The sequence below is a fragment of the Talpa europaea genome (genome assembly GCF_964194135.1).
Source record: "Talpa europaea genome assembly, chromosome: X".
NCBI lineage: Eukaryota > Metazoa > Chordata > Mammalia > Eulipotyphla > Talpidae > Talpa > Talpa europaea.
In genome coordinates this window covers 37,576,229-37,648,317 of record NC_140081.1, presented here as the reverse complement: position 1 = coordinate 37,648,317, position 72,089 = coordinate 37,576,229, and the positions used below count along the sequence as shown (strand labels likewise).

The following is a 72,089-nucleotide window of genomic DNA, read 5'->3' as shown; positions in this document are numbered from 1 at the left end:
AAGGTTTGGCTCATATGACTGTGACTGGACAGTTCTGATCTTATATAGGAATGTCGAACTGCAGGTAACCATAATGGTGGCTGATGTCTAGCAGCCGCTTAAGTCTAGCAGACCCACACATTTCCTCTTTTAAGAAGTTTCTTTTTAGCTCTTCTCCCCATTTTTTGACTGGATTGCTCTTTGTAGATTTTTTGGTGATCAGTCCTTTATCATTAGTGTTGTGTGCCAAAATTTTCTCCCAGTCGGTGGGGTTTCTCTTTGTTTTGGCTATTGTCTCTTTTGTTGTGCAGAAGCTCTTTAATTTGATGTAGTCCCAGCTGTTTATCTTTGCCTTCACTATCACTGCTTTGGGTGAGGTATCTGTAAAGATGTTTTTGAGGTGCATGTCATGTAGTGTTTCGCCTATATTTCCTTCTATATATTTTATGGTTTCAGGTCTTATGTCTAGTTCTTTGTCCATTTTGAGTTGGTTTTTATGCAAGGTGTGAGGTAATAGTCAAGCTTCATTCTTTTGCATGTAGCAACCCAGTTTTCCCAGCACCATGTATTGAACAAATTTTCTTTGCTCCATTGCATATTCTTTGTTCCTTTGTCAAAGATTAGTGGACCATAAATCTGTGGGTTTATTTCTGTGTTTTCTATTTGGTTTCACTGGTCCATGTGTCTGTTCTTGTTTCAATACCATGCAGTTTTGGTCATTATGACTTCGTTGTGTAGCTTGAAGTCTGGGAGTGGTGATACCTCCATTCCCCCCCCCTTTTTTTTCCAGGAGTGCTTTGGGTATTCGGGGTTTTTGGTGGCACCATATGAATTTCATCAATGTATTTTCTATGTCTTTGAAGAATGACATTGGATTTTTTATGGGAATAGCATAGAATCAATAAATTTCTTTTGGTTGGGTGGCCATTTTGACAATGTTAATTCTTCCAATCCATGAGCAGGCGATGTATTTCCATTCCTTTGTGTCTTCTTTTATTTATTTTAGCATTGTTTTATAGTTTTCTTTACATAGGTCCTTTACCTCTTTTGTTAGATTTAGTCCCAATTATTTGATTTTTTTGTTTCAATAATAAAAAGGATGGTTTTCTTGATTTCTTCTTCTTCAGATTGATTGTTTATATATAGGAAAGCTACTGATTTTTGCGTGTTGAGTTTGTGTCCTGCTACTTTACTAAACTGGTTTATTAGTTTGATTAGTTTTTCTGTGGAGTTTTTGGGGTTCACTATGTATATTATCATATAATCTGCCAATAGTGATAATTTTATGTCTTCCTTCCCTATTTGGATTTCTTGTATGTCTTTCTCTTGTCTTACTGCTCTGGCTAGGACTTACAGTATTATAAAGAAAAGCAGTGGCAAGGGAGGACATCCTTGTCTTGTTTCAGATCTTAAGTGAAATGCTTTCAATTTTTCACTATTGAGAATGATATTGGCAATGGGTTTATCACATATGGCCTTTATGATGTTGAGATATGTTCCTTGTATCCCGAGGATTTCAAGGACCTTTATCATAAATGGGTGTTACACTTTGTCGAAAGTTTTCTCAGTATCTATTGATATGATCATATGGTTTTTATATTTCTTTTTGTTGATGTGCTGGATTACATTGATTGCTTTTCAGATGTTGAACTGTCCTTGTTCCCCTGGAATAAATCCTACTTGGTTGTGGTGAATTATCTTATAGATACATTGTTGGATTATGTTAGCTAAAATTTTATTGAGGATTTTTCATCAGTGTTCATTAGAGAGATTGGACTGTAGTTTTCTTTTTTTGTGTTGTCCTTGTTCAGTTTCGGTATTAGTGTAATGTTGGCTTCATAGAACTTGTTTGATATTATCCCTTCCTTCTCAATTTTTTGAAAGAGTTTATGAAGGATAGGCACTTGTTCGTTTCTCAATGTTTGGTAGTATTCATTTGTAAATCCATCTGGTCCTGGGCTTTTGTTTTGGGGAAGGATTTTGTATACCATTTCCATTTCACTACTTGTAATTGGTCTGTTTAGGTGTTTTATTTCTTCTTTACATAGCTTTGGGTGATTGTAGAGTTTTAGGAATTTGTTCATCTCTTCTAGATTGTTGAGCTTGTTTGCATGTAACTGTTCATAGTAGTTTCTGATTATTCTTTTGATTTCTGCTGTGTCTGTTGTGATTCTCCTCTTTCGGTTGTGATCCTATTTGTGCTTTCTCCTGTTTTTCCTTTGTGAGCTTGGCTAGGGGTTTGTCTATTTTACTTATTTCTTCAAAGAACCAACTTTTGGTTTCATTGATCTTTGGGATTGTTTTTTTAGTTTCGATTTCATTTATTTCTGTGTTGATTTTATTATTTAATTTTGTCTACTGGTTTTAGGGTTTTTTGTTGTTCTTTTTCTCATTATTTTAGATGTGAGATTAGATTGTTTCTTTGAGTTCTTTCTTGTTTCTTGATGTGAGAATCTATTGCTATATATTTTCCTCTTATTACTGCTTTTGCTTCATCCCATAAATTTAGGAAATTTTTGTCTTCATTGTCATGCAACTCAAGGTATTTTTTAATTTCTTATTTGATCTCTTTGATAGTCCATTGATCTTCCAGTAGTGTGGGTTTCAATCTCCATGAGGTAGAAGGGTTCCTTGCCTTCTTTTTATGGTTTGTTTCTAGTTTGGTGCCTTCATGGTCAGAGAAGATGGTTTGTATGATTTCAAACTTGGTTTATTTGTTGATGTTTGTCTTGTGTCCCAGTATATGTTCGATCCTGAGAATGATCCATGTGCGTTTGAGAAAAATGTGTACTCAAATTTTTGGGGGTTTAGTGTTCTATAGATGTCTGTTAAGCCCATGAGCTCTAGATCCTTATTTAGAGCTTTAGTTTCCTTACTTGTTTTTTTGTCTTGTTGATCTACCCATTGTTGATAGTCGTGTGTTGATGTCTTCTAGTACATATGTGTTTTCTCTGATGTCTGTTTTCAGAGATGAGAATTTTTGTCTGATATATTTTGGTACTCCTTCATTTGGTGAGTATATAATGTAGTGACCATCTGGGTCTCTTTTTACCTTTTTGAATTTGAAATCTATTTTATCTGATGTAAGTATAGCTGTTCCTGCCTTCTTTTTTGGTCCATTTGATGTAGCATTTTTTTTTCATCCTTTTACATCAGTCTATTTTTATCTTTTGTAGTTTTGTGTGTTTCCTGGAGACAACAAAAGGTTGGATTTAGTTTCTTAATCCAGCCTTCAACTCTGTGTCTTTTTATTGAAAAGTTTAGTCCATTTACATTTAGAGTTAATATTGATATGTTAGTGTCTTTATTTGCCATTTTGTTTGTCTTTTCTCTGGTTTTATTTATTTTTTTAATTAATTTTTCTTTTCTTGTTCGTTCTTATTCATCCCTCTGTTGGTTCTGGCTTTAGGTCTCCTTGTAGTATTTTTTAGAGTGGGGGTTTAGTTGTAATGAAATTCCAGAATTTCTGTTTGTCTGTGAAAGTCATTATTTCTTCATAGATGAAGGCAAGCTTTGCGGCATAGAGTATTCTTGCTTGGCATTTGTTGTCTTGGAGTCTGTTGACTATGTCCCTCCACTCTCTCCTTACCTGTGGTGTTTCTTTGGGGGAGTCTATTTGTCAGCCTGATTTGTTTTCCTTTGTATGTTATCTGTTTCTTCCCTCTTGTCAGCGTCATCTTTTTTTCCTTGTCTTGGATTCTTGGGAGCTTTGTTATTCTGTGTTTTGCTGTATTTTTCCTTTCATCATGGAAGTTTGGTGTTCTGCTCACTTCTTGGATGTCTATTTTCAGCTCCTTCTTCAGCTTTGGGAAGTTCCCTTCCATTATGTCCTTGAATGTTTTCTCTGTCCCTGTGTCTTTCTCCTCTCGTTCTGGGATTCCTATAACACATATTTCCTTTCCTCTTGGAGTCAGATAGTTCTTGATGTCTTTCTTCATTCTTTTTGCTTCATACTTCTCTTTCTTTTTCTGTTTTGGCTCTTTTTATTTCTGTGTCTTCGAAGGTACTTACTCATTTTTCCATTTCATCTGTTCTGTTTTCATTGCTTTTCCCAGAGTTCTTTAGCTCCTCCATTTATCCTTTGATCTCTTGCATTTCTCCCACTTCCCTCTTTAGGGACTGAATTTTGTTCTTCTAATTGTTGATTATTTTTCTGATATCATTCTTTCCCTTTTTGGTTTCTTTTATTTTTTTAATCATGGCAATTTTCAATTCTCTATCTGAAAGGCTCAGAAGTTCTTCCAAGTCCTTGTTTTTGCAATTTGGTAGTTGATTTTCTTTTTGTGGTGTGTCTTTTCCCTGACGACTTGCATGGTTGCTTGTAATTTTTCTTTTCCCTGCTGCTTGTTTTCTAATTTGTCCTATGCATTGGGACACTGTGTCATTTGTACTTGCCTGCATCTCTTTGGTGTGCTCCTTCTGGGATGTCAGAAACTGGTAGCCCAATCGTGTCCAATACTGTTATACTAGAATTACAGTAGGACAGTGGTACTGTGGACATGTTAATGGGTGCTGTCTCTTATAATCCCCTCCCTCTATATTTCCTTTATTACAGAGGGGGGTCTTGAGGTCCCACTGTCTTCCCCGGCATTGGCTGGGTATGTCCCTGGGCACCTAATCACTGGATCCCCTTCTGGGCTCCAACTCATAGCCAGAAGCAGGGCCTTGTTTGTACACACTTTTCAGCTCACCTCTGACCGCAGAGATAGCCCTTTCTCAGTTCTACACAGTTTTGGTTAGGTCCTGATGCACAACTTCCTGTCTTGAATATGGTGTCTGGAAAGCACTTCCCAGCACCCTTGGTCTGCCCTGAGGGTGTCTGGATATCCCCCTGGGCACCAAATTGCTGGATCACCCTCTGGGCTCCAATTCACGGCCAGACGTGGGGACTGGCTTGTGTGTGCTTTTCAGCTCATCTCTGACTGTGGGGATAGCCCTTTCTCAGTTCCACACAGTTTTGGTGAGGTCCTGATGCAAAGCTCCTTGTCTGGAATTCACAACTGTTTTTCAGTATAATACTGGAAGTCCTTACTAGAGCAATTAAGGAAGAGAAAAAATAAAACAAACTCAAATGGGAAATAATTAAAACTATCATAATACTGCATATGAATAAATTAATATATAGATAGAACCCTAAAAAAATGGAAAAACTGATTAAAGAATTCTTCAAAGAAATAGAAAAAATATTGATAAATTCTTATGGAATCAAAAAAAAAAAACTTGTATAGCCAAAGCTCTTATGACCAAAAGTAAGAAGAAGGGAGGTATTACACTACTAGACTCAAACTGTACTACAAAGCCATAATAATTAAAACAGTATGATATTGGAACAAAAGTAGACACAGACCAATGGAATTTAATTGAAAGCCCAGAAATATAGTCACATGTATATGGTCAACTCTTCTATGACAAAGGAGCAAAGAATATGCACTGGAACAAAGATAGTCTCATCAACAAACAGTGCTGGATAAACTGGAACACTACATGCAAAAGAATGAAACTAGATTATTGTCTCACACCATACAGAAAAATGCACTCAAATGGATAAAATAATCAATACAAGACCTGAAACCATTAAATATATAGAAGAAAACATAGGAAAAACACTTCATGAAATATGCATCAGAATCAACTTTGATGTATCATCCTTAGCAGCAAAGAAAAGGAAGGAAGAAATAAACTGCTGGGACTACATCAAACTAATAAGCTTCTGTACAGAAAAAGAGATAATAACCAAAATGAAGAGATGCCCTATTGATTGAAAGAAAATATTTGCACTCCATACAATGTAAGGCTGTAAGTATAAGTGAAACCTTCATATATTTTTCTGATAAGGGATTGATATCAAAGTTCTACAAAAAATTTACATGCCTGCACAAAATAAATCAAACAACCAATTCCAAAAATGTAAAGGAGCGCTAAAAACACACTTCTCCAAAAAGGAAATGTAAATGGCCAACAGGCATATAAAATGTCCTCACCATCACTTATAATCCGGGTATGCAAATCAAAACCACAATGAGATACCAACTCACCCCGATGAGAATGGCCTATAGTAAAAGAACCAGCAACAACAAATGCTGGCAAGGATGTGGAGAAACAGAACCCTCTTACATTTCTGGTGGGAATGCAACTGGTCCAACCACTATGGAAAGCTGTGTGGAGGACACTCAAATTATTAAAAATGGATTTACCATGTGCCTAGGCAATTCCACTCCTATTAATCATCCAAAGGATATAAAAAAGTAATTACAAAGAAAACCTGCACACCCATGTTTTTATTATTATTATTTTATTTTATATACTTCTTATATAATTTTTCATTTTTGTGCAATGTATGCATTTTCATTTTGGTTGTATTCCCCATACAATTCCCACCACCCTTATTTTGAATTTTAATCCCTCCTCACGTCCCCCACCACCCAGTAATGTGTCTCTGGTCTACAGTTGCATGTGGATTTTTATTTTCTTTTTATAATAATTAGTCTTTTTCCTGGTTCCTTATTTAGGTTTTCCAAATTCCTGCTATGAGTGAAACCATCTGGAATTTTTATTTTTCTTTCTGGCTTATTTCTCTGAGCATGATCCCTTCCAGCTCAATCCATGTTGCTGCAAAGGGCATGAGTTTATCTTTTCTTGATAGCTGAGTAATATTCTATTGTGTATATGTACTACAACTTCTTGATCCAGTCATCTATTTTTGGGCATTTGGATTGATTCCATAGTTTAGCTATCGTAAATAGTGCTGCCATAAACATAGCGGTGCAGGAGCCCATTTGAATTAATGTTTCTGTGTCCTTTTGGTAAACACCTAGGAATGGAATTGTTGGATCATATGGAAGCTCTATCTTTAGTAGGTTGAGGAATCTCCACATAGCTTTCCATAGTGGTTGGCCCATTTTGCACTCCCACCAGCAGTGCAGGGTAGTTCCTTTTTCTCCACATCCTTGCCAACATTTGTTGTTGCTAGTTTTTTAATATGTGCCATTCTCACAGGTGTAAGATGGTATCTTATCATAGTTTTGATTAGCATTTTTCTGATTACAAGTGATGTTGAACATGTTTTCATATGCCTGTTAGCCATTTGCATTTCCTATTTGGAGAAGTTTCTTTCTAGCTCTTCTGCCCATTTTTTGACTGGATTATTTACTTTGTTTTTGTTGAGATTCAGCTCTTTGTAGAATTTTGTGATCAGTCCCTTATCATCAGTGTTGTGTGCCAAAATTTTCTCCCAGTCGGTGGGGTTTCTCTTTGTTTCGGCTATTGTCTCTTTTTCTGTACAGAAGCTCTTTAATTTGATGTAGTCCCAGCTATTTATCTTTGCCTTTGTTATCACTGCTTTGGGTGATGTCTCTGTAAAGAAGTTTTTGAGGCGCATGTCATGTAGTGTTTCGCCTCTATTTCCTTCTATATATTTTATGGTGTCAGGTCTTATGTCTAATTCTTTAATCCATTTTAAGTTGGTTTTTTTGCCTGGTGTGAGGTCGTTGTCAAGCTTCATTCTTTTGCATGTAGCAACCCAGTTTTCCCAGCACCATTTATTGAATAAACTTTCTTTGCTCCATTGCATATTCTTTGCTCCTTCGTCAGATTAGTTGGCCGTAAATCTGTGGGTTAATTTCTGAATTTTCAATTCTGGTCTATTGGTCCTCGTGTCTGTTCTTGTTCTAATACCATGCAGTTTTGGTTATTATGGCTTTGTTGTATAGTTGAAGTCTGGGTGTGTGATGCCTCTATTCCCTTCTTTTTTTTTCAGGAGAGCTTTGGCTATTCAGGGTTTTTGGTGGCTCCATATGAATTTCATCAATATTTGTTCTATGTCTTTGAAGAATGTCATAAAAATTTTTATTGGAATAACATGAATCTGTAAATTACTTTTGGTAGGATGGCCATTTTCATAAAGTTAATTATTCCAATCCATGAGCAAGGGATGTCTTTCCATTTCTTCGTGTCTTCTATTTCTTTTAACAGTGTTTTATAGTTTTCTTTGTATAGCTCCTTTACCTCTTTGTTAGTTTTATTCCCAAGTATTCAACTTTTTTTGTTTCAATAATAAAAGGGATTTTTTTATTTCTTCTCTTCAGATTTATTGTTTCTGTATAGGAAGGCCACTGATTTTTACGTGTTGATTTTGTATCCTGCCACTTTACTAAACTGATTGATTAGTTTAATTAATTTTTCTGTGGAGTTTTTTGGGTTCTCTATGTACATTATCATATCATCTGTGAATAGTGATAGTTTGACTTCTTCCTTCCCTAATTGGATTCCTTTTAAGTCTTTTTCTTGTCTTATTTTCCTGGCTAGGACTTCTAGTATCATATTGAAAAGCAGTGGTGAGAGTGGACATCCTTGTCTTATTCCAGATCTTTTTTTTTTTAAAATAATAAATTTTATTTTTATATTCCCCATACAATTGCAACCCTCTCATTCTGACCCCAATCCCTCCCCTCCCGCCCCCCACCCCCCCCCAAAGTGTCTCTGGTTCATAGTTTTTTGTTGATTTTGATTTTAACTTTCTTATAGTTATTCATTTTCCTGGTCCCTTATTTAAGTTTTCTAGATTCCTGCTATGAGTGAGACCACCAGTACTTTTCTTTTTCTTTCTGGCTTATTTTGCTGAGCATGATCCCTTCCAGGGCCATCCATGTTGCTGCAAATTGCATGTGTTTATCTTTTTTGAATGCTGAGTAATATTGTATATATATGCCACATCTTCTTGATCCAGTCATCTATTTTTGGGCATTTGGGTTGTTTCCAAAGCTTAGCTATTGTAAATAGTGCTGCTATAAACATAGGGGTGCAGGTGTTCTTTGGAATTGATGTTTCTGTGTCCTTTGGGTAAACACCTACGGCCATACCAGCCTGAACGCACCCGATCTCGTCTTATTCCAGATCTTAATGGAAATGCTTTTAATTTTTCACCATTGAGAACGATATTGGCTATGGGCTTGTCATATATGGCCTTTATGATGTTGAAGGATGTTCCTTGTATCCTGAGGATTTCAAGGGCCTTTATCATAAATGGGTGTTGTACTTTGTCAAAAGCTTTCTCAGCTTCTATTGATATGATCATATGGTTTTTATATTTCTTTTTGTTGATGTGTTGAATTACATTGATTGATTTTCGGATGTTGAACCATCCTTGTGTTCCTGGAATAAATCCTACTTGGTTGTGGTGAATTATCTTATCTATAATATCTTAATGGATACATTGTTTGATTCTGATTGCTAAAATTTTGTTGATAATTTTTGCATCAGTGTTTATTAGAGAAATTCGCCTACGTGTTTATTTTTTTGTGTTGTCCTTGTTCGGTTTTGGTATTATTGTAATGTTGGCTTCATAGAACATGTTTGATCTTATCCCTTCCTTTTCAAGTTTTTGAAAAAGTTTGTGAAGTATCCACTCATTCCTTTCTGAATGTTTGGTAGGGTAGAATTCATTTGTAAATCCATCTGGGCCTGGGCATTTGTTTTGGGGGAGGGTTTTGATTACCATTTCCATTTCACTGCTTGTAATTAGTCTGTTTAGGTGTTCTGTTTCTTCTTTTTCTAGCTTTGTGTGATTGTACAGTTGTAGGAATTTGTGCATCCCTTCTAGATTGTTGAGCTTCTTTCATATAACTGTTCATTATAGTTTCAGATTATTCTTTTGATTTCTGCTGTATCTGTTGTGATTCTCCTCTTTCATTTGTGATCCTATTTATTTGTGTTTTCTCCTGTTTTTCCTTTGTGAACCTGGCTAGGGGTTTGTCTATTTTATTTATTTCTTCAAAGAACCAACTTTTGGTTTCATTGATCTTTGGGATTGTTTTTTTAGTTTTGATTTCATTTATTTCTTCTTTGATTTTTATTATTTCTTTTCTTCTACTGGTTTTAGGGTTGTTTGTTGTTCTTTTTCTACTTCTCTGAGATGTGAGATTAGGTTGTTTCTTTGAGTTCTTTCTTGTTTCTTGGTGTGAGACTGTATTGCTATGTATTTCCTCTTATTACTGTTTTTGCTGCATCCCATACATTTAGGAAATTGGTTTCCTCCTTGTCATTCAACTCAAAGTATTTTTTTAATTTCTTCTTTGATGTACTCAATAGTCCATTGATCTTCCAGTAGTGTGGGTTTTGATCTCCATGTGGTAGGAGAATTCCTTGCCTTCTTTTTTATGATTTATTTCTAGTTTGATGCCTTCAGGGTCAGAGAGGATGGTTGGTATGATTTCAATCTTGGTGTATCTGTTGATTTTTGTCTTGTGTCCCAGTATGTGATCTATCCTGTAGAATGATGCATGTGCACTTGAGAAAAATGTGTACTCATATTTTTTTGGGTTTAGTCCTCTGTAGATGTCTGTTATTCCCATGAGCTCTAGATCCTTATTTAGAGCTTTAGTTTCCTTACTTATTTTTTTGTCTTGTTGATCTATCTATATTTGATAGTGATATGCTGAATTCTCCTACTACATACGTGTTTTCTCTGATGTCTGTTTTCAAAGACGATAATAGTTGTCTGATATATTTTGGTGCTCCTTCATTTTTGAATATATGTTAATGAGTGTTATTTCTTCTTAAAGTATTTTACCCTTGATCATAATATAGTGACCGTCTGAGTCTCTTTTTACCTTTTTGAGTTTGAAATCTGTTTTATGTGATACAAGTATAGTTGTTCCTGCCTTCTTTTTGGTCCATTTGCTTGTGGGATTGTTTTCCGTCCTTTTACTTTCAGTCTATTTTTATCTTTTGTATTTTTTTGTGTTTCCTGGAGACAGCAAAAGGTTGGGTTTGGTTTCTTAATCCAGCTTGCAACTCTGTGTCTTTTTCTTGCATAGTGTAGTCCATTTACATTTGGAGTTAATATTGATAAGGAAAGGGCTGCCCTCACAGCCAGAGGTGAGCTGAGAGGCCCCCATAAGCCAGGCCTTGTCTGGTAGCCTCCAGTGAGAGCCCAGAGAAGGATCCATTCGCTTCAGGGGCAGATCACAGGAACAGGGAAGTGCACCCCTGACTCACCATTTTAGAATTGGGATGTTTACCTTTGCATCTGGCACTACTGAGACTGCTTGGAACTGGGAAAGGGCTGCCCACAAGCCAGAGGTGAGATGAGGGAAATCCCACAAGCCAGACCCCGTCTGGTAGCCTGCAGTAGGAGCCCGGAGGGTGATCCAGTCACCACTGGGGCAGACCGCGGGCACAGAGAAGTGCCATTCTGACTCTCCATTTTAGAATAGGGACCGTTGCTTCCAGAACCCACTGAGACAGTGTAGAATTGGGAAAGGGCTGTCCCCACAGCCAGAGGTGAGCTGAAGGCCCCCACAAACCAGGCCTTGCCTGGCAGGGGGTCAGAGCCCAGAGGGGGATGCATCCACTTGGAGCCCAGCAGGCAATCCAGCCACCCCACAACCAGGGCAGTCTGTGGCACCTCAAGACACATCTTTGGAATTAAACAAATACAGAAGGAGGATATACTCTGTGACAGCAACCATTAACATAGTCATAGTTCTATTGCCTTACTGGACTTCTGACATAACAGTATTTGACTCAATTGGACCATCAGTTTCCGACATCCCAGAAAAAGCACACCAAAAAGATGCTGGCCAATACCAGCAACACAGTGTCCCAACACATAGGACAAATTAGTAAACAAGCAGCAGGGAATGAAACAAGAAAAAAAATTTAAAGAAAATAGAGTTAATATTGATATGATAGCATCTGTATTTGCCATTTTGTTTGTCTTTTCTCTGGTTTTATTTATTTATTTTTAATTTTTTTTGGTCTTGTTTCGCTCTTGTTCATCCCTCTGTTGGTTCTGGCTTTAGGACTCCTTGTAGTATTTTTTGGAGTGGGGGTTTAGTTGTAATGAAATTCCCGAGTTTCTGTCTGGGAAGGTCCTTATTCTTTCTTCATAGAGGAAGGAAAGCTTTGCAGGATAGAGTATTCTTGGTTGGCATTTGTTGTCTTAGAGTTTGTTGACTATGTCCCTCCACTCTCTCCTTGCACAAGGTGTTTCTTCGGAGAAGTCTGATAGCAGCCTGATTGATTTTCCTTTGTATGTTATCTGTTTCTTCCCTCTTGTCAGCTTCATTATTTTTTCCTTGTCTTGGATTCTTGGGAGCTTTACTATTATGTGTCTTGCTATATTTTTCCTTTCATCATGGAAATCTGGTGTTCTTGCTTCTTTTGTGTCTATTTTTAGCTCCTTCTTCATGTTTGGGACCTTCTCTTCAATTATTTCCTGAAATATTTTCTCTGTCCTATATCTCCCTCCTCTCCTTCTTGGATTCCTATAACTCTTATATTTCCTTTCCTCATGGAATCAGATAGTTCTGAAGTCTTTCTTCATTCTTTTTTCTTTGTACTTCTCTTTCCTTTTCTGATTTGGTTCTTTTTATTTCTTTGTCTTCAAGAGTACTTATTCATTCTTCCATTTCATCTATTCTGCTTTCACTACTTTTCCCAGAGTTCTTTAGCTCGTCCATTTATCTGTTGATCTCCTGCATTTCTTTCACTTCCCTCTTTAGGGACTCAATTTCATTCTTCTGATCCTTGATTATTTCCCCCTTATCATTGTTTTCCTTTATGACTTCTATCAGTTTTTTAATCATGGCAATTTTAAATTCTCTTTCTGGAAGACTCAGAAGTTCTTCCAAGTCACTGTTGTTGCATTATGGTGGGTGATTTTCTTTTTGTGGTATGTATTTTCCCTGAAGACTTGCTTGGTTGCTTGTAGATTTTCCTTTCCCTGCTGCTTGTTTTCTAATTTGTCCTATGCATTGGGACACTGTGTCACTGGTACTGGCTGGCATCGTTTTTGTGTCTCTTTCTGAAATGTCATAAACTGGTGGTCCAATCAAGTAAAAAAAATTTATGCCAGAATTCCAGTAGGGTAGTAGAACTGTAAATATTTTAGTGGTCACTGTCACAGTGAATCTCCTCCTTCTGTATATATTTAATTCCAAGATGAGTTTTGTGGTCCCACAGACTGCCCCATGGTGGCAGGATCACCCGCAGGGCTCCAAATATCTGGATCCCCCTCTGGGCTCCAACTGGTGGCCAGACGGGGCCTGGTTTGTGGGGGCTTTTCAGCTCATCTCTGGCTGTGGGGGCAGTGCTTTCCCAGCTCCACGCAGTCTAGGTTTGTTCCAGATGGACGTACATGTAGAGGGTCCCTGATCTGAAATCCACACCCATGTTTTTTGCAGCACTATATTCGTAGCTAAGATATGGAAACAACCTAAATGGTCCCCAAAAGATGAATAGATCAAGAAGATGTGATATATATATATATATATGTATATATACACACACATACACACACACACACACATATACAACGGAATACTACTCAAGCAATCAAAGAAGATAAACTCATGCCATTCTCAGCAACGTGGAACAAACTGGAAGGGATTATGCTCAGTGAAATTAGTCAGAAGGATAAAGAAAAATGTCTGATGGTTTCACTTATAGGAGGGACATAGAGAAACCGAACAAAGGGTCTTAAGATAAAACTTACAGGCAAACTATAGATCTGAAGGAAAGAGCAGGGGAAGGGTCTAAACAGGGGAGGGAAGACCACAAGGGAATATGGTTATGGTTCATGGGTGGTTTCACTGTGTGAGATTGATGGGGACTACTCCTGGGGGGTGAAATCAAATAATATACAAAAATAAACAATGATGTAAAACAATTAAAAAGTTTAAAAATTAATTTAAAAGCAATTCAGAATTTAAGTTATAAATCATATGTTTTCTTTTGTAATGTATTGTGGGAGATCTTAAAAACTTATAAACATTTCCCTTTTTATTTTCAAAGGGCCCAGAGAAGTAGAGGCTATAACTGTTTACAGTAGCTAAATTTGGGGAGGGGGAGGCTTAAATACTGAAAAACAGCTTATGTTTGACCAAATATTTTAAGCTGGAAGGATTTATTTTCTCACATTTACTCTTTTTCCTTGTTTTTTAAATTTTATTATTTTTTAGTGAATCAATTTTTTGAGGTAAGTTTGGTTTACAACACTACAATGATTCAGAGCTACAAAAGTTCACACTTCTTCAGACATATGTTGCCATACAATACCCACCGCTAAGGCACCCATAATTCTCCAATGTAGTCCTTTGTGTACCTAACCCAATTCATACTCTCTCTCTCTCTCTCTCTCTCTCTCTCTCTCTCTCTCACACACACACACACACAAACATGCACGCGCGCACACATGCGTGCATGCACAATCTGGTAAACTTTCTTCTACAGTCAGATTTCTAGGATTTGTTTTGATTTAGTGTTGGCTATCCCTTTGTTTTATTTCACTGTATTCATACGAATGAAACTATGTAGCATTTGACTTTCTCCTTCTGACTGATTTCACTTAGAATAATCCCCTCTAGGCCCATCCATGTTGTTGCAAACAGCAAGATTAAACTGTTTCTTATATAGCCGAGTAGTATTCCATTGTGTATATATTTTGATGTACTCATTTGTCATTGGGCACTTAGTTGTTTCCATAACTTGGCTATTGCAAATAGTACTGCAGAGAACTTAAGAGCTGGACCTCCCCTGGTGGCAGAGGCAGTTGAGTGCAGTGCTGTGAAGGTTTCCACAGCCTCTGCAGCACCGGTTATATCCTTGCCAACAGGCAAGGGTCCTATATGGTGCGGCAGACCTCTCCTGTCGCGCCCACTGCTCCCCTCAGCAGTGTATTTTTTCAGTCTACTACCTGTTCTGTTCCCTCCTCTGTCTTTGGTGAATCCTCTCACCCTCCCGCGAATCTGGCCTGTACCCCAGTTCTTGTATAAATAAATAAATTTTTAAAAAAAGAACTTAAGAGTTATTTGCTTAATCCCCCTGTCAAATATAATATTATTTTTTTGTTTTGAATGCTTGGAAGATTCTCTACTATATTTCTTGGTGTAGATGTCATTTATTTATATAGACTGGGGTTCTTTTCGCTTCATCCCTTCTCCAGATTTGGGTAGTTTTCCTCTATTATTTCTTCATAAATTTTCTGTTCTTTACTCCCTCTTCTTTCTCTGGTATACCCATTATTCTCATTTTCCTTTATTCATATAATTGGATAATTCTCAGACTGTTTCTTCATTTTTCCCTTTGTTTCTCTCTTTCCTTTCCCACTTGGATTCTTTGTTCACTTGCATCTCTAAGTATATTGCTATAGTCTCTGTTAACTTTTTCCCAAAAATTTCATCTCCTCTATTGCTTTTTATATCCTGATTCTCCAAAGTTTTATTTTTAAACTTCAATTTCAACCTTCAAGTTGTTGATTTTATTTATCAGTACATTCGTTTTTCTGAATTTTCTTCCATTTCCTTGAATTTATGAGGGAAATTTTGAAATGTGAGAGGAAGAACAGATTTTCCATATTTTTTGTGATTGGGTTCTGAAGATTTGTTCTTCTGTGGTGTGAAATCCCCAAGTGGACTCAAGTTGACCCTTTTTTTAAGATTATTTATTTATTTATACAAGAACTGGGGTACAGGCCAGATTCGCAAGAGGGTGAGAGGACTCACCCAAGACAGAGGGGGGAACAGAACAGGCAGACTGACAAAATACACTGCTGAGGGGAGCAGCAGGCATGACAGGAGAGGTCTGCCATGCCATGTGGGACCCTCGCCGGCCAGCTGGGATCGAACTGGTGCTGCAGAGGCTGTGGACAGCTTCACAGCACTGTGCTCAACCACCTGCGCCACCAGGGGAGGCCTGATACTTCTTTTACATTTATTTCCCTCCTTTTTTTCTTTCCTGTGGTAGGGTTTCTGCAGGATGTGGCTACTCCAATCCACTGGACTGGGGGGTGGTCTTACACATTCAAATGGGACTTAGATAATGTCTTGGGGGTTTCAGCTTCTGTCTTGGGGGCTTCTCTGGCAGTGGTTTTCTTGCTTGGTGAGTCCTCTCCCAACCACACTGGGCCACTGGTGGTCTAGTGGGGCCTGCATATACCTCTGACTCCTGCCTTGGTGTCTTTGGTGGTGCTGGTGTCTTCTGTGATGGTTGTGGCCCCTCTCACCTGCTCTGGACTGGAAGTTATGATAGTTTCTTTTGCTATGCAGAAATATTTTAGTTTGATGAAGTCCCATTGTTTATCTTTGGTTTTCTTTCCCTTGCTATTGGATTAAAAGTCTCAAATACATCACTGAATACAATGTAGTGGCTTACCTGTACTTTCTTCTATATATTTCATGGTTTCAGGTCTTGTAACCAAATCTTTTAATCCATTTTGTGCTAATTTTTGTGTACCCTGGTATTGTGTTCTAGTTTCATTCTTTTGTATGTGGCTAGAAAGGAAACAACTTTTCCTTTCTCTAATGTATATACTCTTTGCTCCTTTGTCATAAATTAACTGGCTTAGAAATGTTTGCTTATTCCTAGACTATTCTGCTCAAGTTTTCATTTTTATTGCAATTACATACTGTTTTGATGGCCATAGCTTTGTAGTATAGTTTCAAACCTGAAATGTGATGACTTCATTCTTTTTTGTCTGGATTGTTTTGGTCATTTGGATTCTTTTGTGGTTCCACATTAATTCTATTATGTTTGTTCTATTCTTTGAAGACTGCCATTGAAACTTTGGTAAAGATTGCATTGAATCTGTATATTACTTTGTGAAATATGACCATTTTAACAATGATTATTCTTCCAATCCATGAGCAGGAAATATCTTTTTATTTCTTCATGCCTTCCATTTTTTTAACAATGTCTTATATTCTTTGTTGTACAGATTTTTACCTCTTTTGATAAGTTTATTCATAGGTATTTTGGGATGCAGGCCAGATTCGCAGGAGGGTGAGAGGTTTCACCAGAGACAGAGCAGGGAGCAGATCAGGCAGAAGGACTGAAGTACACTGCTGAGGGGAGCAGTGGGTGGGACAGGAGAGGTCTGCTATGCCATGTGAGAATCTCCCTGCCTGGCCGGGAATCGAACTGGTGCTGCAGAGTCTGCAGATAGCTTCACAGTGCTGCACTCAACCCACTGTACCGCCGGAGAGGCCCCATAGGTATTTTTTGATGCAATTATAAATGAGACTCTTTTATTGATTTGTCTCCCAGTTCTTTCACTGTTTGAAGAAGTGCAACTGATTTCTGTGTACTGATTTTGTACCCTTCCATTATGTGTGTGTGTGTGTGTGTGTGTGTGTGTGTGTGTGTATGTATGGCATATATATATATATATATATATATATATATGGCATATAGCATATATATATATATATATATTTACTAGAGAGATTAGGGTTTCCTATATGTATTATTATGTCTTGTGCAAATCGTGATCACATCACTTATTTTCCAATTTAGATTCCTTTTATATATTCCAGTATTGGCTAACTTTTCTAAGACTTCCAATACTATCCTGAATAGTAGCTGTGAAAGTGAACATCCTTGTCTTTTAGGAAAAGTTTGTTTTTCAATATTAAATTTGATTCTAATTGATTTGTATACTCTGCTTTTCACTACCTACTGTGGTGAAACTTCTTGTGTCAAAGCCCCAATGAATAGTGGAGTAAGACAGGGCCACAAACATGTGGTTTACTATTTCTAAATTAGTAAATATAGTTGTAATATCATAGCTATATACCACATCTGGGTTCACCTCACATTCTACAACACAAGTACCTTTAAATACATGGAGGCCATATAACTTCAAGGTTAAAGTTCAGTGTACAAATTCTGGAATTAGATTAATTGAATTTAAATCTCAATCTTATCACTACTGCATAACTGTGAGCAAGTTTCTTATTCTCTTTGGTTTGTTTCCCCACCTGATTAAATGGGATAGTGATAGCACTTATCTTATGGTGTTCTTGTGAAGATTAAATGAGACAAAACTTAAATGACATTTATCTGACTATTAGTAAATGCTGAATTAAAAGTAGCTCTGTTTCCATTCAAAAACCCACCTAAGTTTTCATATCTTATTAGTTAGCAAACAATACTGGTTGAAACTGGATAAAGCTCAATCTCTAAACAAATTACTACCCATACTCTTTACGCCACAATGGTTTGCATTGCAACATTATTCTTGGTGGTGGATAAGGGGTAGCAGAGTGTTTTAACAATCCCCATACAAATGGTTCTGATGCATGCTCAAATTTAAGAACCACCTCAATCCTGCTAACACTGGTAAGAACGCATAATTTGACTGTATCGTTAATTCCACATTTTCATTTTTGATTTCTTCTCTCCATCGTGAAGCATATGGCTGCACTATCCATTTGTGTTTTCTTCAGTTTGAAAATGGCTCCATCCTTGAGAAAATATCTTTCTCATTTTTTTTTGTCTTCAATGACAAAAGACCAGCTGATCATCACCATAAAAGGATTAAATCAAATTGAGACACAGGGCAAGCTAGGAATTAGGCAGTTTTAGGGACACTGCAGGAGGGGACCTTGGAGAATTGAGGAAGGCTTCAGCGATAAGGGCAGCAAGAGGAGTGTAACTAATTCCACCTGGAAAAACAAACATCCCAGGACCAAGAACAACATTGTTAACACTGGCCTTGGTTTCCTTCAGGCGATAAAGGGAGGTAGAGATTGGGGAAATGGAGAGTGGTTTAATTTATGGACAACTTAGAAGGGCAGCTGTTTAACTTCAATGCAGGGATGCCCATCCAGAGGACTGGACCATAAAGATAAAGATGTAACAAATGGGGAAAGAGAAAGCTGTTAGACAAGGAATGTGAAGATCCCCCACTCAGTAGCAAATTGAGACAGCTGAGAACTAACCAATCACAAAGAAACTGGTGGAGCTTTAGAACAATTAGGGAAAGAAGGTATATATTCCCTCAGACACAACTCCACTTTGGCTTCCTTGCCTCTCCCAGGCCTGATTCCCTGGCCTGGGAGTCCCACTTTATTTCTGCTCTTTTTCTCCTCAATAAACTTTTCTTTCTCTAAACAAACCTGCCTCTTCTCGTTTGCTTGCTTGATCGTCTGTGAAGTTCCTGCTGTGGCTTCGTGAGACACCAACCCGTGGGGGTCTAGCGGCTGGGACTCAGCGCTGCCCCTGCAGCCTGGAATCTGTTCCTGGCTAGGAGACTAGGCCTGACAATTCCGGTATCAAAATCATAACCTTAATTTTCTAATATTTCATCCTGTTATATGTCCTCTAAATCCAAGTAATAACTAGAATCTGAGCAAGGGCTTAACCAAGGGCAAATTATTTCCTCATGCTTATCTAATTTAATGCCTACATTTATCTATATCCTAAACAAAAGCACAGTTTTAGGTAACTCTCTCAAATTCAATCCCAGATTTTGAGGATGATGGGAACAAGTCAAGGAATGATTCATATCAGTTAAGAAACAGACCCCTGGTTCAGTTACTCTTTTCATTTTCCTAGATGATAACAGGATAGGATTCTGAAACATCTACTTAAAAAAACACTCCTTTGTTGAAGATTAATACAACTGCTAACAAAATTAGTCACATGCAGTTCTTTTAAAACTAGAGATTTTTAACATATATAATATAGGCTACCTAAAAGACAAAATGTTCTTTGCTGCTCAGTGAAAATGCTCTCAACTGGAGATAAGATGGGGAAAGGAATTGCTGTATCATATGGTAATGGAGATGGAGATTAGTGAAATAAGTCAGAAGAAGGAAGACACATTCTACATGATTTCACTCATAATGTAGAATATAAAGGAAAATAACCAAAGGAACTGATAGAAAACTAAGTCAAAACAAACACTAGAAGAATGACTGCAAATTGAGGCTACTAGATAGTGAGGGATAGCTGGGCATGGGAGTAAAGCAGAGAGAGGGCCCAACAGCCTAGGATAAAGGACTATAGGTGACTTGATGTTGGGGGTGGTACAGTAACATACATCTGAGGTGTGAACCTATTCCCTTAAATAATGTACATTGGTTGTAAACCAGTATTATCTCAAAGAATACAAAAAACTAAGATGGGTAAAGGTGAAGTTCTGGTGGTCTGGAAGGAGTTTCTTCATGACATGAGACTAGCAAAGTGAGATGAGTCTATTGTGCAATAGATTCCCTACATGTTGTTATGCTTTGTTATCCTACCTACGAAAACTGAAAATATTTAGGTCTTTGAGTAATTTTAGAGTTGTCAAGCTCCATTTCTCCCAGTTGACAATGCTTCATCTTTTTCTTAGGTGATTAAGCAAAATATGACTCCAACTTAAAAAAGTTTTAACACTACTTGATTAACATAATGCACATGCCACTACATATTATGTATGAAATAGATAAAATTAACCATTCTTGACTCAAAAAAGACTACATGTCATAAATTATATTTTCCCTCAATTTTTTATTCCTTCTCTAGTTATATCCTATAACAATTTTCACATACCTCAAGTCTGTATACAGTTTCTCCAACTGCTATCCATCAGTCCATATAATTTAGGTTAACTTTATTTCAAATTCCTTTCACATAATTCCCCTCCTCAAAGCCTACAATTGTTTCCTACTTCCTATCACATTCTATCTAAACTTTTCTGGTAGCTTTAAGGCTATAATCTGGCTCTATCCTTCCCATTCAACTTTATATTTTTTAAAAGTATTTTTATTGATTTATACAAGAGCTGGGGAACAGGCCAGAGGCATGGGAGAGTGAGAGAATTCACCACAGACATAGCAGGGAGCAGAACAGTCAGATCTACTGAAATACGCTGCTGAGGGGAGCATTGGGCAAGGCAGGAGAGGTCTGCTGCACCATGTAGGTAACTCCCTGGCTGGCCAGGAATCAAACCCGCGCTGCAGAGGCTGAGGACAGCTTCCCAGCGCTGCGCTCAACCCGCTGCGCCACCGGGGAGGCCTCCATTCAACTTTATTTTGTACTATTTCTCAACCAGCATATCACCGTTCCCTAAGATAATTGAGAAATTGATTTACTTTTAGGGGAAAGTTGAAGAAACAAAGAAACAGAAAAATAGACACTTAAATTCCTAACAGCAAGTTTATTTTCAATTGAAGTTACAGAATATTTTTAATTCATGCTGAGAAAACAGTATATTCCAAACATAGGTATTATCTCACAAGGAATACAACACAATGTTGGGAAAGGGAAATTTGACATACACAGCTATTAGAACCAGGTCATCAGAACACCTACACTAGTAGAAGAACCTGTTATCAGAACACATAAAAGCACCTACTTTATGTCATACCAACTTTATGAACAGCTTATCTTTTAACTCTTCACTGGCTATTTGAGTAAATAGCATCCAAGATAAACTGGGAAGTAGGGAAGAATACAGAAATGGTAGCATCACAGTATTTCAGAGCGTACATATACTAATACAACATTAAGATTAATTAAGAAATAGTATTTCAATTTATTTTCTGAAACATTTGGCAATGTTAGCGCATGAGAAGACACTGTTTTGGTCCATCCACTCTTTCCAGCTTTTCAAAGTGTTTCCTGGCGTTGCGGATGTTGATCAGTGTAGCTGCAGAGGCTGAGGTGGAGGAAGATACCCAACAAATTAAGTACAGACAGTTAAAGGAAAGTTTGACTATTAAAAACAAATGAGCCAAATCCATTAATGAGTATCATAGAGAACATACAGGGATAGGAGGTACCAAGTTAACCATCATTTAATTTTCCGGATAAGTAGATTTGTTTATATCCTAAAAACAGAGATTAAAAAATAAGCTTATAAAATCTTTAGGCTTGAGGTTATAAACCCATTATTTTATGTTGCACTTTATTTATTTATTTATTTATTTAATTTATGTTGCATTTTAATATTAACCTAAGGTCAGAAAAGTCAACATATCAGAGAGAATTCAAATTTCTGGGAACATCTTGGAAATAATGCTAGAACTTTTAATTCAATAGTTAGGGGATATGACTAATATGACATGCAAGCACCAAATACCTCCCTTTATGTCCATAACACAAAAATTGGAATATAGTACTTAGGAATGGAAAATAACATACAAAATGGCTGAATAATTTTAATTATAATTCAGGATTCAGATTGACTAGTCTTGAAAATTTATACCACATAGTATATAAACCACACATTCTTTTCTTTCTTTACTTTTTTTTTCTTCACAGTATTCTCACTGTTTAGGAAATCACAAGTATTAGGAGCTCTGTACAAAGAAGACCATACACACACACACACACACACACACACACACACACACTTCTTATTATAAATCACATTACATACAGAATTAGGTAAAGCTCTTACATTCTAACTATATTATATACCCATTGCTTAGAATTCAGCAAAGAATGTTGTTATGTGTAAATTTGAGATGAGGCAATACATAAAATTACTCAATTACAGCCTTGGAATGGGATAGTCTCCATTAATAGTTCATATAGAACATGACTAAATGGTGATAATGCATTCTTTTCTTTAAAAACTGTAAATTTAGTAACTTGATTTTTGAAATAAGTACTCAAGTCTAATATTTTTTTAAGTTTCCATATATATGTATTAACTAAAAAACTACTTACCACTAGTACTATATTAGCTTTAAAAAATTGGTAAAATAAACCTAACAAGAAATTTACCATTTTAACTATTTTTAAGTGTACATTAAGTATGCTTAAGGTCAGTGGCATTAAGTGCATTCATACTGTTATGCAACCATTCTCACTATAAAATAATTTTATAATATCTAAAAAGTATTAACTCTAGTTTAAAGAACACATAGTTTTGAACCTATGTCAGCTAAGTTTAAACTTACGAATGGATGGATCAGACATCACAACCATCACATAAGTGTTGGATGTAAAGATGTCAATAAAAGCAGCAAAGTTAGAGTTCCTGACTTCCATGCTTTGGAAAGAGGCAGCCAACTTGCTATAGGAAAAAGGAGAAAAATTAGTAAATATAATAACATTATAATAAATTCTTATCTTTTATGTTACACTTTTTCATAGTATTATGCCTCAAATCATCACTTCATTTAGATGGTTAATCACTAATCCCACTTTATTTTGCACGGAAGCTCTAATGCTGAATTAACATGTTTTGGAAAGTGACTGAGATAGAAAGTGGATTAGGACTTGCTATTGACTGTGAAATCAAAGTGGGTTTAGACCAAAATTCCTATTAAAAAAAGATTTCTCTAGTATTTAAGAAGCTTAGGTTAAAACTACTAATATAGATTAGTAACTATATCTTTTGAATATTATATTGAAATTCAATTAATGATTCCACTTCTAAAATAAACAAGGTAACATATGCATGTCATTTTCTATTTCTTCTTAAAAATATTAGCATAAACATGTCAGAAAGTCTCAAACTGTGTTAAGGCATAAAATGAGTAAATTTTTCTATTGTCTAGACATCGAAGTTTTACCAGGGTAAGAATTTTGATTATTGAATCTTTATTAAATTATAATGCTGAGTCTCTCTTTCTTCCTATATTCACAATGCTAAGATTCAAATTGTATTTAACCAAAGCTGAGACAACATAGTTCAGCATTTCTGTACTCTCTGTGTTGTACCATTTCTTAGTCAGTATCTCATTATTTTAAATGCTGTATATTTATAGTAAATCTTTTTATTTGGTAAGGCAAATTATCCTTCTTTCTACTTTTTTAAAACTCTTATGAATTTTTTAAATTTATTTCTCCCCAAGTATTATTAAACATCCCAAAAGGGTGCTCTGTTTATATATTTTTCATATGCTTTTTTTTATATCAGTTGATTTTGCACTAAAGGATAATGACTTTTACCCCAGTCAATTGTAGGCTCTCTTAGAGTTTTAGTTTTCTTTTTGATTGAAGAAACCTTTTTGAAAATGTGTGTTGCTTAACAATGTCTCCATCAATGACAGATCATATATATCATGGTGGTTCCGAAAAGCCAACACCATATAGCTGCGGTTTGTAGTGGACTATATACTATTTAGGTTTGTATAATAACACTTTATTACATTTGCACAATAACAAAATTTTCTACTAATGCATTTCTCAGAACATATCACCATTGTTAAATAATACATGACTATAGAAGTATAATCAACTAGTTATTTGAAACTCTCAAAAATGGTAATAAATTTTTCCAGAGATATATAAATAACACAAGATCTCTTACCTGCAGCTTAGTTTAAACTGCTTAATAATGTTGCTGATTTTCTCAAATCTGTGGGCATCACGCTGTTCTTTACACTGATAATGAGAAATCACCTAAAAAAATCAATATCCTTTAATTCCATGTTCTATAGTCATATCACTTCTGCTACTCCTCAAGACAGGTACATGCCTCTATTTTTTTTAAAGATTTATGTATGTATGTATGTATGTATGTATATGTATGTATGTATGTATTTATGCAAGCACTAGGTACAGTCAGAAGCGTGGGAGATTGAGAGAATTCACCAGAGCCAGAGTGGGGAGCAGAATAGGCAGACTGACAAAGTTTACTGCTGAGGGGAGCAGCAGGCATGGCAGGAGAGGTCTGCACAACATGTGGGACCCTCGCAGGTGGCCAGGGATCGAACCGGTGCTGCAGGGGCTGTGGGCAGCTTTGCAGCCCAGCGCTCAACTGCTGCGCCACCGGGGAGGCCCATTATGCCTCTATTCTTCAGGGTAGATTTGGTACCTGGCTCTCTCCTGTCCTATATCCTGCCAACATTGTGCATGATTTCAATATCCCCATGGATTGGGACTCACCCTGGAACATTTTCTATAATTTTATTAGGTCATTAAAGTATTATCTATTTTGTTTCATAGCTATTATTCTTCATTTCAATTATTAAATGTTTATCTTATTTCAATATTTCATAGGATGGGTTTTGATTTATAAATGTATAAAACAAAAAGAAAAAATAAATAAAAATCCTTAGTTGTTCTTGAGGTTAACTTAATGTACTGAATTTATAAATAAATGTATTCATGACAAACATCCCACACCATGTCAAAAATACTTCACCTAACACTTTCAGATTTTAATAAAACCATATGAGTATTTCCTCCAGGCTGATTATATACATGTGAATTTCTCATAGGAAGCAAAACTGAATCACTCACCAGAAGAAAATTTGCAGAGCAGTTCAATGAAAGCATATGAAACTTTCAAAACACAATTCTTAGATAAATGGAGGAACAAGTCCCCCTTATTTGACTTCAATACCCTCAATGAAACTAGTCAATAATACCTAAACTTAGTCTTCAAAATACACTAAAGCCACCTGTTAGAGTTAGTGAAGAACAGGGAGCTTATATTAGATTAACCTCTATGATCATGTGTGATGGATACTGGCAGAAGTAAACTGCTGAAGTAAAATTCTGTCATGTCATATATATGAAGATAGACTAGCTCACTTGCTTGTTGCTATTCACACCAGCAGGAAAAACAGTCTTTAGGGTAGTGTAATTCAAAGCAAATGACCTCTGCCAGTGGGCTGAAGCAGAAAGATGCTCTTGTCAGGACTCCTTGACTCACCTGTACCAGCTAGCTGGAAGGATAGTTCACAAATACAGCTAGGGTAACAAGGTTTCTACAAAGGAAGGGGTAAAAACTACACTTTTTTTCTTTTTAGATTTATTTGTTTATTTATACAAGCACTGGGTACAGTCAGAAGTGCGGGAGGGTGAGAGAATTCACCAGAACCAGAGCGGAGAGCAGAACAGGCAGACTGACGAAATACACTGCTGAGGGGAGCAGCGGTCATGGCAGGAGAGGTCTGCGCACCATGTGGGACCCTCGCCCAGCAGCCGGGGATCCAACGGCACTGCAGAGGCTGCGGGCAGCTTCGCAACCCAGTGCTCAACCACTGCACCACCAGGGAGGCCTCATAAAACTACACTTTGCATTCTCTATCCTCCATTGCTATAATAGCAAAAGGAACCAACATTTAATATTTTATCAAAAATATGCTAACTCTTTTGATAAGGCCACTTTAACCTACACAATAAGCCTATGACATAGATATTATCTCCATTTTATATAGAAGAGGAACCAACTTCAGATATTAAGAAATGACAGACATATGAAAATTGTTCAATATCACTTATTGTAAGGGAAATGCAAATCAAAATCACAATGAGATATCACCTCACTGCTGTTAGAATGGCCCATATCAAAAAGAATAGAATTAATAAATTGTTGGTGAGTTTGTGGTAAAAACTCTTATTATTCACTATTGGTAGGAATACAAGTTGGTGCAGCCTCTCTGGAAAACAGTAGGGAGATTTCTTAAAATAAAAACAGAAATTCCATATGAATCAGCAATACCTCTATTAGGTATTTATCCTAAAAATGTGAAAATTCTATATGAAAAGATTTATGTATGCCAATGTACATAGCATCACCTTCAACAATTGTCAAGTCAGGGAATCAACTAAGTGTCTTTCAATAGAAGAATAAAGATTTTGTGGAATATATACTCAATGAAATACTATACAGCTGTGAAAAAAAAAGATGAAACAGAGGTTTTTGGAGCAAAAAGGATACACCTCAAAGTGATTATATTAAGTGAATAAGTCTGAAAGTGAAAGACAGATATCAGATTAGGTTTTACTCATCTGTGGAATATAAATAACCAAAAAATATATACATGCAAAATACAACAGGAATAAATCTTAGACTTAGTGAAGGAATTGAATGAGTAGGAGGGAGAAGGGAGTGGGGAAAGGAGGCAAAGGGATGTTGGAATAGCTGATTTGGTGGAGGGTGAATGGAACATGTAAACATATGGAAGAGCAAAAACATAACACCAAAATTAAAATAAAAACAAAAAATTAAATAAACAAGTCTAAATTCACCAAGCATTGGTAGAGCTCAGAAAACAATTTACAGTGAATAGCTCTGAGAGTTACATTTTCTAAGGTGATCAACACTTCTTTTGACATCTCAAATTAATTTTTATTACTGCTATTTAAAAAATTTACTATAATAATTGGTTTTTGTACCCCCCCTTAGGATTACACACAAAGTAAGCGCTAATAAAGTTGTTAAATTGAATTTATAAGTAAAATAAAAATGTCAACATCCCTCTTTCTCATTTCACCTGTCCATCTGAGCTCAGCTTTTCCACTGATTTAATCATTACAAGCTCTTGTAATGGAAATTAGACTTTTGGTGATTATCATGACATGGGTATATAGATGTTGAATCATATAGCTGGATACTTGAAACTTACATAATGTTATAAACCATTGCTAGCTAAATAAAACTTCATATAAAATTGTTTTTAACTCATTTTTTTTTTTGCAGAAAGGATAGGAATACAAGTTTTCTCAAAAGGAAAATATCCTTCATTTCATAATAGATGTTCATAGTAAATAGGAATCCTATAACAAAAATGAATGATTATTAGCCAAAATAAAATTATCTAAACTCTATAATAAGACATATCTATAAAACTCTAAGCTTTACTAACATATAAGGCACTATATACTGAAGGTCTTCTTTTGGGTTATTGCTAACAACCCAATCACATGTGGCACAATGATATTTCAGTCAATGATAGACCACACTGATGGTGGTAGACATAGGTCCTATATAAAGTCCAGGTGTGTAGTAGGCTATACCATCTTAGTTTGTGCACGTTTTATGACTTTTGCACAATGATGAAATCATCTACCAATCCAGTTATTAGAATATATCCTCATCATTAAGCAATGCATTACTGTACTATTCTATAAATAAGGCTATGCATGTGCAGTAATGACAAGAGGGAAAGAGTCTTCCTGAAAGTGGTAGTATGTTGTTCTCTGTTGCTGAATAGAAGATGGTAAGTGAAGTATATCTGGAGAGCAGAAAATTCTCACCAGAAAAGTAGCTCTCTCAAATAGAAGCACTTCATCAGCCTCAATAATTTCAGCAAAATTCCTTAGGTTCATTTCCAGCTGCTGAACATTGGGAATTAGCTGATAAACAATGCTGGACCAAGCCTAACGGAACAGAAGCACAGAACAATATTAGTAACAGGCAGCCAGTTCCAGACATTTGCAAATGAATAAGTTCACTATAACGTAGACAGCAAAATATGGTGATTAATTGAGTCCCAAACAAATACTGATAACAAATATAACACAAATAAAATGAGAAAATGAAGCTAACATGGGATTTATATCGTTCAGTTGGATTTCTTAAAATCTCAAAACACTTTTGCAAAATGCTGGAGAAACTTCTTTCCAATGATAACTAAAAACAAATCATTTAATTCCATCAAGTTGTCTTAGAAAAAAGTTGAAAACTGATCTACTGGAGTAAAAAGCTTCTATTCTGGTCATTCAAATATGGACAGACATTTAAGTACAACCATGTAACAAGAGATTAGAACCTAATAATGTTGTATTTAATATATATGCAAGAATCAACTTTATGAAATATCACTCACATGGACAAATGGCCACTCCTCTCCATGGAATAACATACACAAGAAATTAGTGGCATTATGAATCCAAAAAGCTTATTGTCAGCTATATAAATTATGGATCAAATGGAATTAAAAATGGACCACTGTGTTTGCCTAAAACTGACTTCATCCAGAGGAGTAAAACTAAAAAGTTGAAATTAACCACACCTCCCCTATATTCATTTAAGGCTCTTTAATTTGAATTTTCATTATAATACTTCCTTCAATCTCACTCCAATTTGTCTGTTAAATTGTACAATGTTCTTTTCTCCCCAACTAGAGGGCAGGAACTTGGTCTTATTGTGTGTTGAATAGCATCAAGCAGGTATGAAATGAGTGCTTTCAGATAAAAACTTACTATAAAAATTTAAGTCAGCTTTATGCAACAGTGACTTAATACAGCCATGTCTATGTTCCAATTAGTTTTATTATATAGGTATGGGGGTTCCGGTTCCAAGTTCCCAGGTCCGTGTAAATGTCACTGCTGAATTTACCTTGGAGAAATCACCAAAGCTAACCACAGCAGAGACATTGTCACTCACAGCAGTGTTTAGCCAATTGTCTTTGGCCGTGCTATGTATTGCCATCCTTCACACCGCAGTTGGTTCTTAGTGCATCATGTCCATCCTTATTCATGGTTACCTGTTCTATGGGAATAAGGCTTTGAGAGAAATTCAGCCCAAATTAATCTAGGATAGTATTTCCTACATAGGTATCGCAAAATGATCTGTCATTAGAGTGAGGCTGGGTTAATATAATATTGGGGGGGAGGGGAAATGAATTAGTTAAAAAAATAAATCAATGGCTCTTTTAAAAGTCCAGTAGTTTCTCTCCTTGCAAAATCAGGTTTCTGAGCTTCTGATTGCAGATACTTGTCAGATGCAGTTGATACTGAAGCTGTAGCTACCAATGACAGAGAAGGATGCTTTCCCACCCAGAGTCAAACTTGTCAATGTATAACATAAGCAGTCTGAAGGAAAGGTCTGACCACAGGAGGATATAAGTGGAGCCATCTTTCAAATCACTAGATCGGTAGAAGAAAGAGAGGAAGCAGGATAAGGAAGTCTATGTGCCCAAAAGGTAATTTCAGCTTCATCCAAAACACAGCTATTGATGTAACCTTTACAACTACTGCAAGCAGTGTGGTATCCATTCCAGCAATGGGAACAATCCTTTTGGTTGAAAGAATGCTAGTCTCCAATTTGTCAAAAATGTTGATGCTAACATACTCTAGGCATAGCATGCCTCATTCTAAGATTCCCTTTTTCAATCTCTCCCCTAAATATTGTTCTTCTAGGCAGACTAGTTTATATCCTGTAGAGGTACCTGAATATTAGACACAGCTCCAATCAGCATTGAGATCACAACAGGTCAAAATAGAGGATGGCCAGTGAAACCTCTGTTGTCACGAAGATCAGTATCAAGTTAATCATGACCAAACTGGCTAATTCAGTGTGATTTGGTAGGTATGTCGACACAATCTAAGATCAAAACCAAAATCTCTTAAGGTTAAGTCTGATATTTTCCAAACAGTTTATTGTAGATTTGTTTTTAGTACAACACATCTAGCTGGCTAAGAATTAAAAACCTTTTAGTTTTGATAATACCCTTCTAGCTTTTATCATGCTCTTAAAATAAGGGAATTCAGGGACATATACACACCTTATAGAGGGTTTCGTCCCAGATAGATGTTCGGAAACAAGAACATTCCAATGGGCGAGACAAGCGCCTCAGATCTTCTTCTCTCTCTTTAAAAATCTGAATTAAGAAGTCCAACACACTCATCAGCATATAAGAGATCTCCTCTATCACAGCAAAATCTGAGACATAATTATCTCAGAATATTTTAAACAGGAGCTTTAATGATTTCCTCAGTGGAATTTCTTGACTATGCATTTTACTTCATAAATGAGGATGCAGAAATGATTTCAGATCAGATTTAAAAGTGCAACTGCTATCAGGATTCTTCAAGCCCCTGATGCTAGTACTCAGTACACACTTATGACACTATGCTGGAAAATAAAATTAATAATACAGAGGAGTCCTAATAAAAATATTTAACATTCCAAATCACCCAGTTGGGCAATTTAAGATAGCTATATCCACATCAAGATTTTATAAATAAAAATTCTTTAACATTTGTAGATGTCTTTCTCACACACATGTGCATAAACTCATATATATTAAAACTCATATATTTATGGAGTATATCTGTTCAGTTATATGGCTATAACATCCTTAAACACACAAATATATACTTATTTTGGATATGAATCTACGTATATATGCCCATGTAAACATGGAAAATATTTATTTATACAAATATATATACACAGATATTTTCCATGACTGGGTGGGTTTGTAGTGAGTGTGTGTACACTGTAATGGTTAACTGTAGGTATAAATTCACTCCATAGCACAAAAGAGAGGTTGGAATCACCTTCCCTATTAATAAAACTATAAAAAAAATTCACTCAAAGATTTGGAATTTTCCTAGCAGAACTTTTCTATAAATGATTTACATTAATATTGGTGGCTTGCTGCAAGGAAGGAGAGTATGGCCAGGAAACAAGATACCCCAGCTGAGAAAAAGGCTGGCGGTTAGCCATCTATGGGCATATGGGTGCAGTGAATTTCATGGACTTCACAGCAAGGAGTACAATCACATGCAGGTGTGGGAATGGTAGGAGTCACTGGGAATTTCATCACCAGTGCAGGCAAGAAAAGATCCTCTAATCCCCCTTAATGGAGGGAGAATAAAGAAACTTCAGGTGAAGCTCTGCTGGAATTGGTTCAAGTTCAACAGGAAAGGAAATAAGACATGGGGAAGAGAACTTGCCATTCAAGTGTTAAGACTCACGTGGACACAGTACTTACAGCCTAGGTCCCTGCCACAATATGGAGGAGCAAGGAGGCAGGGTGGGAAGTTGAGATAACTGAAGCATTGAATGGAGCTTGCTTTGGAGAAGAGAGGGGCAGAGGTGAACTACCTCATTCCACAAGACAGTCACTGATATTTAAGACCCTGCCTGTCCTCCTGTCACCACTTTACACCATCGCAAAAAAGAAAGATGAACAAAACTAAACTCATAGTAACCCAACTACAAAAAAGCAAATAGGCAACACATATGTCTAGGAAGCAAGGAAGATCTGAAAACAAGATGGAAAAGTAAAAAGATAATAAAAGTTCAGACATTAAAGGACACAGAAATAGAGACTACCATTTTAGTCTCTATACTTTAAAATAACAATAAAAATGCTAAATGAGATACTGAAACATCAAAGACAAATAGGCAGATACAAGATTATAGAAAGGAGGTCCAGAAAGGAAAGTGATCACCAAAGAGATTCAAAATATTCAAATAACACAAAATAGGACAGAATGATATGAAGATAAATAGAATTAAACTAGCAGAGAGAACATTTCAGAAATACAAGGCTCAAATTTTTTACATATCTCCTAACCAGAAAAATAAAAGATTTAGAGAAAATAAGGACACTATGACAAATATCAGACTCAATTACATGCAGTAACATAAATATAATGAGTATTCCAGAGGGAGAAAAGAGAGAAGGGAGCACAAATACTTTTCAAAGAAATAACAGATGAGGATTTTCTGAAACTAACAGAAGAATTAAGCATAACTACCCAGAAAGTAGAAAAAACACACAAATTTCTAAATTAAAAAAGACTACACCAAGACAAATCATTCTTAAATTACCAAAAATCAAAGATAAATATAAACTTTTATAGGCAGTCTAAAAAAGTAATATACAAAGGCATCCAGACTAGACTTTCCTCAAATTTTGCTACAATCTCCCTCCAGGCAAGAAAAGAGTGGAATGAAATATTCATAATCTTAAAAGACAAGAATTGCTAGCCAGGAATATCCTGCAAAATTATCATCCAAACGTGACGGTGAAATACAGTCTTTCCCAGACAAACAGAAGCTAATGGAGTTCATCACCACCAGAACTGCCACACAAGAAACATTGATTATTCTACATGAAGATGAAAAACAAGACACAAAACCCTGAGCAAATTGACAATAGGAATTAAAAATTAGAAGCATAAATAAGAATATTATGAGTCAGCAACAAAACACTAAAGGAAAGGAGGAAAAGAACAGAACCTGTATAGTTAAATGTCAGGGAGTCGACATCGGCCCACGAAGGACTTTTTAAAGTATAGTAAGCTTGATAAAATCCACATGGTAAGCACTAACCCAAAACCTAGAACAGAGGCACACAGAAGAAGAAATGAAGAGGCTGAGAGAATCATTAGACAAAGCCATTCAAATGGAAGAATGCAGACAGACAAGTTGAACAAGAACAAAAGAAATATAAAACAATGAAAAACCAAAAAGCAGAATGACAGTTAATATACATCACATATCACTAATCTCCCTAATTGTGAATGTCCTGAATTCACCAAATAAAAGGCACAGAATGATGAACTGGGTAAAAAATTTTCAGCCATACTTTGATTGCAAGAAACATATTTAAAACTGAAAGACAAAAACAAACTCAAAGTTTGGAGAAATATCCTCAGCCAGTAACAGAGAGAAAAGCAGGAACTGCTATTCTTGTATCTGACAAACTAGACTTATAGCCAAAAAGGTCATCAGAGACAATGATGGGCATGCGTAATGATCTAGGGAACAATTGACCAAGAAGATATATTTTATACTCATGTTTATGTACGTAACACACAAGGGGAAAGAGTTATAAAAATGAGACATAATAATCATATTGAAAAAAATACAATTATTGTTGGAAACGTCAACACACTACTCAAATAATGGCTTTAAATGAAATGTTGGAACAGACCAGATGGACTTAATAAACATTTAAAGAGCCTTCCCTCTAAACAAATGAACATACATTCCTTCAAGTGCATAGGAAACAGTCTCAAGAATAGATCATATGCTGGAACACTAATCATTTTTCAGAAAACATTAAAATATAAAATATATCAAGCATCTTCTCTGATCCCAATGGTAAAAAGCTAGAAATTAACCAGAAAAAGTAACCAAAAAAACAAAATATGTGGGAACCAAACAAAGTGCTTCTGACCAACTCCTGAGTCAATGAAGAAATCAAGAAAAAATTAAAAGGATTCGGAAACTCACAGAAATGGAGAGACAAAATACCAGGTTGTGTGGTATGCTCTAAAAGCAGTACTATGAGGGAATTTCAAGGCAATACACAACAACATTAACAAAAAACCTCACATAAACAAGCTAACCTTACAGATGAAGGAATTAGAAAAAGAAAAAATGAATTCAAAAATCAGTAGAAGGATGGAAATTATAAAAATTAGAACATAAATAAATTAAAAACAAAGATATGGTATAATGGATTAGTGAAATCAAAAGCTGGTTTGTTGGAAAAAAATAAATTGACAACCCATTAGCTAGGATTACTAAAGGAGAAAATATAATCATCAAATGAAAGAGGTGATATCAAAAAAACCTACTATGTCTCTATAATCTGGACAATGTCAAAGAAATAGACAAATCTGTAGACTTATCATTCCAAAACTTAACCAGGATGAAAGAGACAGCTTAAACAGTTCAATCACAAGCACAGAAATTGAAAGAGTAATCAAAATGTGTTCCTAAGCACAAACCGTGAGGACTACAAAGCTTCTCCAGTGAACTCTACCAAACATCCAAGGAGAACCTAATACCTATTCCACTCAAACTCTTCAAAAAAAAAATCAAAGGAGAGCTCCCTAACAGATAAAATGAAGCTAACATTATCCTTATCCCAAAAACCAAACAAAGATAGTGCAAAGAAAATCTAAAAGCTACAGGCTAATAACCCTGATGAACATAGGTGCCAAAGTCCTCAAAAGAATACTAGCAAACTGAATACAGCAAATATTAAGAGAATCTTTCAACATGACCAAGCAGGTTTCATTCCAGGGATGCAAGACTGATTCTACATAAATCAATCAACACCATTAACTAGATCACAACAAAAATACAAAAAAATGCACAATCATTTAAATAAATGCCAAAAAAGTATTCCACAAGATAATATCCATTTATGATTAAAAAATACTCAATAAGGGTCTCTCCTGGTGGCTCAGCGGTTGAGCGCTGGGCTGCGAAGCTGCCCGCAGCCTCTGCAGCTCTGGTTGGATCCCCGGCCACCAGCGAGGGTCGCACATGGCATGCAGACCTCTCCTGCTGGGCCCACTGCTCCCCTCAGCAGTGTATTTCGTCAGTCTGCCTGTTCGGTTCCCCTCTCTGTCTCTGGTGAATTCTCTCACCCTCCTCTCTCACCTTCTGACTGTACCCAGTGCTTGTATAAATAAATAAATAAATCTTTAAAAACAATACTCAATAAAATGGCAGTAAAAGGATGCTATCCAAACATAATAAAAGCCATAATACAAGCCTACAGCCAAAAACATACTCAGTGGTAAAAAAACTGCAAACATATCTCTCAGGTAGGAAAAAGGCAAGGATGTCTACAGCCATCATTACAGTTCAACACAGTATTGGAAGTCCTACCTGGAGCAATTAGGCAAGAAAAAGACATAAAATGAATCTGAATTGTAAAAGAACAATTGAAATTGTTGCTATTTGCAGATATATAATATACCTATAGAGCCCAAAGAACTCTTCCAAAAAACTATTAGAAATAGAAATACTAAAGTGGCAGAAGACATAATCCATACACAAAAGTCAGTTGCATTTATATGCCCAATGTATCAAAGGAAATGGACATTTTTAATAATAATACCATTAACAATTGCATCACAAAGAATGAAATACTTGGGAACAAATTTAACAGAGGGAAATGGCCTATACAATGAAAACTATGAAACTCTGACAAAGGAAATGAAAAAAAGAGACAGAGAAATGGAAAGATAATCTGTGTTCATGTATAGCAAGAATAAGCATTGTTAAAATAACCATATTACTTAAAGCATTTATATTCAATGTAATACCTATCAATGGTATAAAATACTCCCAGTGACTTTTTTTTCAAAGAACTAGAACAATTATACAATTTATATGGACTAAAAAGGTACCAAATAGCCAAATTCACTCTGAGAAAAGAAGCTAAATGGAGCCATCATACACCTTGACTTCCAACTATACTATACAGCAACAGTAATCAAAACAGTATGGCATTGAAACAGAAAACAGAAACACAGACCAATGGAACTGAACACACAGCCCAAAGAAAATCCCTCAAAAATATGGTCAGCTATTTTTTTTAGAAGATCAATAAAGAAGCTTGACCATGCAATGGAGAAAGGAAATTCTCTTTAATAAATAGTGTTGGGAAACATGGAGAAACACATGCAAAATAATGTTAACTATTATAGATCCATACTTAAGTCCACACACAAAAAAATTCAAAATGGATCAAATATTTGGATATAAGAACTGAAAACACCCATGCTGCTGCAAAAGTCATGAGCTAAAGAATACGTTCAGATTGCAGTACAGGCATATGAAAATTTGTTCAACATCACTTAAGGGAAATACAAATCAAAACCACAATTTGATAACATCTCACCCTTGTGAGAGTTGCCTTTATCAAAAAGAATAGAAACAACAAATTTTCCAAGGATATGGAGGAAAAGAAACTGTCATCCACTGTTGGTAGGAATGTAATTTGGTGCAACTTCTATGGGAAATAGTATGGAGCGACCTTAAGAAAATAAAAATATATAGTGTTTTAAACTAATGTTACCATAATTTAAAAAAAAAATTTAAAAAGAAAAATGGAAATCCCATGTGATTCAGCATTGCCTCTGCTAGGTATCTGCCAAAACTGTAATAAAACTGTAGTAAAAACTGTAGTAAAACTGTAGTAAACAGTAGTAAAACTGTAATACAAAAAGATTTATGTACTTCTATGCTCATATCACAACTTCCCTCAATTGTCAAGTCATGGAATAAACCTAAGTGGCCATTGAAAGGTGACTGGATAAAGAAATTGTGGAATATATACTCAATGCAACACTACTCATCTATTAAAAAAAAAAACAAAAACAATGAAATAATGCCTTTTGGGACAAAATGGATGGACCTTGCTAAGCAAAATAAGCCAGAAAGTTAAAGACAGATATTGGATGGCTTCGTTTATCTGTGGAATATAAATACTCCCCTACCCCGCAAAAAAATAAAAATAATGCAAACTACAGCAAAGACAAATCTCATAGTTAATGAAAAATAAACTGGTTACCAGAGGGATCTAAGGGAAGTCAAGAGGGGATTTATGAAGTAATAGGGCACTGGCACCAGAGGTTTGATGGAGGGTGATAGAAGCATAAGAACATACATATGGAGGAGTAAAAATGTAACCCTAAAATCATATAGACAAATTTAATAAAATGAATAAACAAATTTTATTATTAACTTGGCTCAGCCATAATAACTAGACATTTGGTGAAACACCAGTTTAAATATTGCTATGAAGGTATTTTTTAGATGAGATTAGTACTTAAGTCAGTAGACCTTGAATAAAGCAGATTCCCCTCCATAATGTGAATGAGATTTATGTAATCAGTATAAGACCTTAAGAGAAAAAGACTGCCATCCACCAGCATAAAGAAATCTACCTCCACACTTCCTTCCAACTCAAGCTAAACATCAACTGTTTCCTGCCTGGGTCTTCAGTCTATCAGCCTCTCCTACAGATTTTGATTGTTAGCCTCTGCAATTTTATGAATCTATACCTGAAAACCAATTTCTTGATACATACAGATACACACACATATTCTTATTGGTTTTGTTTCTCTCAGAACTGTAACTAATATTTGCTTGAAACTGATATTTAGGAATGAATTTTTACTTTAAAACTCCCCAATCTAAATTTTTAATGAAAGTATACTTTTCTTAATTAATCTTAAAATCCCACAAAGAACATTAATATATCTTTGTGGATATTTATATAAGCAGTTACAAAACAATACAATAATCAGTATAAATTACAAATAATTAAAAATTCTATTGTTGAAATGCTCTAGTTTTTTTTTTTTGTGTGTGTGTGTGTGTAAATTGGGCCAATGAATAAATGAAGCAAAACAGAAAAAACAATAACAAAGTCCTTAACAATCTAAAAGCCCAAGCTACCTACAAGATGTTCTGCTGAATCAAAACAGACCTAATATTAATAAGGAATTAAAAAACAAGATACTCAAAAGCAGTTTTTTAGATTGAAATATGGAATAAAACCAAGTAGGTTTGAAAGTCAATAAGCTAGCCTAGACATCCAAAATAACCAAACACTGAAACGCTAAATGCAATCCTGCAACTGTGTTTGGGGTTAAGCATTCCTCATCACAACTATTATCAAAAAAGGGTATCCTTAGACTTCTTGTTTTCAAAAAAGGAACTATATTCTTTATCAACAGAACAGTCTAAAACTTCCTTACCCAGCCTTATCTTTGGAAATATAGGATCTAAACTTTCAGGTTATACTTTAAAATCTAATTTTCTTTTTTTTAATTGAGTAAACTAAAGTGAGATGATGTTTGTGATTTGCTGTTCATGTAATCTCAGAGCTATCTAGGAGTTTATCTTTGCTATTTTATTTTCTCTAGTTTAAATTTGCATGTATTAACTCCCATGCTATGAAAGGAAAACATACCATGTTAGTGAAATTATGAGAAACTTTTAGCATTGTACCTAACACAGTGTAGTTGGCATCTGAACTGGTTCATACCAGTTCTCTAAATTAACCTAGTGATAGCTGCAGCCTTTCTTCATTTCACCCCTGGTAGTCAGTCTTTGCAGTAACTGCCTACTGTGATGGACAGTAAAACAGAAGCAGCACATATACTTAAAAATATGTAAAAGCTACTTAGTGATTCTACACATTCAGGTCACCTAAATCGGAAAATTGTGAAATGAATATATTTTCTTTCTCCTAGCCAAAGAAAATTTAATAGTGTTTTTAAAAACAAATGATAGGCACACTATCTTAACTCAAAATGGATTAAAGACTTGAATTTAAGACCTGAAACCATAAAACTCATAGAAGAAAATATAGGTGGTTGACAGCAGTCCTGTGATGGTTTTGGATCTGACTATAAAAGCAAAGGCAACAAAAGCAAAAATAAACAATTGGGGCTACATCAAACTAAAAAGTTCTGCACAGCAAAGGAAATCATTAACAAAGTGAAATGGTGACCTACAGAAAGGGAGAAGATATTTGAAAATCTTATATCTGAAAAGGGGTTAATATCTAAATATAAAAAAAATTCATATAACTCAGAAGGAAAAAAAAACAATCAGACTGAAAAAAGGGCAGATGATATGAACACATTTTTTCAAAGAAACATACAGATGGAAAATAAAAACATAAAACAATGCTCAACATCACATATCAGGGAAATGCAAATCAAAACCACAATATCACCTGACACGTGACAGAGTGACTATTATTAAAAAGACAAAAAGTAACAAGTGTTGGTGAGGATATACAGAAAAGGGAATTCACGTGCACTGTTGTTGGGAATGTAAATTGGTGCAGCAACTATGGAAAACAGAATTGAGGTTTCTTAAAAAAATAGAATTAACTTATGACCTGGAAATTCTACTTCTGGGTATTTATCCAAAGAAAACATTAATTCAAAAAGATACGTGCATCCCCATGTTCCCTGAAGCATTATTTAAATAGCCAAGATATAGAAACAACTTAAGTGTCTCTGAATGAAAATGAATGAAGAATTTGTATTATATGTGTAGCTTAACAATGTCTCAGTCAATGACAGACCACATAAATTATGGTGATTCCTAAAGTTTACACCATGTACCCTAGGTGTGTAATAGGTCGTATCACTGAGGTTTGTATAATTACTGCCATGTTCACAGAATGATGAAATCAGTGAAGGACACATTTCTCAGAATGTGTCCCTGTTGTTAAGTAATGCATTACTGTATACACAATGGAATACTATTCAGTCATAAAAAGGAACAAAATATTACCATTTGCAACATGGATGGAAAATGATGGCATTATGCTTAAGTGAAATAAGTCAGAGAAAGATAAATACTATATCATCTCACTTATATGTGTAATCTATAAAAACAAAAACAAAACCTTAGATACAGAGGCAGGGATGGGGGTTGAAGAAATGGGTAAAGGATGTTATAAGGTACAAACTTCAAGTTATGTATGTCATGAGGATATAATGCACAACATGGTGACTATAGTTAATAATACCATATTGCATATTTTACTGTTGCTATGAGACCTTAAATGTCCTCATCACATGAAAAAAATTGTAACTATGTATGACGATAGATGTTAACTATTGTGATCATTTTATAGTATATATAAATATTGAATCATAATACTGTACACCTGAAATTGTTTTATATCAATTACACTCCAATAAAAATGCATACATACATACACACAAACAGAAATAAACTGAAATAAAGTAGTTTAATCAAGGATTGACCTAAACAGATCTACTGAGAACAGGGGAAGAAATAGATTCACTTCCAATAGACTTCTTTTACCTAACAATAAATTCCCTCTGCATAGCACATTTTGGTTTTGTGTAAGTTAAAACATATTTCCAATAGAGACTGGCTTTCATTGTAATAGAGACTGCTATCATTGTAATGATAGCAGTAACTGCTAGGATTTCTTCTTTAAAGTATATTTTCATTTTTGTTAACAGAAATGGTCTACTCCATCTCTCAGAGATGATAATACAGGCTCCATTGCGGGGGAAATTACCTTCTTTGAAACTTTACTTCACATGTTGATAAATATTATGATTGCCCAATGGAAATGAATAAAACTAAAATTACTAAAAGTATACTTCAAAATTTTAGCAATCATAATTGTGCAAATATTTACAACTAAAATGACATCACTAGTAAAATAGAGTGACATTTATTGTTTCAGGAAACTACTGTGATATTTCACTGAACTTCAAATGGAGACAAAATGCTTGAAGGAAAATCTCAAGATGTAAGTAAGCAAGTTACCTGGAAGATAAAATAAAGATTCTTAATTAAAAAAAAAAAAAACAATGACAGAAGTCTATTTTGAAAGCTTATGCTGAGAATTTTTTCCTGAAAAAAGAATGGTATAAAAACCATTTGATCAAGCACCCTTTCTTACCAGGTCCCGTTGATCCTCCTGTACCAGATCCATTTTGTGCACCAAGCAAAAGATTTTGGCATCTGGAGAGTTCTGCAGAATGGCCTCTAGGCATGATTGGTAATAATGCATGTCCTTTTCCAGTTCCCGGCTTTCCACATCAAAGACATAAATCAGAACCTCCACATTTCGGAAGATGTTGTCCCGTTGGCTAGTGAAATAATTTTCCATGAAGGTGTCCTGTCTAGCAGGAAAAAAATCTAGGTAATAAGCAAGTCCTCAGTTTAGTCACTCCTACTTAAGTTCTATTTGTGTTAACCTAATCAATACAAATGATAATATTAAGGCTTTAAAGTAAAAATAGCAAATGAGTCTCACCTTACCTTTTCATTTCTTAAGCTGTACCTTAAGCTGCACCCCCTTTGACCCACTCGTGTTTCAAATATACTTACCTCAGTTCTTGTGGCCCATGGTCTATCCACCTAGGGGCCTTCACACATGCTATTCACTGTTTCACATATTATCCCCCTACCTCTACAACTAATTAATTCCTACTTTGCTTTTTAGATTTCAGTTCAATCTATACATCTTCATAAAAACCATCCCTGACCTCTCTGACTTGTATAAATCCAGTCATCATAGTCATCATACCAATACTTTATTCTTATTTTCAATTTACTACAAGTGTGATGTTACATGTGTTTACATAAGGTTTTAATTAATGGCATTTACTTCCCAAGACAGCAAGTTCCATAAGGCAAGGACAATGTCTGTTACTGTTTGCTATTATTTCCCAACTTTCATTTAGTACAGAATCTAGGTGCTTAATGAATATGAAAATGACTCCAAGATAACTTTTTAGCAGTGTTATTCTTTGCTTAGATTGTGGGTGCTTCTCTATTACCAGCTGCCTAGCAGATATCAGTACAGATTTATTATGAAAAAAAAAATCAACCTAGCTTCCAGTCCTACACTTTGCTACTCATTAGCTGTGTGGACTTGGGAGATTCATCTCACTGCAGTTCAGCTCTCCTATCTGTAGAGAATGAAGATAACATCTTATTGCCTAAAAGCAAAGGATTTAGACTATTCTCTTGGCACAGATTACAGAATTAGAAATAATAATAATGAAAAGAACTCATACTTAAGAGAACAGCTAGGTGGTATTAAGTGATACATCTACTAATAGTAATGGAGTCATTCTTTTTACAGACTATTTGGCTATTATGTTGTTCTTTGAACAAATACTCATAAAGCATCTACTCTATGATTGGCTTTATACTAGGAGCTGGGAAACAGTGAGCTAACAGTACCTTTACATTGTGAGGTGCTTGGTTATACATCTTTGTACATACATCTTGCTTGTCAAACAAACCTATGAGTTGGTATCATCATTATCCCTACTGTACAGTTGATGAAACTGTAGCTCAGAGTATAAATGATCTACCTAAGATAACACAGCTAACAGAAGAGAAATGCAAATCCCAATCTAACTCCAGAACGTAGGTTCCTAGCCACTGTACACTACATACTGCTGCTTCAGCAAAAAGATGCAAATGGCCATAGGGTACAGAACAACACTTCATATAAGCACAGTGGGTGTGTATTTGTCAGGAGATATTTCAGAAGTGCCTTGACCATGAGAGGGAAAACTGTCACTTACTCCAACAGTGAGTAACTCGACTCTAGAATATGTGCTCAGGTCTGATCTACAGTGTTTAGATTGCCTGGTATTAATTAAGGAAATAACAAAGAATGAATGAAGTGGCATGGTGTGATGACTAAGAGCTTGGCACTGATATAAAGCCACTTCAGATAGAAACATTCACCTTCAAAAGGGTAAAATATATCCCATACTACCAATAACTAGATACAGCTTGTGGTATACTATTTAAACATGTCACAAAGGGAGAACATTTTCACAATTGCATAAAAGCCACAGGTCTTCATTAAATCAAGTGTTCATTCTGGAGAGAGAGGGGAAGGGAGAAGGGAAAGAAGAAGAACAAAACTGGGAGGAAGCACAAGGATCTATGGTGGTGGACTATAGGTTCTTTGGTGGTGGGTGCACTATGGTAACATCATTCCTATAATGCAAACAACAATGTAAACCAATAATAACGCAATAAAAATGTTTGAAAAAATAACATTTTAATCATCTTGTTAATTTCCACACCCCAAAATATTCTACTTCTATTTATTAATTGAGAGATAATGTAATGGTGTCTGACAAGCTAAAATTAAACATTCAACTAAACTGATACCTTTAAGTAAGAATATTTAGTATATGATTTCTTCATGGAGCATGTTTTTTTTTTTTTTTTTTAATAGAGGCATGCTTTATTTATTTGTTTGCTGGTTTGTTTGTTTGTTTTTTTTTTTTGTTTTTATACATGCACTGGGTACAGTCAGAAGCGCGGGAGGGTGAGAGAATTCACCAGAGCCAGAGCGGGGAGCAGAGCAGGCAGAAGGACCGAAGTACACTGCTGAGGGGAGCAGCGGGCGGCAGGAGAGGTCTGCGCGCCATGTGGGACCCTCCTCTGGTGGCCGGGGAGCAGCCGGGGATCGAACCGGCGCCGCAGAGGCTGCGGGCAGCTTCGCAACCCAGCGCTCAACCGCTGCGCCACCGGGGAGGCCCCTGGAGCATGTTGATATTAAAATTTCTGATGAAGTAAAAGTGCCAATTCTGAAGTAATTTCTATCTAATAAATCTATTAAAAATGAGAGATACTACAGGTGTATGCTCTGTACTGATTATATTAGATTCCATGATTATTGTCACTGACCTCACAAACAAGTAAGTAGATGGTACTTACCCACCACAATCCCACAGGTTCAATACCAGGTTTCCCAGAAATCGAACATGAGAATGTTCTACATCAACTAGAAAACAAATGTGACAAATCTAATAATTGTAACATGGAAGGTGAAAATCAAAACAAGAAAAGCACTGCCCCATGGAATTCAGGCCCAAAGTGGAGTGAAATGCTCAAAGCCACAAGAAGAAGGTGATTTTTAGCTTAGTAGTATGGTTTAGTGGCAAGGTAGGCACCTGAACTACCCTGAGCTACAGAACTGGCTCTCATGTAAGTCATTTTACTTTTTAGTAGTTTAGTGGTTAAACCAAAACAATCTCCAATTATAATGTTAAACTTTCAACATGTAAAACAGACCTATATCATTTAATAGCTCTTCCCTGACCTAGTTACCAACACCATCCGCAAAAAAAAAAAAAAAAAAAAAAAAAAAAATTTAAACAGCAAAAACCAGACACAAAACAAACACAAGATATAACCAAACTCATTCCCTCTATTGATTTCCTTATTTTGGTTAATGACCCTACCATTTTCCCTTTTATTTTGGAGGAGGGTCATTTTTGTCCTCCTCTGTTCACATTTAATTCATTCTTTTTTTTTTTTTTTGTAATCTTTCTGAAGTCACTACTTGTTTTACAGCCTGCCATTAAGAAAGGTCCTTACCTTTTCAAGCCTATTCAACTGTATCTCCACTGTATCTCCACTACCTACCCCAGGAGTCTTACCAGCTTTACTTCATCCTATAGGCTCTTGCTAAGTTCATCTTCTTAACACTTTGAACATGTCACTCCCCATTCAAAAAACTATCAATGGCTCCTCCATGGCTATTGGGAGCACAGGGGGCGGGATGACTATTCAAGGTCCTTCACTATTTGGCTTCCAATCTATTATTATATTCCCCAATAATTCACGTTAATAAAGCCTTTTGCTCCAGTCCAATTTGGCTTATTCATAGTCGTCCCAAGTCCCACAACCCCTACACCCCACAACATACCTTACATCAGGGGTCGCAAACTTGCTAAGAGGGGCCAGGCCAGTAAATGTATACTTGAGCAAAGTCGATCAAGTGTAGAGAGTAAATATCCACCCAAGGGGATGGAGTGGGTGGTAATTACTCAGCTCTAGTTATTTGTTATGTAGGAATGTAGGCTCAAGATTTAATAGATCTTTACATTTTAATGGAAACTTACATATTAATAACCAATTCAAATTTTTCTAAAACAGTGTATAGGCCAAACAAAACACATCTGTAGGTCTTATCTAGCATACAGGCTGCCTGTTTGCGACCTCTGCCTTACGCTTTGCCTCCCCACCCTATATCTTGTCTACTCTGTCCATCTGTCTAGTAAATCCTCCCCACCTTTCTTTCAAAGTTAGATTCTGCTTTTAAGACACAGTTTAAATCCCACCTCCTCTAAAAGCCCTACCTAGCCACCCCCACTTAGCGCTGTCACACCCTCTGAATTTATTCAAACATTTATTAAGCATCTACTCTCTGCCAGGCACTAAAAATCACAAAGCAGAACAATGAAAATTTTTGTCCAGGAAATTTCTCAAAGTCTAGCAATTGAACATCTTTACAATTTATGTGATAGTCAAACCAACAACACAGTGGTGTTTATTCTATGACCATCTCAAAGCTGTTACTTTAACTGATTGCTATTTAACTTTTATACAATATTAGCTTTTTCATAAACCAGCTAAACATTTTGTAAAAAACCATGGACATCGGAGTCAAACATCTTACTTCAAATACCAGCCCTATCTTTCTGTGTGACCTTGTACAAGGCACTTAATCTCTCAATATTAGCTCTCTCGTATTAAAAACAAGGTGTGATGGAGGGCATATTATTGACCTCACAGGATTACTGTAAGGGTTAAAGAAGCTATTATACATAAAGTGCCTGGCACATAGTAGGTGCACAAACTACTTCCCTTTCCCCTTTACTTCCCCCTCCTTGGAAAAGGAATCATATCTTACATGTTTTTGTATTTCCAACAGAGTCTACGAGAGAGTAGGTGCTCAAACTGCTATTAATTTGAAGACTATGTAAACGGTCTAGTACTAAAAAAAAAAAAATGGAAAGAAGTACTACTGAGAAAAGGAAAGACAATAACAAAAGAAGTGACAGGATTCAGTGACTCTTTAGATATGGATTACATCAGATAGAAATCTGATCTCTACTCCCATATCATAGAAATTGTTCTTATGTAGTGACCAATGGTCCCATTACCAATTCCAGTGGATGTTTTAGTCCTTGTTTTAATTTTGCAACATTACACTGTTGACAAATTTCTTCAAAATTTCTCTTCTCTTGGCTCTAATATTGTACCTAAAATCTCTCTGGCAGATCTTCCTTTACAGCCCCTATTCTTCTTTCTGTCCCTCCAATGTTGAAATTATTTGGCATTTGATCCTTGGCTACCTACTCTTCTATGTATTCTTCTCCCAGGCAAGATAATTTATTAATATTGTTTTATTTACCATGTGTATACTGATAACTCATTAATATATATTTCTAATACAGATTTCTCTCCTTTTCTGGACCAGATATTGGACATTACCCCTTCAATAAACTACAAGTATCCCTAATTTAATGTATACAAAATAACTAACTCATCATCTCCCCTTAAAATTTCCCCATTCTTCCACAAAATCTATTCCTCTTTTTGTCTTCACCATCTCATTGAATTTGACCAGTTACTTAAGTCTAAACCTTAGCTTCATCCTTGAGTTAACTCCTTCATTCTCCTCTCCCCCAAAATCTACTGGCAAGTCCTATCGATTCTACCTCTAAAGTATATCCTAAATCCATATACTTCTCACCATATCCATTACCACCACCCTAGTTAAGTCTCCAAGTTAAGTCTCCATTACCACTTATCTGGTCTACTAAAATAGTTTCCAAATTTCCCGTTTCTACCTTTGCCAACCTCCACTCTATTCTCCACATTATAGACATAACAATCTCTTCAAAATGCAGATTTTATTCCACTGTTCCTTAAGAAGGCATGTCTTATACATGTACATCTGTATGCTTCTGGACAAAAAAAAAGTCAGAAGGATAACCTCAAACTACTAATGGTAGTTGTTTCCAGAAAATAGGACTGAAAATGAAGGAAGGGGGACTTTGATACTTATGTAATGTTTGAATTCTTCACAAGTATTACTTTTGTAATTAAAACTGAAAATTAAAAATAATAAAATCTGATCATGTTATTTTTCTGTTTAAAACTCTCTAGGGGCTACCCTCCATCTTCAGTTCAAACTACCTATAGTTTGGCATATAAACATGGTTTATAAGGCATTTTATAATCTGAGCCCTACTTTCCACCTCCTTCTTGAGTCTCATGTTTCCTCTATGGTCCTCTGCCTTTCCTTCTCTTCCTGTCCTGCAGTCATATGAACAACTGAAAGGAACCAAGAACAGAGCTTTGGGAACTCACATACATTTATGGGGCAGAAAGAAGAAAACATTTCTTTTTTAAAGAGGGAGGGCTGTTAAAGATAAAGGAAGGAAATCAGAGTAATCAAACATTAAATAATAGCCAAGAGAACCGAGAATTTTGAGAAGGTAGGAAATCTTTTGTTCCTCAACAGTGCTTGAGACTAAACATACTTCATAATATTATTTGTTGTGACACATTTACTATTTCAACAAACACATTTTAACAGTCACCTAATAAATTAATAATACCATCATTCTGTATTCTTTGAATTTTCAAAACACAGTAAGTAGTCTCTGAACCTTTTTCAGCAGTGACTAGAAAAACACTAAAACATTAAGGTGATATAATATTTTGGAAGATGTACTCTCTTATTGCTTTTAAAGAAAATCAGAAATTGCATACAAACAAATTGTAAATAAAAATCAATATACTCTATGTACCTTTAATTATTCTATGAAGTTTAGCAATAGAATCCAGACCTTTCTTCAGCAATGAGAAATTGGTTAATGATACACTAAAGCATTAAGACAAACAAACTTTAAAGTATACGTTTACTACTTTGGGGGACATATAGTAATTGCTAATAATGTATTATAAAGATCCTAACTGAGCTATCTATAAGGGCAAGTACCTGGTCTCATTCACAGTGTCTGGCACAGAGGAAGCTTTAGAAAAGCATTTGTTGAATAAATGGCCAGCTTTAATGTATAGGCTTTACATAATTTGCAACATTCTGCAACTTTTTAATGATATTGCTAGATTTCAAAACTACTTTAAGAAGCTTGAGAAGTTCTGAAATTTGGTTGCAAATTCACTTGGCTTAATGTAGTAAATCAAATCAAATAAGCTAAAAACAAAAGTTAATTGGAAAATTAAGTCTTCAGCATAATGATCAGAGTAGGAGCACAGACTGACATTCTACTTCTAACACTTGCTAGTTGAATGAATTTCACTTCTAGGTCATATTTTCTTCATCTAGTAAAATGATGCTACTATGAAAACTAAAGTAAATAAACAGAAATATTAGTTTGCAGAAACATTAGTTTTCTCTAATCAACTAAAACCATATGACAGATTATTTAACTCGGAAGAATAGGACAAATATAAATCTAAAATTAAAATCTAGCAAATCAAGACAGGAAGAAGTTTGGACAGGTACTTTCTAAAAGGAAGTCTCTCAAGGCATGGCATACGACCTTGCCTGGACCCAATTTATTGATGAATGTCTTAGATTGAAAACTAGAGAAGATGAAAAGTTAGGAAGGCTAGTTAACATATCAGAGGAGAGAATAAGCAGCTAACATGAAAATAGAATCCAACCCCTTTTCTACAGATAAGGAAACTGAGGCCCATTGAAATAGTGACTTTGTAGTTATCAAACACTAGGTACAGTAACACATTATGGGCTAAAATAAACAAAATTATTTAATAGGTTCAAAATATTAATTTTACAAGAATCAGAAGGTGTTTTAATAATGATATATCTGAAAAGGAATAAGGTTGTTGTTGTTTTTAGTATAACTCAGTATAATTCACAAAAGAAGGTTTAGATTATGCTAACAGAAGTCTGATGCCCAAAACAAGAGATTTAATAGTCCTACTCTGCCATGATCAGACCACATCTGCATTCAAGTCTCAGTACTTGAGAAAAATGTAAACATGTTGAAACAAGTCTTTACAAGTGCTTCAAAATGATGTGAAAAGAAAAATAAATGGAGGAACTGGAAATGTGAAACTTAAGGAAGCTATGATTTGGGAGGCAGGGATGGTTAGGATAGACAGAGAAATTAATCACACTAAAATATTTCTAGAGGCTCAAAAGAACAGATAGGGGACCAGCTAAGAGAAATAAAAGGAAATAGACTTGTGATTCTGCTTAAGAAACAGCTTTCTAACCATTGAAGCCACCCCAATTATGAGAGTGTATACTATACTCCAAGCACTTTAAGAATAGAAATGTAGTTTCCTTTTTCTTTTGTATCCTAGGGTCTGGGACATAAGGTTTCAAAAATGTGAACTGTTTTTGAAACTAGAGTAAGATACTTTATGAAATAGTGGTTGTCTTGTTCCTAAAAGCATTCAAGATACTAGAAACCTAGCTCAGGAATCTTTGAAAGACACATAGGGCAACACTTTTGTTACCTAGAAGCCAAGGACCAAGAAAAGTCAGAAATACTGGATGCTGTACAATGAAATGGCTTTACAATTCACAGACAGAAGGTGTCTCCCAGGAGCACAGATCCACTGAACTGGCAGCCATATTAGCTTAGATCAAGAAACCAGATTTAATATTCAAATCATAAAAGGCAATGAAATATTTCTCAAGTCAGAGCTGGAACTCCAAAGACGACATCTATGTATATTCAGAAAGAGAGACAACAGAATGCAGATAAGGTGTTAACCTCCCACTCACAGGCCCAAACCACATCAATTTCCCTTTAATGAAGACTAGGACTAACTACTGCTTTCAAAAAATCTTAGATTTTATGGTTAGGTTTGCTAATATCTATCAATTAATTTTCCATTTATATAACACTAGTTAAAAACAAACACTTCCCCACAAAACAAATAAAAGGTTCCCTATACTTGTTTAGGAACAAGAAAAAAAAAAGCTGGGCAAGGGCATTCCACTTGGTGAGCAACCTAGAAAGGAGAGAGCAAGCAGTAGTAACTAAAATTAGGCCACACTCTCTGACAAGGAATGAAAACAGGGCAAACATGCTGCAAAACAAATTTCTCAATCTCTGCATTCCCAATTTACTGCAACCAAGTGTTATGCAGATTAATAGATAAGATCACCTGACTTTACAATAAGATAAAACATCTTACTTGTTGCACCAAGGCGACGAGTGTCTCTGGCAATATAATTTGCAAAGATAATAGACCTCATGCTGGTCTTACCAGACCCACTTTTGCCCATCAACAGCACCTAAGGACAAAGTGGGAAAGTTGTTAGAAATTCAGAGCAAACTAAGTCTAACTAAAAGGATCTATTTCCTCCTGTACTGTTTTACCAGCAGTACCAACAAACTTGTGTGGATATTTGTAACAAATTGGCTTTCCAACCAAAGTGAATGCGGATATCTAGAATTCCAGGTGCCAGGCATTTACCCATTCTGGGTCAGACATCCTCTTGGCCACTGAATCACAGTGACTGTGTTATGCTTTTAACATACAAAATCATATATTCAGAACTATGTTAGAGAAATACCGACGAGAGGAAACTGAACCTTGCTCTCACACAATCTAATGTGTCATGCACTAAACTACCTGGCAGCGGATTTCAGTATAATTCAAGGTTCCTTCTCCTGCTCAAGGTCACCCTTTCCACCTGTGCCCTTGATCTCATCCCTTCTACTTACCTTTGTGTTTTGTTCCATTAATTATTCTGTGTCTCCTTTTTCTTTTCAAAAGTGTTCCATACCTTATAGGGTCAAGTCCTTAAGCTACAGATAAGACTTCCTTTAATTGTGTGACCCTCCTGGCCTAGAACAACATAAAGTCCAGCCATACTGAACTCAAGAATTTGTAGCACCTTTGATTTTGCCCTATCTTCAGGGAGTCCTACTCAATGTGTTTGTTTAATGCTGCACTGTCTGCAACTGACTTTGCAATCTCCTGTCTTCCTTTAGCTAAGCACCATTCTTCAGGACTTGGTTCAGTAACCATCTCAAGAAGCTTCTCTGACTCTACTGTCCTACAATGGCTTAGGTGTGTCTCACCTCTGTCCTCCAATGGCATTTTTAGTGCATTGCAAAAACTGTAATGCACTTCAGGTATCCATTTTTTTTTGGCCTATTCCTTACTAGACTCTGAGCTCTTGAGTGGCAGGGAGAGTTCCCTTTATATCTCCAGTGCCTAGCATATAAGAAGTGCTCAAATATGTTCCATAAGAATGAGCAATCTATCAAAACAAAGATTAAAAAAACCAAAAGTGATTTTAACAATGACAACTGTTTAATGGGAAAGGTACCCTTATAAAGGTGAATAGTTTTCTTGCCAATGCCAGCATTTAACGAAAACAAAAAAGGACCAAAGATGCTGCAGATTCTTGCAGTGATTAAGGAAACTTTTGAATTTTTTCAAAATTAAAATTTATTACATATAGTTCCAACTACCTTGCTTTTCAAATGAAGTAGATACATTTTCTATTTTCAATCCCAAGATATTTTATAAAAAATTCTAATTCCAAATAAAAGGAAGTTTAATGAAAGCATACTGATTTTAGCCTTAATTTAATCTAGTTATTTAGACAAATAACTTTATCTCAATAAGGAATATAAACTAAAGTTGTCACAAAAAGTTTTTATTTTTAATCATGTAATTTAGTTTAGACAGGCTTATGAAGAACACCCCCTTAGAGAAACGGAGTGATATAACTAAATCATTAGGTCAAGTTAAGGCTAAATATGGTGCATTTTATTCTTAATTTAAGAAATCTTTCCTCATTCGCTTATGAAAGACTTAACAAGATTGCTAGATGTTAATTTAAGTGTTCTACATACATGCATTTGCTCATTTAAACTGCATAACAACCTTATGAGACAGGTAATATCATTATCACCATTTTACAAAGGAAGAAAGTGAAAACCCCAAAAGTTGAGAAATTTGTTCCAGAGCTGTGCTCTTACTGATTCTGCCTAAACCCCACGGTGAGGCCTTAGGTTGGCATAGGTAATCTTGAAGTACCATAAAAGCAACAAAAAGGAGGGAGTGTTCAATTCCATCTAGGAAACTCATGTAAGCTTTATAGTGATTAACATTTGAGTTGGGGTCATCATAAATGTGCAAGCAGAGGCCTGTTCAGTGTGTGTGTATGGCTTGAACAAAATGCAAGTTAATTTGCAAATTTGAAGAAAAACAGATTTTGTATGGTTACTATAGGGAACACAGGTGAAGCAGATTGTTTAGTTATGGATAGATCTTTAAAGGATATCCTATGTGATGAAGTCTTTAGGATTTTATTCTATGAGCCTTGGGGGGAGAGGGTACAAAAAGTTTTAAGTATGTGAATAACCCAGTTGGATTTATATAGTAGAAAATGTAAATTTGCTAGCAAAGAAAGGGACAAAGGTCAGGAAGAACATGTAGAAGGTTGCTACCAACAAATTTTCTGATCTTCTTACCTTTACCTTCATTTTTTGGATGTACCTAACATGCCTTACCTTTTTCTTCATAGCTGTATTTGGTAGCACCCACCTGCAGATGTAAACCAAAAGACAGTTTCCATGATCAAATTGCCTTAGAAAGTGGAGTTAAAGAAATAAACAAACATGGAGGTACACAAGAGCATGTTTACCACAATAGCAGAATATAGCTGTATGTGAAACCTCAATTGAGTAGAGGGCCTCATTTCAGTAAATTATAAAACTGGGTTTATTACCCCTACTCCCTAATTATGTGCTCAGGAGATAGCTACTAGAAAGATTTATTTAGAAATATATATATGTCACTAAGATTCAAGATACAATTTTTCATCACCTTAAAAAGTTTATCAAAGCAACATAATACAAGTGCTTTAATAAATTAAACAATATTTAAATGTTTCTATTTTTAAATTCAGTTAATTTAAAAAAATTGGAAGTATCTTTAGTCCTTCAGTTGTCCTTCCAAGTCATATTTCAGTCATAACATGCACAAAGTATATAAAAGTATCAAATTCAGGTACAAAAAATTAAAACAAGTGTCAAAATCAGGTACAAACTGGCACTGAAAACACACTCAAATCACTGATCTCTGCCTAGGAAAAGCCAAATCCCTTCCTGCCCTTCCCAGCAGGAAGGGACGATGTCAAATCTCCTTTATATTGATAATTGAAAGCAACTCAACACGTCTCGTCAATTAGAACACCCCTCACCCAGGACTGACCTGAAATTTGTCCCAAGGATTGTTTCGGTCCAATTACTAACCAGTCCTGCTCCAGTTTATCTTGTCGCCAAAAGCATGGTACCAATCAACCTTACTGGTAAGTTGAAGCAATTTATCATGGAGGGGAGGGGTGTTCTAATTCACAATTCACTTCAGTTAGAAGGCTCCACCTTACAAGTTTAAAATAATATCCATCACCCACCCTAGTGATCCTTCCGGTTCCCCTATGGGAGGATCCATTCTCGGCCCCATAGTCTCTTTCTCCATCTTTTTCTGAGAGTCAGATTCTTCCATTGTGCAACAAGTCCTTTCCAGTCCCTTCTAAATCTGCTGTACTCTTTCTCTGGTTTTCGGTTGTTGTTGGTTTTTTTTTTCCCTTTCTTTTTTTTTCGACGTTCACCCACTCAGCCGCTTATTCTCATCGACTGCGACTCTTAGGCCTGCTCTATTCTTGCCTTGCCTTCGCCTTTGTCCACTGGGGGGCTGCTTTCTCCAGTTACCTTTACTGCCTGTAACTTGGCCTCCAGGCACGGCTCAGCGGGCTAGCACAAAGGCGAAATGATTCGGTGGTGCAAATGAAAGATGGAGGATGAGAGGGAAAAGGGTGGGAAGGGGGAGGGTCCTTTCGAGGGTGAGCCTCAGGCCCCAAGGTCTCCAAACCCAAAGGTGACTTCACCTGCAAAGAGTGAGAAAGGTGAAGGCGGAGATGGCAGAAAGAGCCCACCGGTGCTGTAGGTACTGAGCGTTGAACGCTCCACCTGCTCGTTGTTCCTGAGCCTTGACGCAGGAGAGAGTCCGCTAGCCGTGGCGGTTAAGACCTATCCGACCGCCCTTCAGTAGCCCAGGTACCACACCACAGCCACCCGACTGCAGGCCAGGATCACATGGCACCGGCCGTAAAACCTATCACGTGACAGCTGCTACCCTAGGGGCCGGAGGGTTTGGAAGGATACCATAGAGACTGCTCCCAGAAAGACAGAGTGCCGCCTGTAGTTTGTCACGTGACCCTGACTCTATGCTGCAGTTCCTTAGGATTCTGGACACCCTGCTGGCGCTTTCCTTGTCTGTGGGCTTGGATATAATCCCAGCCGCGGAGAATTAAAGGAGACGATTGCAATTTCAGTCCTAAAGAAAGCCCTTTTTATTCCTGTAACAGGGAGGTCCCCATGATAGGGGGAGGTTCCAGGTTCCCTGCCCCACCCAAATGGAGGGTGGAGCTGAGCAGGGAGAGAAGAAGCTGCAGAGGGGACTGAGGAAGGAAGGAAGCAGGATGGAGCCAGGAGACAGGGAGGAGGCACATGGAGCCTAGAGACACGTGAAGAAACTGCGCTTGTCTTTTGGTCGTGTATAGAATAGGCAGGTTTGCGGGGTTTGGGCTGCCCCTCTCCCTGCCCTGTAACATTCCTATTTCACCCTTAACGGTTTTTCTGCAAGGAACGCCTCACATTGTCTCTGTTTGTTTTTAAGTCTTTGTCTTAATGCTTTTTTTAAAAAAATATTACTCCCTGTAACTGATCTTGTAATTAAATGAGTTAATGTAGCCACGATGATTACAACTGTGTTTTTCAAATAGTAACAGTACAATGAAAGTTATGGCTAGGATCAGAGGTTTCATCGGAAATTTTAGGACAAACACACCCATCTCCCCACTTGTTTAAAATTGGAGTAAAGGAAAGAAATTCTCATATACCGTAGTGAGAAGTCAATACATAAAAGTTTAGAATTGATAGCTCAGGGACTATTGGTAGGTGTATATACATGTCACATTCAGATGTAGAGACCACTTGAAAAATGGAAGGAGAATAAAACAGCTCAGAGTTCAAGGGTTTGCTTCTATAGTGGGGCAAGGGATAGGAAGTGAGGGGACATCTTAATCCCATTTATGCTATAACAGGTGTGTGTGTGTGTGTGTGTGTGTGTTTAAACTATGTGTATATATTATTGGATAAGAAAGAAAAGGAAGAAGGACTAGAGGAAGAAAACAGGGAAGGGAAACTGGATGGAAATAGTACTGACTTCTCCATTTACAGTCCTATATATGATCCTTTCTCACCACAACTGCCATGCCTCAAGAAAGATTTAGACTAATCATGATGTCCTTATCCCTATAATTTGGTAATCACCTCCCTCTTCCCCACCAACTGCCTCCAAAACAACTCCTATTTCGGTTTTTCTGAGTGGTGGTAGACCCCAAGCCCCATGCTAGATCACTTTAGATTCATTGCCCTTCATATAGTACAGTGAGTCTAAACCAAGATGAAAGTCAAAGAGAAACACAGCTTGAGTTAAAGGCATGGGAATAGACTATTCAATAACTACTGACAGTAGGGGGGAAAAGCTAGGCTACCTTCCGATGTGTGCAGATGTAAATAGGGTTTTTTAAAGGACAATCAGTGGGGTGAGGAGAGGCTCAGTACAGTCAGAGAAGTGAAAAATAACTAAAGATTGGTCAGTATAAATGCTATTAATACAACTGTGTTTGCTAGCAAGCAGTGACCAAAGTCAGGAATCAATTAGCACAGACTGGGAGAAAGAGACCCTATTCTCCCTGATGATAATTACATTTCAAAGGAATGGCTACCAGGTCCTTGAGAAAGACACCATGAGTTCTAAGTGTTACATATTCACAATTGCAATCCTTTTTCCGTAAATACTCTAAGAAAAAGTAAGTAAGGGGTCTATCATGGTCAAACAAATATCAAATTCTCCTTGCATTGTTGGGATTTCTCAGGTTTGCATTTTAATGAGGGTTTGGAATAAGTGGGGATCTGGATACCTAGGTGGAAGCCAGAATCTTAACCTCTAAGCCATATAGGAATGCATTGTACCAACAAGCCTAATTCATTATTGTGGAATCATCTCTTAATTTTAGTTCTTCAATCTTTTCAAGTTCCTTTATTCCATTCCCATCATCCTACTCTTATTCCTCCTGTTTCCCATTTTCCTTTGCTCTTCCCAGTTCCTATTTCCATCACACCACTTCTCTCCCTTTTTATCTTTATCCTCTTCCCTCCTTTTCTTCATTTGTTCCTCTTGGCCCTTGAGGGAGGTAGTGAGCATGAATAAAGAAATATGGCTAGAGAGGTTGCTATAGGCCACATCTTAAAGGTCCTGTGTTGATAGTCTTTTTCCTCAAGTTATGGGAGGAGTTTTAAGCAGAGAAATAGCCTCTTCTGATTTATGCTTAAAAAGATCACCCACCTAGCTGTAGGGAGGATGAATGGTTCATAAGAGGGGGAAAGGAGAGTAATAACATGAACAGTACTTTTTTTAAATAGAAGAATGGTTTAGGGAGATATTTTGCAGGTGAAGCCTGGCAGTGGTGGAGGTCAGAGGGTATGTTTGATTGTGGTTTTTAGGCAGGCACATAATACTTACATTGATTTGTGTGTGTGTGTGTGTGTGTGTGTGTGTGTGTGTGTGTGTGTAGGGGAGATGATGCATTAAGATTATTCCAACCACTCCCAACAACTTTACAGTTAGTACTTTAAGACAATCATTTAGGAGGCTATTCCAATTATCTAGAACAGATAGAATAGCAGCTGGGATAAAAACAGTACCTATAAAAATATGGAGGAGCAGAGAGATTGTAGAAAATTAGCTAATGAGAACTCTCAACATGTCATTTCATCCAAACCCCTGGACATAGATATTTGCCCTGCCCCTAGAATGACTCCCAGTTCACTAATGATCCCAATCCCCCATTAAAATGCAAACCTGAGAAAGCCCAACAGTGCAAGAAGAATTTACTATTTCTTCTACATGGTGATAGCCCCCTGACCTACTTTTCTTAGAGCACTTACTAAAAGAGGTTTACATGTAATATGCATATGTAACTCTTAAAACTCACAGTGTCTTTCTCAAGGACCTAGTAGCCATTCCTTTGAAATGTTATCATCAGGGAGGATGTGTTGATTAAGTTCTACAGAATTATTCATACATTTATTCAGCAAATACATTTTGAGGAACCATTCAATGCCACAACTATGTTAGACACTAGAGATACAAATATATATTGACTTCAGGTTCCACTGCTTATCAGATCCTTCTGTCTTAACAGCTCAGCTCCACTATTCTCACACACATGTACACAAACAAACACATCACTACCCCATCTGTCCAGATCCCTTCCATAATTTTACAACCATCCATTTCAGAAAGAAATAATTATATAGATCTCTAAGATGTTTCCTTTTATTCCCTACATTCTTTTTCTAATTACCTTTATCTTTGATCACATCAATGGGCCCTCAATTCCCAAACTGTCCCTTGTAACTTCCCTGCCTTTCTTCTTCACTCTTACATTCTTCCCATAGTTCATTACTACTTCTGAGATCTGCCTGAGTTTATTCCTACATCCTCAATGCAGCTCTTTCCTCTCACTCTCGCCCCTTTGCTTGAAATATCAGAAAATGTCCATCCAGTTAACTAGACTTCAGTATTTGATTAATGAAATGTCCAGGTTTTTGCCTAACATGTTAGGAGCTTAGAAGTCATCACTCCATGCTAATAACAAATAGAAAGATGAACAAATAAAAAAAATCAACAAGTGTTCTTGGAGTAATAAGATAAGTGAAGTCACACGGTAATCTACTGCCCAAAATTGTAGAGACAGTAAGGGAGATAAAGAAAAAAATAACTTTCTAGAGCAGAAACTCATCCACAAAATCCTCTGTGGAAACCACTATTGGGGTAGGAAATCCTGAAACTGACAATATGATAAAAGCTCAATGGTTGGCAAGTCTGAGAGTTAAGCTCAGGGCAGCTCAGTCATAGTGAGAAACCCACATTTTTGTGGATGTCTCCAGGAACACTATCAGGCCCTTACACTAAGTATCAGAGGAAAGGTTCCTCCTCCTGAGGGGTGATGAAAGGGGAAAAGAAATCATTTTGAAATACTCCAGAACATTCTGTTCTTAACAAGATCTGCCTTCAGAAAACAATTTTCTAGAGTCTAACTTGCTGATATTTTATTAATGTTTATCTTACCGAGGGGGTGAAAATACCCAACTCCAGTCAACTCCGGCTTTCCTCATAGGAAAGGAAAATACTCAACTGTGGCCACTCTAGACATCCTGTCCTCAAAAGAGGAAAAACAAGCCTGAGAAGCAATGGTGAAGTTCACAGTCTAGGCACAGGCTAGCCAAAGACTGAGATGAAATCACAGGACTATAGATTACAGTCCCACTCCTTACAAACTACCACCATCTTACTAAAGGCCCAGTTACTAAAATTCCTTTTACCCCATACATCATTATCACCTTTCAACAAAAAATTCTAGAGCATGCAAAAAGAAAAAGCACATTTTGAAGAAATTGAACAGCATCAAAACCAAAGTCAGATATAACAGAAATATCGGCACTACCTAAAGGCGAATTAAAGTAATGATAACTAATATGCTAAGGGTTCTACTGGAAAATGGAGGTAACATACAATAACATATGGCTGATGTAAGCGGCCAGATGGAAAATCTAAGAAAGAATAAATAAGAAATGATTGAGATAAAAAACATTGTAAACAAATGAAGAGTGCCTTGGTTGGACATATTAGTACTAAAAACACAACTAAGGAAATTATCTATGACCTTGAAGATATGTAAAAAGAAATTTCCAAAACTGAAAAGGAAAGAGAAAAAAAAGACTGGGAAAAAAAAAACAAACAAACAGAAAAGAATGTCCGAGGTCTATAGGACTGTAGGATAACTACAAAATAGGTAACATACACATAATGGCAATACCAGCAAGAGAACAAAAAGAGAAAGGAAAAGACAGAAACAGTATTTGAAGCAATAATGACTGAGAATTTCCCCCAGGTTAATGTCAGACACCAAATCATAAATCCAGGAAGGTCAGAGACTACTGAGCAGGATAATGCCAAGAAAAGAAAAATCTACACCTAAGCATATAATTTTTAAACTACATAAAACCAAAGATAAGAAACAAATCTTGAGAGAAGCAGGGAAAAGCATTACAGAATAAATAAATGAAAATTAATCTTGTTTATTAAATTATTCAATAGATAAGTGTTTCCAAAAATAGTGATAGCAACAAACAATGTATCTAATGATTATGGTTTATGTATAAGAGAAGTAACAGCAAAGATACAAAGGATGGGAGAGAGGAATTAGGATTATTTTGTTATTAGGAACCCACAATAAATTACATGCACTATCTATGAAGTAGTATAATGGTCCCTGAAAATGAATTTTGATCAGTTATAAATGTATATTGCAAGTTTTAGGGCAATCACTAAAATGTAAAAATAAATAAAATTAGTGTGTGAAGAAAAGAGAGAAAAAGAGATGTATTCAAACTACAAATGACCCAAAAAATGAGTAAAAAAAAAAAATGGGAAAATGGGGCCTCCCTGGTGGTTCAGTGGTTGAGCGCCACACTGTGAAGCTTTCCGCAGCCTGTGCAGCGCCGGTGTGATTCCGCGCCGGCCAGGGAGAAACCCACATGGTGCGGCAGACCTCTCCTGTCTCGTCCGCTGCTCCCCTCAGCAGTATCTTTGGTCCATCTGCCTGTTCTTCTCCCCGCTCTATCTCTGGTGAATTCTCTCACCCTCCCGCACTTCTGACCTGTACCCCAGTTCTTGAATAAATAAATAAATCTTTTTTTTTTTTAAATGGGAAAAAGACAATAAAAAGAAAATGGTAAAATAATATAGTTGTTCTAAGGCCTTCCTGGTGGCGCAGCGGTTTGAGGCGGCGCTATGAAGCTGTCCGCATCCTCTGCAGTGCGGGTTCGAGTCCCCGCCGGCCAGGGAGAAACCCACATGGTGCAGCAGACCTCTCCTGTCTCACTCGCTGCTCCCCTCAGCAGTGTCTTCCATCTGTCTGCCTGTTTTGCTCTCCACTTTGTCTCTGGTGAATTGTCTCACTCTCCCATGCCTCTGATCTGTACCCCAGTTCTTGTATAAATAAATAAATATTTATAAAAATACAGTTGCTCTGAATCCAGCTATATGAGTAATCTCTTTAAATATAAATAGTATTGATGACTAATAAATAATAATCACCACTGTGTGGAGAAAATTAAAGATAAAGCCTAAGAGTCAAGGCTGAATTGACATATCAAAGAAGACTGATTTAGTCTATCAATCCTTTTATAAGTTTGGGGAGATTAGTGGGAGATTTTGTCCAGGAACCCCAGATATGCCCCCTTTATCCAAAGAAATGTGAAATAGCAAAGCATCTAGGTGGGAGCAAAGGTCATAGATTCTTACTTAATATCCACTAGGTCTTGTACGTTCGATCCACTAAATTTTAGGTTCTTCACTAATCAGTGCCAGACAAGTGAGATTCCTTTAGGTGGATAATATCATTGCAAGACTCCAGATGTGTCCATCTTAATTTTCTAGTTGAAGCACATTAGTATGATTATTTTTATCCTAGCAAAATGTTCCTTTGAGCTTAAATGATTGTAACTGGGAGTCAGAGAGCTGGAAATAATGTCATCAAGAAGTCTAACAAAACCAGCTTTAAGTTTTTGTCTAATCCTATACATTGTTTTTCTTAAGGTAGCATTACATCAAAGGGAAAAAAATTATGACTAGAACTGGAGTATGTGGATTTGATGTGGTTAAGTTAGGGAATCCCAGTGAGTAATATCAGGGGCAGACAGGAAAGGACTTGCATTCATGGCATTCAGTTATGACATAATTCCTATGCAAATGCCAATCCATTCCTTGCAATAGAGATATTCACCAAGGTATACAAGAGTGCTGGATACTGGTAGCTAAGTACAACCCCAACAATTTGAAACATTTATAAAAGTGGTGTATGTGTGGGCCCACTGTAAATAGGCATTAGCACTATAAGTTACAGAGTATACATATAGTACAAGACAAACAATAAAATGGAAAATGAAAACATTACTGCTTGTGTTCCATTTCTTGGGCCTACTGTCCACATTTGATATTAATGGTTCATGATCTTTGTTTGTAGCTGCTTGATGATAACCTAGGTCGGAAGTACATAGGAGGTTTTTTCAATATTTTCTCAAAAGTCCAGTTAGGAGCTGCGGTCCTTTTAAAATGGAGTGCATGGACCCAGACACATGAGTCAATGCCTTACATTTCATTATGTATGAATTAGTCAATGGAATCTTGACTTAAAGTGCCTTTCCATTTGGATTGCAAAGAATTTTTTTTCAGTTGGTGTCATTTCCAGTAAATAAAGTCACCTGGTTTGAGATCATGGACTTGCGTTTCATCATCCAATGGTACATAATTCCCATGCATAATATGCATCATTTACTAAGCTTGATTGTTCCCATCAATTTGTTTGTAATAGTTAAGTGTTTATAATAATTTAATAAGTCACCCTCCGTAAATAGGGTTCATCCCACCACATGAGTTTGCCAGTGATGATTTCAAGTAGCAACAAGTGTTTTTTTCCATAGATAGATCTAAGGTTAAGAAACACCAATGTAAGGACTTTTGACCAAGATAAAGAGAATGCAGCTGCAAGTTTTGCCATTTGAATTTAATGAAACCATTAATACATTCCATTAGGCCCAATATTGTGGATGAAAAGCACAGTGTAAGTGCTATAATATAGGACATATTTTGCACATTTCTTTGGGGATTTTTCATGTAAAGTGAGTCCCACAATCATTGTGCAACTCAACAAGGCCTCCCCACAGAAGAATTATCCACTACAATAAAGAATTTTCTCACTGTTTGGGCCTTTGCCCTTCTGCATAGGAATGCTTGAGAAAATATAGAAATCATAACTAAAACATTGATATCCCAAGTAAGGTGGCATTTCAGAAAATCAAGTTTCTAGGTTTCAAATGGACCAGTAGGTAGTGGGAAGCCACCCTTAGAGCTGAGAACTATGCAAGGGATCTTTCTGGTTTATATTTTGGGCAAACCAGACAGGAATAATATAATTTTTGGGTATAGTAAAGGAAAGTTTACACAAATACTGTTTTCCTCAAACCACCATTTTACTGGGACTTCAATGAGTTAATCAGTTTATGAATGTACTGTAGTAAAGAAGGCTATTCCTTAAGGGGAAGTATAAACCAATCATTAGGTTCCAAACATAGATCCCTATCTGAGTTAATTCTCCCACCTCCTGACTTTTTGCATACAGGAACTTGGGGAAAGGTAAGGCCATAAAGTTCCTTTTTTTAATATTTGAGAAAAATAAGTGAGACTCTCAGTATAGCCATGACATTACTGTCCAAGTGTACTGGCATCCTTCTCAGATGAATTAAAATAGATATTGACCTTATGAGTGTACAGGAATGCTGAAAAGAAAGAACTACATAAAATAAAAATCAATCACTGAGAAGTGACTGTTACTAGCCAGCATGAGAAAGAGCAAGTTATGTGGATTTGCTACTAATCTGGCGAACTAATATGCCCACAAAGTTTATGGATCTCAAATCTGAGCCAAACCTCCAACCCTAACCATGAAGTCTCTTTATTGGTAGGATAGGGGTGTTACAGGGAATTCTGAGTCCCTTTTATAAATAAGTTGAATTAGGTGTTTCATGCTTTCTATAGCCTTTGGCTTAATGGATACTGCCAGATGTTGGAAAGGGGTTTATTTGTATATATTGTTATTTTCATGAACTCAGTGACACTTTCAATATTTGTAGAGATTGTATCCCAAAGTTCATTGTGCCCCTGAAAGTACCCCTATTCTAGCAGTAAATCAGATTTCTGATTACTGCTAGGTTCTCTCATTTATTTCAAGCTGTCTGTGTATTTTCTGGCTATCTTTCTTTCGATGGTCAGGTTTCCTACAGAAAAAGCAAACTCCAGAGTCTTTAGTAGGATGGGAATCTTTTTTTTTTTTTTTTAAAGATTTATTTATTTATTTATACATACAAGACCTGGGGTATAGGCCAGAGTTATGGTGGGTGAGAGGATTCACCAGAGACACATGGGGAACAGAACAGGCAGATCGACTGAAATACACTGCTGAGGGGAGCAGCGGGTGAGACAGGAGAGGTCTGCTGTGCTATGTGGGTAGCTCCCTGGCTGGCCGAGGATCAAACACATGCTGCAGTGGCTGTGGATAGCTTCATAGGTTGTGTCTTAATCCCTTGCACCACCAGGGAGGCCCTGTTTTTATAGTCATATTGCTGGGTCTGATCACACAATTGCTTTAATGAGAGATTCATAATCTTAATGGACTAATCTTTTTCTTTCAGATAATTGATCATCTAATGTGGCAAATGCATTGACATGAAGTGCTGACCAGTTCAAATAAATTACTTTAATCAAAGTGCTAGTTCTTCATCCATTCTTTCCAAAAAGGCTGAGTTTAGAAAGGTGTCATTTAGATTATCTTGGGAGAAGTTTGCAACCATGAATGAATATTATTTAAAGATGTTCTTAAAAGCAATCTACAGATTCAATGCTATTCCAATCATAATTTCAATGTCATTCTTCAAAGAAATAGAACAATTATTGGTGAAATTCATATGGAATCACAAAAAACCCTGAATAGCCAAAGCTCTCCTGAAAAAAAAGAAGAAGGGAATGGAGGCATCACACTCCCAAACTTCAAACTATACTACAAAGCCATAATCATCAAAACTGCATGGTATTGGGACAAAAACAGACATACAGACCAATGGAATCGAATAGAAAATCCAGAAATAAACCCACAGATTTATGGCCAACTAATCTTTGACAAAGGAGCAAAGACTATGCATTGGAGCAAAGAAAGTTTGTTCAATAAATGGTGCTGGGAAAACTGGGTCTCTACATGCAAAAGAATGAATCTTGACCACTACCTCACACCATACACAAAAATCAACTCAAAATGGATTAAAGAACTAGACATAAGACCTGAAACCATAAAATACATAGAAGGAAATATAGGCGAAATGCTACATGATTTGCACATCAAAGACATCTTTACAGACACATCACCCAAAGCAGTGATAGTGAAGGCAAAGATAAACAGCTGGGACTACATCAAATTAAAGAGCTTCTGCACAGCAAAAGAGACAATAACAAAAACAAAGAGAAACCCCACTGACTGGGAGAACATTTTTGCACACAACACTAATGATAAAGGACTGATCACAAAAATCTGCAAAGAGCTGATGAGACTCAACAACAACAAAGAAAATAATCCAGTCAAAAAATGGGCAGAAGAGGGCCTCCCCGGTGGCGCAGCTGTTGAGCGCTGGGTTGCGAAGCTGCCCGCAGCCTCTGCAGCACCGGTTCAATCCCCGGCTGCTCCCCGGCCACCGGAGGAGGGTCCCACATGGTGTGCAGAACTCTCCTGCCGCCCGCTGCTCCCCTCAGCAGTGTACTTCAGTCCTTCTGCCTGCTCTGCTCCCCGCTCTGGCTCTGGTGAATTCTCTTACCCTCCCGCGCTTCTGACTATACCCAGTGCTTGTATAAATAAATAAATAAATCTTAAAAAAAATCTTAAAAAAAAATGGGCAGAAGAGCTAAAAAGAAACTTCTCTGAAGAGGAAATGCAAATGGCCAACAGGCATATGAAAAAATGTTCAACATCACTTGTCATCAGGGAAATGCAAATCAAAACTACCATGAGATACCATCTTACACCAGTGAGAATGGCACATATTAAAAAAACTAGCAACAACAAATGTTGGCGAGGGTGTGGAGAAAAAGGAACTCTTCTGCACTGTTGGTGGGAGTGCAAACTGGTCCAACCACTGTGGAAAGCTGTGTGGAGATTTCTGGACCAGCTCTAGTCATCTTGATTGGTGATAAGTCTTCAGCCAATACAAAAACAGAAAGCATAATATCCAAGGTCAACACACTAGTTCAATAACTTGCTGCATTCAATACTAAGACAAGATCATTCCAGCAAGACTGGGAAGGAAAGCTATGTACCTCAGTCCACAGAAATGAACACAGAGTACCACACAGAATGAGGAGCCAGAAGATTTCATCTAATCAATGATGAATCAAGAAAAAACTCTGGTAATGGGGCCCCCCTGGTGGCGCAGACGGTTGAGCGCCTCACTGTGAAGCTATCCACAGCCTCTGCAGTGCGGGTTTGATTCTGGCCTGCTGGCGAGAATCCCGCATGGCGAAGCAGACCTCTCCTGTCTCACCCACTCTCCCTTCAGCAGTGTATTTCGGTGAGTCTGCCTGTTTTGTTCCCCGCTCTGTCTCCGGTGAATCCTCTCACCCTCCCATGCATCTGGCCTGTACCCTGGTTCTTGTATAAAAATCAATAAATCTTAAAAAAAAAAAAAAAACCTCTGGGAAAATTTCAAATACAACAGAAATAATCAAACTACCAGAGGAAGACTTCAGAAGAACTGAGTTAATGACGCTTACTGCAATTATTAGAGTAATGGATGAACAAAATGAGAAATACAGCAAGAACAAAGAAGATATGAAAAATCTCCTGAATGAAATCACAGAGATAAAAGCAACAGTTGAATTTAAAAATATAGTAGGGGGGGTCACCGATAGACACAATGTGGCCAAGGAACAAATCAGTGAAAAGGAAGATACGGTGGAAAGTATCCAAAAAGACCACAAAAATTAAAAAAAGAATTTTAAAATATGAAGACAATATAGCAGGTTCCTGGGACAACCCATAATAATAAAATAAACAGCATTTACATAACAGGTGTTCCATAATGAGAATGGAGAAAGAGGAAGAAATCTCATTTGAAGAAATAATAGCTGAAAACTTCCACAAATTAGCGAAAACAACAGACATCTAGATTTAAAGCTAAGCATTTGAAACAATATGAGCTTTATCAGAGACATACCAAAGCACATTATGATTAAAATGGCAGAAAATAAAGATAAAAGAGAATCCTAAAAGACACTAGAGTAAAACAAAAACCATATATAAGATATTCATCATAAGATTATTAGTGGATTTCTCAGTGGAAATATTCCATGCCAGGAAGGAATGGCATGATATTCGATGTAACTAAACAAAAAGAGCTTCAAAAAAGTGTCTTCTACCTAGCTAGGCTAACATTCAGAATTAAAGTTTTACAACCAAACAACCATTGAAGAAACTTATTCCCTCTAAACAAATTTTGAAAAAAATTGTTAGAATTGTTATTATTTTTCCTGAATTGTTTTAATTTGCCAATAATTTACAGGACTATATAATTTGGGGAGTACAACTTCATGCCTCCTTATGTACACAACCTTCACTCACCCTGCACAAAAACTCCAGTACTGAAGTCTATCCCATTTCTTTCTCTATACCATCTTGTCCCCAATACCTCTGGTAATCAGTATATTTTCTAAGATTCTAAGAATTATATTAGCTGTGTTTTTTCAGTTTGTTTTCTTTGGTTATTTATACTTCACGAATGAAACCATACAAAATCTGTCTTCACTTCTGACTTATTTACTTTGGCACAATAATCTCAAAATCCATCCATTGTGTCCCAAAAGTCATAATTTCATCTTTTAAAAATATTTGGGTAATATTCCATTGAGTATATATTCCACAATTTCTTTATTTAGTTGTCAGACCTGTGACAGTTAAGATTGTTCCATGATTTAACTATCGTGACCAATGCTATTGTGAAAAGAAGGTTACAAAATCTTTTCCTATCAGTGTTTTCATATTCTTTGGGCAAATATCAGTAGCGGTATTGATGAATCATATGGTATTTCAATTTTTGATTTTGAAAAGGCTCTTCATAATACTTGCCATAGATGCTAAAATAAATTATGTTCCACCAGAAATATGAACATGACTTTTATATGTCTTGCTGCCTATTTCATTTTACCTCAGTATACTGGGGTTCTTTTAGCTTCCTGGATTTGTGCATCTATGCCATTCGCACAGGTGTGGGGTGATATTTCATTGTGGTTTTGATTTGCATTTCTTTAATATAAGTGATGTTGAATCTTTTTTCATATGCCTGTGGCCATATGCATTTCTTTTTTGGGAGAAGTGTCTTTTTTGCTCTTCTGCCCATTTTTTGATTGGGTTGTTTGATTTTGTTGATTTGTGTAAGTGCTTTGTAAATCTTTGATATCAGTACCTGATTAGTAGTATGGCATGCAAAATTTTCTCCCATTTAGTAAGAAGTCTTTGTTTTGGTTACTGTCTCTTTTGCTGAGAGAAGTTTTTAGTTTGATGAAACCCCAGCTGTTTATTTTCTCCTTTGTTTTCCTTGTTTCTAGAGATGAGTCCTTAAAGATGTTTCTGAGGTATATGTGATGAAGTGTCTTGCCTATGTTTTCTTCTATATATTTCATGGTTTCAGTTCTTAGATTCAAGCAAGACTCCATTTTGAATTGGTTTCTGTTTATGGGGTTTGAGATAGTCTGGTTGAATTATTTTGCAGGTGACAGACCAGTTTTCCCAGCACCATTCATTGAAGAGGTTAGCTTTTTTCCAATTGTATATTCTTTGCTTCTTTGTTATAAATTAGTTTATAAATTCCATTTGATTCCATTCGTCAGCTTTTGCTCCAGTACCATGCTGTTATATTATTATGACTTTGTAGTATAGTTTGAAGTCAGGGAGTGTAATACCTTAGTCCTTCCCTCCTTTTAGTCAGGAGAGTTTTGACTATTTGAGGTGTTTTGTGATTCCATATTAATTTCAGCAATATTTGTTCCATTTCTTTGAAGGATGCTATTGACATTTTTATTGGAATTTCATTGCATTATAATAGAATTTATTAAATTGCATTGAATTATAAATTGCTTTTAGTAAGATGGCCATTTTATGATGTTAATTCTTCCAATCCATGAGCAGGGGAGTCTTTCCATTTCTTTGTGTCTTCCTACATTTGTTTAAACAGTGTTTTGTAATTTTCCTTGTATAGGTCTTTCAGCTCCTTTGTTAGGTTTATTCACAAGTATTTAATTTTGGGGGGAACAATTTCAAATGGAATACTTTTCTTTATTTCTTCCTCTTCAGATGATTGTTTGCATATTCAAAGCAACTGTTTCTGTGTATTGATTTTTGTGGCCTTTTAATTTACTAAACTGACTCATTGTTTTAATTAGTTTTTACATGGCTATTGCAGGATACTCTGTATACATTACCATATTATCTGCAAATAATTAGAGTTTTACTCCTCTTTCCCTATTTGGAAACCTTTCCTTGTATACCTTTCTCTTCCTTAATTGTTCTAGCTAGGTCCTCCAACATTATATTGAAAACAAAACATCATTGTCTTGTTTCAGATCTTAAAGGGAAGGTTTTCAGTTTTTCACCATGAAGAATGATGTTAGCTGTGGATTTTGTCATAAATGGCTTTTAGTATATTAAGGAGTGTTCCAGTATTTTGAGGGCCTTCATTATAAATGGATGTTAAATTTTATCAAGAGCTTCCTCAGCGTCTATTGGTAGTATTATGTGGTTTATATTTTTCTTACTGTTTATGTGGTGATTGATGTTGGTTGATGCTCAGATGTCAAACCATCGTTGTGTGTTTCTAGAATAAATTCCACTTGGTCATGATGTGTAATCCTTTTAATGCATTTTTAAATTCATTTTGCTAAGCTTTTATTGAATTATTTTGCATCTGTGTACATTAGGAAAATTGGTCTGTAGTTTTCTTTATTTGTGTTGTCATTCATTTTTGTATTAGCTTAATGTTGGCCTCATAATATGTTTTTGAAAGCATTCCTACTCAAGTTTTTGAAAAGGTTTTTGGAGGATAAGCTTGAGTTTATCTTTGAAAGTTTTGTGGAGCTCACTTGTGAAAGCATGTGGTCCTGGGTTGTTGTTTTGGGGGAGGGTTTTGGTTACTGTTTCAATTTTGCTGCTTGTAATTGGTTTGTTTAGATTTTCTATTTCTTCTTTTTTTTTTAAGATTTATTTTTATTTATTTATACAAGCACTGGGTACAGTCAGAAGCGCGGGAGGGTGAGAGAATTCACCAGAGCCAGAGCGGGGAGCAGAGCAGGCAGAAGGACCGAAGTACACTGCTGAGGGGAGCAGCGGGCGGCAGGAAAGGTCTGCGCGCCATGTGGGACCCTCCTCTGGTGGCCGGGGAGCAGCCGGGGATCGAACCGGCACTGCAGAGGCTGCGGGCAGCTTCGCAACCCAGCGCTCACCCGCTGCGCCACCGGGGAGGCCCCTTTATCCAGCTTTAAATGATTGTATAGTTCTATGCATGTTTCACTGTCATCTACATTGTTGAACTTGTTTCCATACAAATGTTCAGAGTAATCTCTAATTATGCTCTGGATTTCTGCTGTGTCTGCTATAATTTCTCCTCTTTCATTTATGATCTTATTAATTTGCCTTTTTCTCCCTCTCTTTCTTTGTGAACCTAGCTAGAGGCTTATCTATTTTGTTCAATATTTTGAAGAACCAGATTTTGGTTTCATTGATCTTTTGGGCTGTCTTTTTATTGCTATTTCATTTGTTTCTGCTTTCATTTTTATTATTTCCTTTATTCTACTGGCTTTTGGGTATTTTTATTGTTCTTTTTCTCATTCTTCAATATGGGAGATTAGGTTGTTTCTTTGGGTTCTTTCTTGTTTCTTGATGTGGGCCTGTATTAGTATGTAATTTCATTTTATACTGCTTTTTCTGTGTCCCATACATTCATAAAGGCAGTGTCCTCATTGTCATTCATCTCAGGGTACTTTTTAATTTCTTCTTTGATTTCCTCAGTAACCCAGTGTTCCTTGAGTAGTATTGTGTTCAGTCTCATGTAATGGGATGGTTCCTTGTAATCTTTTTGTGATTGATTTCTAGTTGATGCCTTTATGGTCAGAGAAGATATTTGGTATTATTTCTATCTTCAGGTACTTGTTGATGTTTGTTTTGTGACTTAGTATGCAACTGATCCTGGAGAATAATCCCTGTACACTTAAGAATATGTGTATTCAATTTTTTGTGGTACTGTGTCCTATAGATGTCTGTTATGCACATGTGGTCTAAATACTTTTCTAAGGTTATTGTGTCCTTGTTTATATTTTGTATCATTGATGACTATTGTTATGATTATAGTATTGAAATCTTCTACTACATATGCATTTTCTCCAAAGTCTATTTTCAGAGATGATAGCAATTTCTAATGAATTTTGTCATTTCTCATTTGGTGAGTACATATTAATGGTTTTATCTATTCTTGGTGTATTTTCCTCTTGATCATTATAGAATTTCCATCCATGACTCTTGTCACTTTTTTTTAGGTTGAGGTTTATTTTACTGATATAAGTATGGTTGTTCCTGCCTTCTTTTGAGGGCAATTTCCTTGAGGAATTGTTTTCCAACCTTTTCCTTTCAGTCTATGTTTATCATTAGAACTTGTGTGTTTCCTGAATGCAACAGGTTGGATTCTGTTTTCTTTTATTTTTAAAAGATATTTATTTATTGATTGATTGATTAATACAAGAGCTGGGATACAGGCCAGAGGTGCAGGAGAGGAGAGGATTCACCAGAGACAGAGTGGGGAGCAGAACAGGCAGACTGACTGAAATACACCGCTGAGGAGAACAGCAGGTGAGAGTCAGGAGAGGTCTGCCGTGCCATGTGGGTTTCTCCCTGGCGGGGGATCGAACTCGTGCTGCAGAGGCTGCAGACAGCTTCACAGCACTGCACTCAAACAACTGTGCCACCAGGGATGCCCTGGTTTCTGTTTTCTAATCCAACATGTTACTCTGTGCCTTTTCATTGATGAGTTTAGTTCATTTACTTTTAGGGTGATTATTGCTACAAGGAAGTCTTTCTGGTTCTATTCAATGCCTTGTTCAGTTCTTCTTCTTCATTCCTCTCTTAGTTTGGATTTCAAGGCTTCTTGCTATATATTTTGGAGTGGTGATTTAGCAGTAATGAAGTCTGAAGATTTTATTAGTCTGAGAAGGTTCTTATTTTTCCTTCATATATAAGGAGCTATTTGTAAGAAAAAAAAAAGTATTCTTGGTTGGCATGTTTTCTTTGAATTTTTGAATATGTTACTTCATTCTCTTCTTGCCCATAGTGTTTCTTCAGAGATGTCTGAAGTTAGCTTAACTGGTTTGCTTTTAATAAGTTAACTGTTTTTTTCCCTTTCATCAGCTTCATTATTTTCACTTTGTCTTAGACTCGTGGAGGCTTTACTATTATGTGCCTTGCAGTAGTTTTCATTTTGTTATGGTAACTTGGCATCATTCTAGCTTCCTGTATGTCTATTTTCATTTCCTTCTTCAAGTTTGGGAAGTTCTCTTCAATTATTTCCTTGAATAGATCTCAGCTTCACCTTTCAGGATTTGCTATGACTCTTACTTTTCTTTTTCATTCTCTTCCTTTATTTTACTCATTCATTTTAAAAATTTTTTTTGAATCTCTATCTTTGAGAGTACTGACTCATTCTTCCATACCATCTACTCTATTTTCATGGCTTTTCCCACAAAATTTTAGCTCCTCCATTAATCTTTGAACATACTTCTGTTTCCTTATTTTCGTATTTAAAGCTTAAACCTTGTTTGTTTTTTTATGTTTCTCATAGCATTCTTTTAATTTTCTGCATTTTCTCTTATTTCTTTGAGATTTTTGATTATGGCAATTTTGAATTCTTTGTCAAGCAGAGAAATTCTTCTGGAGATTGATTTTCTTTATGTGGTATATTGTTCCAAAGAGGGCTTGCTAGACTATTTGTGTTTTTCTTTTCCCTGTTGCTTGTTTTGGTATTTGCTTTGCTGGACATGGTTTGCCCATGTACGTCCAGGTTGCTGGGGCTCGTGAGTGTCTACCTGGGTGAGCCTCTGGAGTGGTATCATGTGTGGTCTTGTGGCCTCTGGCTATATTGGATTACACCCTGACTCAGTGACAAGGCTATGGCTGGAAGAGTATTATGGAAGTTCCCAAGAATTGTTTTGTTTTGGGTGAAATGGGTGACTGCTGTCATTGAAGATCACGAGGTTTGGGGGCATTCTGTGTTCTTCCCTGCGGTGCATCCCACCTCTCACCTGACCTGGTTGGGGCTGGCAGAGTTCCACAGTGGTTCATGAGAACTCTGTTGTTCTGGGTCGGGTTGATGGCTCATTATCCTGTAGGTCACGGGGTCTTTGGGTGCTCTGTGTCCCTACCTGAGGTGCACCTCACTTCTCCCCTGAGCAGGCCTGGGCTCACAGTTGCACAAGAATTCAGTTTTTCTGGATTGGGCTGGAATCTGCTCAACTGGAGGTTGCAAGGCCCATCTTGTTTTATGGCTTAACACATTATCTATCCTGGAGAATGTTCCATGTGCGCTTGAAAAAAATATTTATTCTCTTGTTGTTAGGTGGAGTGTTTCAGTATTGCTCATCTATTTTTATAAATTAAACATAATGTCCAATATCTTTTAAAAATGTTCATTCTATTTACATATATTTTATTACATTTGTTTGGATTGACTTCATTATCTTTGTTTTGCAAACCACAAAACCACCGGACTGCCATATTAGCTTAATATTCTTGTTATTAACTTTTATCAGATCTTTCATTTTTGAAAATTTTTAGTAATAAATTAACCACAACCATTTGAATTTATTTCTGTCATTTTCAAAAGTTTTTGTATTGCTCTGCTGTTTCACTGAAAAAGTTTCAATCAGCCATAGGCCTGAGTTCTTTAACTTAATCAAAGACAATCTGTCTCAGAGCTCTGTAGAAAAAAAAGTATTCACGGCCACAGGGTTCTGATAGCATTGTTTA

The 72,089-nt window shown here is 36.4% G+C and overlaps 1 protein-coding gene across 2 annotated transcripts; it reads right to left on the bottom strand.

Annotated features, from left to right (window-relative positions):
* Positions 1-21,135: 21,135 nt before the first annotated feature.
* On the bottom strand, positions 21,136-53,075 carry RRAGB (Ras related GTP binding B). Of its 2 annotated transcripts, XM_084258567.1 has the most exons (11): positions 52,710-53,075; positions 51,805-51,838; positions 49,469-49,568; positions 45,171-45,254; positions 43,190-43,256; positions 40,395-40,617; positions 29,943-30,038; positions 27,691-27,813; positions 24,011-24,102; positions 22,653-22,768; positions 21,136-21,403 (listed from the first exon to the last, which is right to left on the bottom strand). In XM_084258567.1, the coding sequence occupies exons 1-11, from the start codon at positions 52,799-52,801 to the stop codon at positions 21,306-21,308; spliced, it is 1,125 nt and encodes a 374-aa protein (XP_084114693.1). In that variant the 5' UTR covers positions 52,802-53,075; the 3' UTR covers positions 21,136-21,305. The 2 variants fall into 2 exon arrangements, with proteins under 2 accessions (XP_084114693.1, XP_084114694.1); XM_084258568.1 differs by lacking the exon at positions 45,171-45,254.
* Between the last annotated feature and the right edge of the window lie 19,014 nt (positions 53,076-72,089).

Excerpts from the sequence above, each read along its gene's own strand:
- RRAGB (XM_084258567.1), bottom strand. The coding sequence starts at position 52,801 with ATGGAAGAATCTGACTCTCAGAAAAAGATGGAGAAAGAGACTATGGGG. Across the intron at positions 43,257-45,170 it reads TGTTGGAAATACAAAAACAT|TTGATGTAGAACATTCTCAT; the intron begins GTAAGATATGAT and ends TTTGTTTTCTAG. Across the intron at positions 40,618-43,189 it reads AACCTGTGGGATTGTGGTGG|ACAGGACACCTTCATGGAAA; the intron begins GTAAGTACCATC and ends TTTTCCTGCTAG.